The sequence below is a fragment of the Trematomus bernacchii genome, unplaced genomic scaffold (genome assembly GCF_902827165.1).
Source record: "Trematomus bernacchii unplaced genomic scaffold, fTreBer1.1, whole genome shotgun sequence".
Lineage (NCBI taxonomy): Eukaryota > Metazoa > Chordata > Actinopteri > Perciformes > Nototheniidae > Trematomus > Trematomus bernacchii.
The window spans coordinates 789,157-861,245 of NW_022987531.1; the positions used below are offsets into that span (position 1 = coordinate 789,157).

The following is a 72,089-nucleotide window of genomic DNA, read 5'->3' on the forward strand; positions in this document are numbered from 1 at the left end:
ATACGATCCTCTTTAGCTACTGTATCTAAAACATTTGCCTGAACTGTTTTAGTTGCACAACTTTTACATTTCAAGCATGTTGTCAAAAATTAGAAAACATTTGTAAAGCCAGTTTCATACTTCCTGCCCAGAGGCGAGGGCTGCTGTGACTAAAGGCAGAACCACCCTGTGTGGCTGACGTTCATTCAGGTTATCGTAGTGAGCTGTACGTTGCAGAGGTGTGGACTCGAGTCACATGACTTGGACTCGAGTCAGAATCGAGTCACCAATTTGATGACTTTGGACTCGACTTGACAACATCACAAAACACTTGTGACTCGACTTGGACTTGAACACCAATGACTCGGGACTTGACTTGGACTTGAGCCTTCTGACTTGAGGTGACTTGATACTTTAATTTATTCAAAAAAAGTTCCTCGCAATATATTTACCGAAGCAACAAACCAAAACGTTGAATCTCGGCAAGTTCCCCATGATATAGCTATTAACCAATCAGGTTGCAGGAGAGAGTCGTGACCATGACGCTGCGTGATGCTGCGTGACCCAGCACTATCGAAAAAATGATACCTAAGGTAGTCACATTCGGCTACAAAAACTACGCAGTTTTAAACAAAAAGCGAACGGCACAATGCTTAACCTGTGCCGCACACATCACAGATGGAGACGCAACAACCTCGAACTTTGTTCGCCATCTGAAACTGCATAAAGAACGGTAAGTCAAGTCTACTATTAGCTGTTTGTTCATCTCATGCAAACGTTAGCTTAAAAGCTAAATATCTGTTGTCTATCCAGCTAAATAGATGCGGGTTCTATGATTAGTCTATGGTTAAAAATATACGGTTGCATTGAATACACAATGTAATATGTTAGCATTACAGGGGCCAAGCCGCTAGGATAACGTTATGTTGCCGTTCTCCAGAGACAAGTAATGAATATCGCGCGTATGCGATCCAGTTGTTGTGATTTGATTATGTGCACTGGGAACGGTCTAGCAGGTAGTCATCATTGTGTCTATAAATATAGCCTTTATATTTACAAAAAACGACCAGAAAGGTATCTAGTTCCCTCTATATTTTCACTGATGGATAGCAGTAGTGTTGCACTCAGAAATTCGGTTCTCTTTCTTCACTCGTCAGCACTTTAACCCCACAACGAGTAAACTTTGAACATACACTTATTCTTTGCTGCGTCATACAATTCTACCATAAACTGCCATAAACTCCTTACTTATTTTAATCCACCGAAGAAGCCACGTTCTTCTTCTCCTTCTTCTTCTCTTGTCTACTCATAGGCGCCACATTGTGGTGAAAACTAGCAACAACAACAATATTAATACTGCTTCGAAGCACACAATATGGAGATGTGAATGACATTAGAAAATGATTAGGTACAATATTAAATACAAATAAAAATAGATTGTGGGGTCCCTTATAACATACTGTACACAGTGGAAATAAACATTCTTAAGATTAACGTTGCATTAACTTAACATCAGGGATCTTATTAATAAATTCCTGCTGACAGTCACAGTAGCCTAACCTTACTGATCCCTCTTAAAATAAAATAAAAACACGTTACTTTACCAGCAGAGAGAAAATTGATTATTCAATTATTAATGTGACTATTAAAGAGCAGTTTGATCTGCAATTCGAGAAAGAACAACAATGCATTTACTAATTGTTGTTTTCTTCATATGTTTACCTTTTTACAGATATGAAGAATACCAGAGGAACAAAATCATTACAAATGATGCACAACAGCCTTCAGTCTCACAGTTTTTTGGCAACCAAGATGGACAGTACAACATGAATCATCCACAGCAGAAAGCTATCACCAATGCAATACTGTCCGACTTAGTTGTCGATTGCAGCTTGCCCCTGTCAATTATTGAAAATAAAAGTTTTCGCCACTTTCTGACAGTAGTTGACAGAAAGTACAGGCCAGTTTGTCGCAGGACACTGACTGTGAAAGTAGAGGACCTTGCTGTGGAAAGACGTTTAAAATTAAAAACCCGGATGAGCAATATAAATCATGTCTCAGTCACTGTGGACATTTGGTCTGACAGAAAGATGAGGGGATTCCTTGGTGTTACTGCACACTATTTAGAGAAGGATGAAGAGAGGATAGAGCTGAAATCCAATCTCCTGGCCTGCGACCGCTTCAAAGGCTCACACACAGCTGAAAGAATCTGTGAGCAATTTGAGGCTGTATGTGATGAGTACAGCATTAAAAACAAGATAGACTACATTATTAGTGACAATGCCGCCAACATGCGTAAAGCGTTCACTGTGTGCTTCCCAACGGAGCAAGAAGATGAAGATGTTGATGAAGAGGATGATCTTGATGACCCAGAGCTATGGCATGACCTTTCCCTTGAAGATCAGGAAACAGTAGATGCTGCCATGGCAAAAAAACAGCGCTTGCAGTGTTTTGCGCACACACTGCAGCTGGTGGTGGGAGACGGATTGAAGGAAACAAAAGGAACAACCTCTTCTCTTGCAAAGTTGTCTAAGCTCAGCTCACTGCTGCATACAAGCACAACTTTTAAAGATGTGTTTGATGCTGAATTTGGGGAACAAAGAGGCATCCCTGCTGCTGTCACCACAAGATGGAACTCGACACTCAGGCAAGTGAAGGCAGTACTCCGTTGTGAACATCCGAAGCTTTGCCGTGTACTAGAAAAGGCTGGGCACAAGGAGTTGTTGTTCACAGCACGGGAGTGGAATGTTTTGAAGGAGTTGGTGGACATCATGAATCCATTTGGAGAAGCAACAGATTTGACACAAGGGGAAAAGATAGTGACAATCAGTCCTGTCCCTAAATCACCACCTCGAGAAGCTGAAGCCACAAGTCCGTTTCCTCAGCAGCCTGGTTAGAAGTCTGCAGGTGTCCCTGAAGAAAAGGTTTGGGGGGATTTTCATCAATGTGAAAATGGCCACATTAACACAGGATTGAACAACTGCCCCCTTTTCAGATCCTGTGTACCTCAAAGCAGCTGCTTTGGATCCAGCCTTTTCTCTGATGTGGATAGACCACCATGTGCTGGTCAGTCTTGAGGTCAAAGCTGAGGTTCTACAACATGTGAAAGGTAAACTTAATTGAGTTTATTATTACTATTTTACTCATAATTTCCTTTTAATTGATTGCAACAATAATATGTGTTCAGTTGAACTGCATCACCAATACAAAATATAATAAGGGCTCTTTTGTGTCTTTTTTGTTTTGTGTTTACATGTTTTGCCAGAACTGATCCTGCGAGAGGCTGTGGAGACAGAGCAACCTACGCCTTGTGTTGATGAGGAAGAGCAAGAGAGCCTTGGACAAGGTGAAGGGCTGTTTGCTGCCTACCATAAGAGGAAGAAGAAGGATGTTGGGACCACTCCAGCACTGCAGCTAAGTCACTATCTCCACATCGCTGACGGACAGAATGTCCTTTTGTTCTGGGCAATGAACATGAAGGTTCTTCCTTCGCTGTTCAAAGTGGCCATCAGAGTTTTGGCAGTGCCTGCCTCCAGTGCTCCGGTGGAGCGAGTTTTTAGCCATGGTGGCATCATCCTGCGACCCCATCGTGCACAAATGAGTGACCGACTATTGACCAATTTGGTCTTTTGCAAATGCAATGCATTATAGGGCCCCGAGATAATAGCAAAAGTGTGGGTGAATGAAACTGTTACTTCATGTTATGTTTATGCAACTGTTATGTTTCTCAGCCTGTCGCTTAATTTGGGCAAATTTGGTCTCTTGGACCCTGAGATTGATGCATCTATAACTTGTGTTTTTCACTCACTCACTCTGTCTGACAATAACAAACACACACTTCACATAATTTTTCATAATAAAAAAAAGCACACAAATTGTGTGGCTGAATGAAACTGTTACTTCATTTTATGTTTATGCAACTGTTATGTTGAAAAGCACATGATGACTTGTTTAAGACTCGATTTTCAAAGTTTAGGACTTGGGACTTGACTTGAACTTGCCCAACCTGACTTGAGACTTGACTCGGACTTGAGCGCAAAGACTTGAGACTTGACTCGGACTTGAGCGCAAAGACTTGAGACTTGACTCGGACTTGCAAAACAATGACTTGGTCCCACCTCTGGTACATTGCGTACCATTAGTTGGAGAGGAACCTGGAACTCTGTGCCGTTTCTAGCGTCACCTGATTGGGATCCGACAACATGCTCATCATGAACAGACTGACACATCTGGGTTGAAGTGAACATGGAAAGTCCTGTGCAGCTGTTTGAACTGCTTTCTCAAAGGAATTCATTGAAGAAAAGTCTAGCACTATGCTCATCTCACAAGAGAAGTGAAGAACCTGCACTCCTGTCATCACTGCTGCTTTGGTGTACATTAAGAATGTCGGATGCGTTTTAGTGAGATTCATTTCCATCAGTGAAACAAAAGAACATTCACAAATCCATTGTATTAAGATAACTTTATAAAAAATTCAAATAACAAAGCGTTTGCAATAAAGTAACATTGGAGATTACAGCAAAGTGTTTTGACATTTCAATGTAATAAAGATGTCAACTGAACAGACACTTGTCAAACATTTTAAAAAGCATTTATTTAGAACTCATTGAGCACACCCTTACAGGGTTATGTGGCGCAGGCTGCTACCTGGATTTCCCCTTGATCATTTGTGATTTCATTCCTCAAACAGAAATACAAAACAATGCAATTTAACTGAATCAGTAGTACCAACTCCATCAAAATTAAATTAAAAACGGGAAAAATATTAAGTACCATACATGCCAAAACTATAGAAACATTACCAGTGCAAATGCAAGCATCTGTGTCATCCAGTGTCATCAGGCAGCGACAACACAGGCAGAAAAACCTGCACAAAATCCAGAAAGGAACATAGAGACTGATGATGTGGCTCCAGGATTCAAAGAACAGAAATAAACAAAAAGCAGTTGGTCTATAGTCTAGAACTAAACAGGGATCCAACAGACAGGCAGAGCGAGCCCAACGGTTCTAAATGGGGAACTCATGTTTAGAAAAAGAAAGTCATCCTTTGGCTCCTGAGCAGCGGCTGGACAGGACTGCTCCATCTCCCCACAGAGGAACATCTGTGGGCTGGTCTACTCTTTCCCTGGGATGCAGTCATTTATCAGTTCATGGTTACATCAATTTTACATTCACAGAGCCATATGTGCATCCACCTATCCTTATCATTAGTTCCAAAGTTGGTTTACAGCATATCATCATCTTCTCCTCCTCCGTACATGTCGGCCAGCTTCTTGAAGCGGGGCCCCCAGTCACTGAGGCAGTCGTAGTCCTGATCCCCGCTGCTCGACGAGTTCAAGGAGGAGAGGCTTCCCGCGTCCGATCCGCCTCCCTCATAGTCAAACACCAGCAGGGAGTCGTAGGGGGGGGCAGTGGGGTCGTTGTCGGCGGCCTTCAGGTTCTGAGAGGAGCAGAGGATACATGTCGTCATTTAACAGAATTTATTATAATTTGTTTATGTATTTATAGCACTGTTATGCAAGGAAGGATTCAAAAATAGAGGATGATGCAACAACTGTCAAACCATATACAAAAAATCCTGCTGTGAAAGGACCCATCGTTTGGAAGGGAAAAAAAATCCTCTAGATCAGAATCTAGAATTATAAATGTGGTAATATCTTCCTAATTTCAAATGTACTTTCCCTATCTAATACACTGATTTATAAAAGCAGCAGGGTTTCCCACGCAGACATTACTTCATACTGTCATGGTATAATTATAGCCGCCCAACTCAGTTTAAAGGGGACCTATCATGCAAAATGCACTTTTGTACGTCTTTTATACATGAATATGTGTCCCCGGTGTTCCAGGGAACTCACCAAGTGTCAGAAAACACAACCCTCTTTATTTTCCTCCATACCCAAATCTCTACAAAAGGGTCTGCAACGGATCTGATAAAAACTGATCCAGATTTGAACACTGTCCTGACGTCAGGACGGTGGTGCTACGGCTATTGGGCCCACTCTCCACCTATCAGGGGAATGTGGGGTTGGGCCACGGCCGGCCATTGCCGCTCGAAAGCGCTGTAGTACATATGCCAGGCCTGTAAGTGGCGCTGTAGTCTGCCACAAAAGCAGCGAAGAAGACTTGGTTACCATGGTTACCCTTCTGTTTATTCTCCGCTGTGGCTTTCTTTCTCCCTCCCCGAGGCAAGCGTTTGCTCCTGCTGCTGTAATTCAATGCAATCCCTCCCCGTCGAGGCAAGCACTGTAATTCTCTCCGGTTAGTCCACCAGCAGATGACAAACACCCACCTCTCCGCCTCTTCCAAGGAACGAGGGGACCGTGCAGCAGAGTTTCAGTTTCAGTTTCTTTCGCCGGTCAAGATGTCCGTTAAAGTTTAAATCTTCCGGACAAAATTAGAAAAGTGCCGGTCAAAGGTCTTCTTTGTTATTTATTGAGCTTTAAAACAAATGAATAACGACTCTATATAGGCTTTAATAAAACACGGAGGACGGAGATCTCTTTTTCTCCCCCTCTTCTGACAGCCAAGCAGCTGATCAGAGCACGTCTCCCCTCTCCTGCAGGGGGGCGTGGTCAGCTGCAGCTCACAGAATCAGACCCGTAGACAGCAAACAGCACATAGAGTGAAATGAGGCATGGCTAAAATGCATGATCTGTTTGGTATTTCGAAAACAGAAACGTATAAATATACCTTATATAGGTATGGCCCTACAATATATCATTTAAATATAGCATGATAGGTTTCCTTTAAATAATAAAATATCTTTTTGAAATCGGACAACGACCTACGTCGGCCTCCACCTGGTGGCGGTGTGATGCTACTGGGGAAAAGAGGCAGAGCGTGGAGCAGTGGTGAAACAGAGCTTGAATGTTAGACTCACATCCACAATGAAGTTTCCGATTTCATCTGGGTTGGCGGGGCGGGGCCGGTACAGAGGAGCCGGCATGAAGTTTGGCAGCACGTCGTCTCTGATGACGTCGGGCCGGTTGTCCAGACCGCGGTGGAGAACACCCAGATCATAGTCCTGGGGGGGGGCACAGGGAGGGGTTTAAACTAAAGATAATGAAGCTTTCATAATAAACTTATTTATATTTTTAGATGGAACATGCTGTATTCTACCCAACCGTCATAGTGCTGTGGCAGTTATATACCATGATATGGAAAATGTATGCAAAATTACATATAGAATAAAGTGTAAAGGAATAAACAGTTTGAATGTTGATTATATTATTATAAGTAATACTTTTCAGGGTGAAGTATTGTCCTTTTTACATGACTTCATTTATTGAACCTGACTGAGCCCTGTCAGAAAGAAATGGAGCAAACCTCCGTCTTCATTTACCTGATCGTCCTCTCCGCCTCCCTCTTCATCGTAGTAATAGATGTTGTCTCGGATGTCGTCGTCCTGCAGTAAAGGTTCCTTCTGCTCGCCTCCTCTCCGTCTCGCAAACAGAAGCAGCAGCAACACCAGCACTGAAACCACAGAGCACAAAGAATATTACAACACAGCAGAGGTAAGCCTGTCAGCAGAACACATTACCACCATCATACTGGCTCAGACATTTAAAAAGGAGACATGCCATTTATGGCGCTTTTCCACTGCAGGACCTAGCACGGCTTAGTACGGTATGTTAGGCCTTGGTAGGCCAGGCTCACTTTATGCTGTGTTTCCATTACAGTTTAGGAACTGGGGTAGTAACTATAGTAACGCAGTGTAGGCGGGAAGATCGGCTGTTCAGCGGGCGGAGCAACGCTGCGTAAAACTGCCGTGACGTCATCTTCAATGCGAACCACAAAACCAAAACATCAGCCGTTAGCTGTTAGCACTCAGAGCTCACAGCTCCTCATATCTGTTCAGAAACTAGACAAAGTACAAACCACAGACTGTCTGTGTCATGGCGAATACAGTCGCTTTATGTCTGTAGGCCGTTGTTGTGAGTGTGGACGGAGCATATACAACGTCAGCTTAGCCTGATCGATCCGATCTCCATTCAGAAAACACGCATTTTAAAAGGTTTTTCAACTGCCGTCTTGTCTGCAGACCGGTATCAGTATGTTGTTACTTCGGCATCATTTTGAAACGTGTATTACAATTAAATCACGGTCAAATATGTTCATTTTGTTGTAGTTGTAGCCCCCTTGCCAGCGATTCTCTCTGACCATTCAGCAGTCGAGAGTGTTTACGTCACTAGTTTAGCATATTCAGCCCGGTTGTTGGCCCGGTAAGAACCTCGATTTTGGAGGGCCAGAAAAAAGGTGAAAAAGTAGCCCTGAGCCGGAACTACAAATGTTGGCCATACAGAAATGATACACATAACTTTTCAATCGTCTTCTTTCTACACAACTCACAATGCAGGGTAAAACATTTTAAGGACATTTCTTTCTTTTTTTTGAGAAATTGTATATATTTTGCCAATAAACCTAATGTGCAATGGGGGTTGCAACTGTAGAAGTCTTTATGAAAACTACCGTTCCTGGAGTTATGACAAAACACTAATCTCATATGAGACTTACTGAGCAGCAGCAGGATGCCTCCCAGTATTCCCAGAATGACAGGCAAGCGAGGGACCCCTCCCGTAGTACGGTTTTGGCACATTCGCACTTCCTCTCCAGTGCAGTCACACACTTTGGCGTGCACCTTGCTGTCCTGCTCCATGCCCTGGTTGTCTGCCACCCTCAGGACCACAGTGTAGTCTCCACTGGGCAGCTCTGTGGCCAAATTCAGGAGTATGCCCGTTTCTGCAACAAAGAGAGATAAAGGGACATTTATGTTATAGACTCTCCACAGTTTGTTATTTTGTCAAATTCCAACAACATTTTCACTAAAAACACTCAAAGTGAAGCACACATTATATAATTGCCATTTTTCCACAAAGAACTTGAAACACATGTTGGCCTGAACAAAGAAGCTTCACCGATTCAGTCTCCCATGCTGTTATAGCCTTCCAAATAAACTCCAATCAATCAAATAATTTCTAAACATATACCCAACTGAAGCATCTCTGATCTAGTAGCGAAAACGTATTTAATGTCTGGATCTTACTTTGTTTGGTACCTGATATGACCTTTATCTAAACATAACAGCAAAACATTGAGGAAGATGTTCCTTCTTTTTAAACCGATGAAAATAATTCATACTCTAGTACGTTATGGCATATATGCTTTTCCTGGGACTAGCCATTTGTGTTTGATCATGTGGAAAACAACCATTCAGTTGTGATTTAAAAGTGTACATACTTGATGCATTCATCATAGCGGTCCAGTTGCTCTTGGACAGGCCCTGTAGAGAGACCCTGTACGGAGAAGTGAAGCCTGGTCCGTCTTTATCCGTCACCGCCAGCAGGTGGGAGGCCGGTTTCTTGTTACACAGCTGAGAAAACACAATGAATCCTGTTAGAACAAAAGTCCTAAAGCAAGAACATTTAATCATTTTCTTAAAGGTAGGGTAGGTCATTTTGGAGAAACCAGCTTGAGTGCGCTAGATTTTGAAAATACACAGCCGGAAAAAATCTGCCACTTCCTTATAGAGCCCCTCCTCCAACACACACAAGCGCGCACATGACCAATGAGGGCACGAGATAAGTTTGTGCACAGATGGAAGGCTGACAGGCAGGTAGGCCATCCAATTATTTTAGCCGGGCCGGCTAAACTGATTGGTCGTGCTTTTCACAGTATTACGGCTTCCACAGATGACATTTTTTTATGGATTTTTTGTCAAAGCACTTAAGATATTCATTGCTATCGGGATGTTAAGAGCATTCCATGGAATATAACAAAAAGTGTATCTCGAGCCGGTTTCTCAAACTTACCTACCCCACCTTTAAATGGAAAAATGTATAAAATGATTATTAAAAATAGGAAAAAGGTTTAGCACTTGGGAAAGGAAACGTACCATGATTTGACGTTCGGTAATGGTGGGGGCATTGTCATTAACATCTTCGAGCTGAATAATGAGAGTGCCAGTTCCTGTGGCTGGGACTTCATCTGGAGAGGTGACAGACATACACATTAACATCAGGAGAACATCTTCATTTTAGAGAAGCTTAAACATCACAGTGAGGTAGAGCCACATTTGTTTTAAACCAGTGCAGGCAAGCATATACCGCTGCAGGTCCTGACTGCCACCTACCATTGTCATATGCACCAATGAGAACGGTGTATTTGTTGTCCTTGACGAAGAGGGACTCTCTGTCCATGGCGTTTTTTTACTTTGATCAGGCCTGTGTCTTTGGCCACGCTCAGCCAGCCAGCGGGGTCTCTAATTATTCTATACCTGCACATAAACAAAACAACATGTTAATATTATGCAAGTCAGCTCACCAATATCATGTTTTAACTTGGGGCGTCACCGTTTCCCTAAGGTTTGCTTAGATATTGTGGCAATTTTTAGCTAGAGACATTTTTCTTTGGCTGCTCATTAAAGGTAGGGTAGGTAAGTTTGAGAAACCGGCTCGAGATCGCTAGAATTAGAAAATACACAACCGGAGAAAATCTGCCACTTCCTTATAGAGCCCCTCCTCCAACACACACGAACGCGCACATGACCAATGAGGGCACGAGATAAGTTTGTGCACAGATGGAAGGCTGACAGGCAGGTAGGTCGTGCTTTTTACAGTACTACGGCTTCCACAGATGACATTTTGTTATGGATTTTTTGTCAAAGCTCTTAAGATATTCATTGCTATCGGGATGTTAAGAGCATTCCATGGAATATAACAAAAAGTGTATCTCGAGCCGGTTTCTCAAACTTACCTACCCTACCTTTAACAAACTAAAACATATAGGATTATTTAAGATGCAATAATTGAATGAAACAGAGATATCAGAAATGAACAATCTTTGATGCATCATTACCTACTGTACTGTAAACTGAATTATCTAGATAATCTCAAAGCAAGAAGATGAAAAGGATATCAAGCTACTGATAGGATGGAACGGGAACTATGTGTCGGACCAGCTCGACAGGAATCTGCCGGCAGAGCAACAGCTGGCGAGTTAGCATGAGATGTAAGTGAAGGTGCTTTCTAACAGCTGGAGGAGCAGCCAGCAGAAACATCATGCACGGCTTCCATTTAAGCAGGATCAACATCTTACTCAAAGAAACATTGCATTTAATCCCACGACAAATCATATCTCGACTCCAAACAAAAAAGGAATTTTGATTTACTACATTTCCAAAGAAACATGTTCAAATTGAGTAAATCTTTTCTGCACCCTAGTTTCTATAAAGTTAAGAATAATTGTATTAGCAAAAAACAATAAAACTCCAATCTGTATATTCATAACATTAGATTATCAATTCCCATAATTGTCCTGAGAGCTTTTGCGCCACCATCTGTATGGTTGCTTGTCTGATCAAGAAGTACAGTCACTATCAGCAGGCTCAGACTGTTAGTGATGAATACATTCCCTCTGTTGCCTTTCTGAGGTGAGAGAGTTGAAGGGATCACCTAAAGCTTGTTTAAGAACAACAGGAAATGTTATAACACGGTACATGAGATTTTGTTCTTACATGACTTTCTGTTTTCGGGCATAGTCTGGGTCAGAGGCGGTGTACTGCACCACATCATCGTCAACGGCAAGGTCTTCCCGTTTAGTCACATGCTTCTGCATTGGATCAAAGATTGGAGCTTCATTGACGTCCTCCACAGTCACCACCACTGTGGCCGTGGCAGTGGGCAGACGAGTAGCAAAAGGAACCTCATTCTCCACGGCAACCATCAGAGTGTGCTTGCCGCTCTTCTCAAAGTCGAGACCCTGGTTGGATGGAAGATAAAAAGCAAAGCGACAGTTCATCACAGCTCATACTGCTGTACAACCCAAAGGTACCTTTTTTTTTACTGAGATAATACACTAAAGTGTTTGTTATCTGACAAACAGAGCAGGTTGATGTAAACCAACTATAGAACAATACATTTATTGTAAAAATCACTAAACTTTATGAATTCTGAGAGAATGCACAATATTAGTTTCCTTCATACCTTGACAGTAGAGATGATTCCTTCAAGTTTGTTGGTTCCCGTTTTCACTGTGAAAAGTCCTCCGGGATCACCAGCCACAATGGTGAACTTGGCGTTCCAGGCTGGGGAATGTGGCTCGTCTCCGTCGGTTACTGACATGGTGACGACCAGAGCGTCCGCTTTATTTTCAGCTACTGATGCCTCATACTGTGGGGAATGAAGGAGGGGGTAGTAAGAAGTGAAACAAATAATGAAGACAACGATTTTTGAAATGCTTGGTGTTAAACAAAAGTATGTTTTTATGATCTGCTTTCATAATGGGCGGCAGTGGTTCAGTCTGTAGGGACTTGGACTTTGGATCGAAGGGTCGCCAGTTCACAACCAAACAAATACAGAGTGTGGACTGGTTCTGGAGAGGAGCCAGTTCACCTCCTGGGCCACTGCCGAGGTGCCCTTGAGCAAGGCACCTAACCCCACAGGTGCCTCTCCTCTCTGGACCTCTCAATGCATGTGTGAATGTACAACTGTGTGTATGTACAACTGTGTGTATTTGTATGTGCGCACAAAAAACATAACTGTGTATTTGTATGTACCTATATAAGAAGTGCATGTATACAAAACTGAATTCCTCAATAAAAAGGTCCATCATCTTCTTCTTCTTAATGCACTTTAGTTCAATACTTCCCTGTGAAGCTATGGGATTTTCTGCTAATAATGTAAATAATAAACTTCCAGGACCCATACTGAGATCCGATCCTACAAGAACTACTACTAAAATGAAAAAGAAGCAGTCTTTATTATTACTAATAATCTTTTACATCACCAAAAAGGTTTCTGCAGCAAACCTGTCATTGACCTTAAGTTGACCGTCTATGAACTGGAGGTTTCATACATCAGTTTGAAACCACTACCTAATGAAATTGCCAGCCACTAGCTTGACAGACATAATTTCAATCACAAGGATGTTGTACTTACCGATGGCTGAGTGAAGACCGGAGCGTTGTCGTTGCTGTCTGTCACAGTAAGGATTACTTTGGCCCTTCCCTCCAAGCCTTCTCCGTTCATGTCACTGGCTTGTAAAACCAGAGTGTATTGTGGGTATTTCTGTTAAAAGAGACACATGGAGTTTAACTCAACTGGAAGCCTTACATGATTTGCTCTAATTTCACAGAACCCATTAAAAAGCTTCAAGTAGACATTTCTAGTATAGTCCTATTACCCTCCGCAGAGACAGATTTGTCGCTGCGTTAGCGTGGAAACCGTACAAGATGCAGTCGAGAAGCTATACAGATGTGGAGTTTTGATCAAAATGGAGTTCAATAATGGCCATGGTGAGAACAAGGGGGGGGGGCAAGGGACCATAAGATAACATTATAGGCAAAATGCCTCAGACCCTGTTTGGGGGCATTTCTCTTTCCAACTACAAAAGCAGTTTATAGCCACAAGATAACTTCAGTGAAATGTCATTAAAAAAAAAGAGGTATGAAAAATCCCGCCCAAGCTTTATTTACACCATCCTACATAAACCAAATAAAACTAGTAGTTTGTCTGAAATAAAGGTGATTTAAAAAGGTTAAATGTGAAAGCACACCAAGACGGGTGAAATTGGTTTTAGAAGTCTCACCTCTCTGTCTAGCCCACCGGCATTGACTCTGATGACTCCATTCTTGGGGTTGATTTCAAACAGGTTGTCTGCGGGCAATTTTGGATCCTGGTCCATAATTCTGTATTGGATATCCGCGTTGTTAGTATCTTCCTCATCAGCATCGGTGGCAACAACCTTGATCACCTCTAAACCTGAAAAGAGAAAAGTGTTCAGAGGTTTCTTCAAAGTTCGCAGAACACTTTATTTAAAAGTCACCTATCATGCTATTTTTAGGCAATAGCATAGGTCTCAGATATATAAAAATATATTAAAAAAACATGTCTATGAAGTGTTTTGCTCAAAATACCAAACAGATCACACATTATAGGCATGCCTCATATCCCTATAGTTCACTTCCTGTTACAAAAGTGCTGATTCTGGGTATAAAGCTTTAAAAAATATATATTTGAAGAAAAAAAGAGAGGGCGATGTTTATGCCTGCTCATACTGGCAGATACTGCTGTGATGAAACGCCATATCTAGTTCAAAACCACATCAAGGATTATTTCTGAAACAGTATGGAGCTCAAAGGCGTTCTGTCTTGCCGGTTTACCACAAGGCGAGTTCTTTTTTATATCCTGCTTCTTCACACATGTGCTCTCTCCAGTATAGGCTAGGTTAGCTCTGAGTGTTAGCAATGCTTGCTAATGTAAACAAAGACCATATTACGTCCAAAACAGTTTGGCATTGTTTCTGATAGGTACGTTTCTGATAGGGGTGTGGGTCCGAATTTCCGATATTACGTCATATCGGACGCAAATCTGGATCAGCTCCGTTGTACCACCGTTTTTAGAGATTTGCGCACGGAGGAAAAGAGAGGGTTTTATTTTCTGACGCTGCGTGAGTTCCCTGACACACAGGGGATACATATTTATGTATAAAAGACATCAAAAAGTGCATTTTGCATGATAGTTACCCTTTTAAAAAAAGGTGATTAAAGAAATAAAGCTGGGCTTGTATGATGGTTTTCTTTCTAACCCAACTATGTGAATGTGCTGTGCTCTGGCTCAGTCAGCGAAGTCATTTTGGAGTCGTCATACCCCATATAATGTAAAAATTAACCCTAAATATGATCACTAACTACTATTATGCATCATGCACACAGGTAGATTTAGAAACCAAAACATTCTTGAGACAATTATTTTTCTGGCCTAGAGCCATAGTTTCATCTGGAAACATATTTTGGGAATCACTGACGGTACCTTTTGCTGAGGCCTCAGCCACTTCTCCCAGGTAGGTGCCTTGGGAGAAAACTGGTTTGTTGTCGTTCTGGTCAATCACTCTCACATTAATTTCCATTGGTTCCTCGCCAGTTCCTGCACCATCTGCTACCGCGTGTGCTAGGAACTGCATACAACAAAAACATTTATATTATAGTACTATACATGAAAGAAATAGCCATTTATCCATTTCATATCGCTAGCATGCATAGAGACTGTTTTCGGAAGGTGTAAGCACCAACTAGGGCTGCTCGATTATGGCAAAAATCATAATCTCGATTATTTGGGTCATTAATTGATATCACGATTATTAAAAAAGATTATCCATTTACTTTGAAAACATCCATTTATTGAAAAAAAATGTGAACAGTATGTTTTTAACAGTTGATGAACCTGAACTGCAAGTATAATTCAACTGAAAAACCAATACAAAAAAATATATAATCGTTTTATTTCGATTATGTTGTTTTCATAATCGTTGCAAGCCAAAATCGTAACTGCGATTAAAATACGATTAATTGAGCAGCCCTAGCACCAACAGAAGAAGTGTTTGGTACCAAGAGTTATTATTTTTGGATAGGTGTCTAAATGGCTGTGATTGGTCCCATCAGTCAAAAATAGTACAGGTGCATCTCAATAAATTAGAATATCGTGGAAAAGTTCATTCATTTCAGTAATTCAATTTAAAAAACGTGAAACTCATGTATTATATAGATGTATTACACACAAGGTGAATTAAGTGTTTATTTTAATCTTGATGATTAAGGCTTACAGCTAATGAAAATGTGATTACTACATAAGACCAATACAAAAACAGATGTTTTTAATACAGAAATGTCAGCCTTCTGAAAAGTATGTTCATGTGTTTGCACTCAGTACTTGGTTGGGCCTCCTTTTGCATGAATGACTGCATCAATGCAGCGTGGCATGGAGGCGGTCAGCCTGTGGATCTCCTGAGGTGTGATGGAAGCACAGGTTGCTTTGATAGCGGCCTTCAGCTCGTCTGCGCTGTGGGGTCCCGTGTCTCTCATCTACCTCTTCACAATACCCCATAAAGCCCTTCATACTTCCCTCTTCTGAAAAGACTGGAGATGCTGATTTCCTTTTCCAGCAGGACTTGGCACCTGCCCACACTGCCAAATGTACCAATACCTGGTTTAATGACCATGGAATCACTGCGATTCATTGGCCAGCAAACTGACCTGAACCTTTATGGGGTATTGTCAAGAGGAAGATGAGACACGAGACCCAACAATGCAAACGAGCTGAAGGCCGCTATCGGATCACCCTGTGCTTCCATCACACCTCAGTAGTGTTCATTTCGTTGACTAAAACTATGACGAAATGTGTTCGTCAACGACCTTTTCTTCCGTGACTAAAACGAGACGATGACGAGACGGCAATGACGGCAGTAAACAATAACTGTAACGAAATCAACATGCAATATCGTTGACGAAAAGTGACGAGACGAAAATGTAGTTTACTAAATAAAAACTATGCCAAAATCTCTCTTTACTTTCGTTGACGAAAAATGAGGAGACGAAATATTATCAAAGATAACATTACATCTCTGATAGTCAGTTTTTCTCCCAGCAGTTCCATTTCCGGTGCTGCAGCTGGGCAGCAGCTGTGTGTCTGTGCTGCGCGCGGCGGTACATTTGAATTACACCGGAAATGTTACGATCCTGTCCGTCAAAATGACTGACAACGAAAAAGTCTAACGCCACCACTGCTTGGGAGAAAGAAACTATGTGATATTTGGGCCGATTTTCGCTACAATGAGGCGGAGAAAAAAAGTGAATGCATTGTTTTATCAGAAGGGAAGCAATGTGGCCATAACACAGCTGGTAAAAACACCACAAACCTGACCAGATACTCTCTGCAAAGCTGCATTCTTAATCATTCAACCTGTGTTTTTCATCAAATAAGGACACGATATAATCTTATTGTGAAATAAATTTGACTAAAATGACAAATTATTGGTTTTGGCTAGACTAGTTTGACTGAAATGTTCTATATAATCTGATGACTAAAAAAGACTCAACAGTTTTCATTGACAAAAAGTAGACTAAAATAATTAGTTTTCTTTGACTAAAATAAGACTAAAATGCTCAGACTTTTAGTCGACTCAAACTTGACTAAATAAAAACAGGATGAAGGTGACTAAATATGACTAAAACGGAAATTTAACACAGGAATAAGACTAAAACTAAATAAAAAAAATAGCTGACGAAATTAACACTACACCTCAGCAGTGCAGCTGGCTGATCGCCTCCATGCCAATGCGTCGCATTGATGCAGCAATTCATGCTAAAGAGGCACAACCAAGTACTGAGTGCATACTAGTGTTAATTTTTTATTTAGTTTTAGTCTTAGTCCTGTGTTAAATTTCCTTTTTAGTTTTAGTTTAGTTTAGTCACCTTCATCCTGTTTTTATTTAGTCAAGTTTTAGTCGACTAAAAGTCTGAGCATTTTAGTCTTATTTTAGTCAAAGAAAACGAATTATTTTAGTCTACTTTTTGTCAGTCTGGACACAACTCGTCACTCACTCGCGCTGACGGGGGGGTCATATTGTGCCGCTGCCCGGTGTAATTCAAATGTACCGCCGCGCGCAGCACAGACACACAGCTGCTGCCCAACCGCAGCACCGGAAATGGAACTGCTGGGAGAAAAACTGACTATCGGAGATGTAACGTTATCTTTGATAATATTTCGTCTCCTCATTTTTTGTCAGCGAAAGTAAAGACAGATTTTGGCATAGTTTTTATTTAGTAAACTACATTTTCGTCTCGTCACTTTTCGCCAACGATATTGCATGTTGATTTCGTTACAGTTATTGTTTACTGCCGTCGGTGCCGTCTCGTCATCGTCTTGTTTTAGTCATGGACAAAAAGGTCGTTGACGAACATATTTCGTCATAGTTTTAGTCAACGAAATTAACACTAGTGCATACACATGAACATACTTTTCAGAAGGCCGACATTTCTGTATTAACAATCCGTTTCTGTATCAGTCTTATCTAATATTCAAATTTTCTGAGATACGGATTTCGGGGTTTTCATTAGCTTTAAGGCGTAATCACAAAGTTTAAAACAAATAAACGCTGGCAATTATTCACTTCAGTTTCACCTTTTAATTTCAATTAATTACATTTTTCACAATATTCAACTTTATTGAGATGCACCTGTATGTAGTAGTATTACACTTGTTTTGTTTAATTCAGATTCTAAACTAATACATTCTGAAGGGAACTTGAGCACAAAGCACATCCAGATGTCTCTGATCCTGAAACAAAGAGTGTGTGTATAAAACCAAGATGTGCTCACCTTGTATACAGCTATATGCTCTCTATCCAGTGGTTGAGTGAGGTACATAATGCCAGAGTCTCTGTCCATGGTGAACAGGCCAACAGGATTCTCATCAGCTCCTGGACCAGTGATGCTGTAGAAGATCTTCTTTACTGTGTCCTCATTGGATCGGATCTGGAAAAAAAGCAACAAGGCTGAGTTAGGGCTGAATACACGAGTTACAATAATGCAAAAATATTGTCACAATAGTTTGAATGAAACTGCATTAACATCTCTGAGATACAGCCACCTCAGTCAACTTTACAGGGATGGGGTCATATCAGCCACAGAGCGCCTGAGAACAACCATACCATTTCATTTCCTGAAAGGACGATTAGACTTTTCATTAGAAAGCAACTTTTGTACAATAAAACAAGGTGATTGTTTTGTTTAAATTAATGTAACATTGGCTTTATTTTGAGAGCAGTGGAGAGAGACGACCACAAGAACATTTGAAGCTATATTTAAATTGACATTAAATCGAAGAAAAAGAATCAGAGCAGAATGACAGCAGCAGAAACCATGAAGGAGCCCTCCTTTACAGAAACAGATATTTAAAATACAGATTAGAATGAAGGGGCTTTAGTTCCTCTTACCTGAGAAACTTTATGTGGGAAGGGTCCTCTGGTGTTCTCAGAAACACTGATGACAGGAATGACCCAGTCTCTCTTCCTTCTCCTCAGCCCTGCACTAGCTTTGAGGAAATGCAGAATGGGCACCGGCTGATCGGCGACACTCTGAAAGAACATGCTCATAATAGTCAGTTATTTTGCAGCAGACATTCGACATTGGACTCATTAGCCTAAAATGCTGAAACAGAAAAGTTACAATGAAGAAATATCTTCACAAGATGAAGGCATACACAAAGCGGACAATGACATCAACTTCTGAAAATGGGTAGCAACATAAATGATAATTGCATTAAATAAGGCAAAGAGAAGCACATTTTTAGCACAAAGGCTGTTTGGCCACAGACTTTTTTTTTTTTTAAACTGTTATACTAATACTTATCTTATCATCTCTTTAAACAGCAATGGTTATTGCAAAGAGTCCCACAGGACCAGAAACATTTGCAGAGAAATGTAATTATAGCCTTCATTAACACATAAGGTGCTAAGAAGTTTGATATAGGCACTAATAAACAAATAGGTAGTCCTAGTATCAATCTAAAATGGCTTCAACGACATACCTATGAAAATACTCACAATAACTAAATGGAAGCAGTGAGTGTTGGCTATTCATACGCAGCCACAGAGGGGCAGTGTTGTTATGAACAGGTCCTATTGCTCCAGACACTTGATGAACAACAATTTGACCCACTTGGCATTAGCAAATCACTTTTTTTTTGTGTATATATATATATCTATATATATATCTATATATATATATAGATATATATATAGATATATATATATAGATATCTATATCTATATATATAGATATAGATATAGATATATATCTATATATAGATATATATATATATATATCTATATATAGATATATAGATATATATCTATATATAGATATATAGATATATATCTATATCTATATATATATAGATATATAGATATCTATATATATATATATATATATATATATATATCTATCTATCTATCTATCTATCTATCTATCTATCTATCTATCTATCTATCTATCTATCTATCTATCTATCTATATATATATATATATATATAGATATATAGTTGTATTAAGACTACAAATGTATTCTAATGCCGCGTTTCCACTACAGCGCGGAGCACGGTTTAAGAGGGCTGTGACGTCAGCGGCCCGTTTTTGGTTGCGTTTCCACTTGGCCTAATACCGGCCGGCGGGTCCTAATTCACAGTTTTTCTGGCCTCATAAAATCGTGGGTCTAGGGCCAGAGACAACGAGGCTGAGTCGGGCTGAGTATGCTAAACTAGAGAGAGCATCGCTGGCAAGGGGGCTACAACTACAACAAGATGGACATATTTGACCGTGATTTAATTGTAATACACGTTTCAAAATGATGCCGAAGTAACAACATACTGATACCGGTTAGTAAAAACCATGAATTAATGCTTTGACAAGTCTGCAGACAGACGGCAGGCGAAAAACCTTTTAAAATGCGTGTTTTCTAAATGGAGATTGGCTAAGCTAACGCAGTATATGCTCCGACCGTCCACACTCACAACAACGGCCTATACAGACATAAATAAAGCAGCGACTGTATTCGCCATGACACAGGCAGTCTGTGGTTTGTACTTGTTTAACTTTTGTCTAGTTTCTGAACATATATGAGGAGCTGTGAGCTCTGAGTGCTAACAGCTAACGGCTGTGTTGTTTTTCTGGGGTTCTATTGAAGATGACGTCACGGCTCCGCCTACACTGCGTTACTATAGATACTACCCCAGTTCCTAAACTGTAATGGAAATGCGCCATAAAGTGAGCCAGTCCTAACGAGGCCTAGCCATACCGAGCGAGGCCGAGCGAGGCCGTGTAGTGGAAACGCGCCATAAGACTACAAATGTATTCTAAAACATCCTTTCAATAGTGTCACTAATCCTACCTGAGTCTTATTAGCAGGGTCCACTTTAGTATGGTGGGGATGATGGTGATGGTGCTGGTGGTTGTGGTGTATGTGGTCTCCATGGTGATTGCTATGATGCAATACTCTGACAGGAACACTAATTTTGTGTCCTTGAGAGGTCCAGGTGTGGACGAAGAAATCCTGGTTCCCACGAATATGTACAAGTTCTTTCACCTGGAGGGGAGACAACAGTCATCATCCAAGACAAACATGCACCAGATTGGTGCAATAACTTTTAAATGTAGCCTACAAAACTGACTGTGAATATTGCTGTATTTTGCAAAACGCAGGATTATAGCACAACAAGGAAGTTAAAGCAGTGCTGTGCTATTTAAATGTGAATGTTCAATACAAATATTCTGTCACAATATCAATTAATAATGGTTATAAATTGTAATCTCAATGACGATCACATTTTGCAATTGAGCCTTACATGTGTACTGACCTTCAGTATGCCGTCTCCCTGTACCGTGAAATGTCTGTCATTACTTTTGAAGACAAATATGGTGCGGTCTGTGCAGTCAGTGAAGGCCACTAGAATTAAACAGAAGAAATGGTCATACATTACAAATGCAGTACATGCAGAGAAACACAGCAAGAGCTGGCAATGGAGAAAAGCAGATGTTCTAGGAACTAAAAAAGTCAACTAAAGAAGCACTTTCTCAACACTGGATTAAAGAGAAGAGTGTATTTATAACTTATTGATGGCCAGGAAAGCAAAATGATAAAATAAAAGAGAAAACTAAATCAGATAACACGGTCAGATTTCTGCAGCAAGACTAAGAAGAGATTACACCCGAGATTTGCTACAGGAAGCTTGTGATAGCAAAGAAAAGCCCAACTCGGGCCATGGATCAACCAAAAGGCAACCTTGAATTAAAGCGCAGCTCACTCGTGTGCTTTCACCCCCCAACATCTAGCCCAATGCATGCTGGGATATTCTCTAGTGCAACCCTGCACAGGATAGCCAGTATCGTGGGGCTGGCCTTTTTCTAAGTGGCTGTGACTAAGAGATAATAAGCAATAGTGAAGTAAAGATGGAGAGAACTTTGACTGCTGTAGTTGGTTTTTCTCAGTTGTGACTTTTGGTAAAAAAAATCTACTTCTACATTAATATTTTACAATGTAGTCGAAATAACTGTGGTTAAACAAATCGTAAACCTCCCAGAGCAAACCAGAAGCCTGGTTCATTATTGTAGAACATTGTCATAAACAAGCAAAGATTTCACAATCAGACAAAGACATAAGCCACTATTTCAGGGGTCGGCAACAGGCGGACCGCGGTCCGGATCCGGACCCAGACGCCGACCTATACGGACCCGGACCTATAATCAATACATTAATAGGGGATTTCAATTTTGACGGGGCGATTCTATTTTAACCGCCGCCGACAGGGGGCGAAAGAGACGAGTGAGCGATACAGGGAGAGAAACACAGAAGAAGAGACGAGAGAGCGGCAGAGAGAAGCGGAGAGGAAAGTGAGTGAAGAGAATAATTAGCGATACAGGGAGAGAAGCGGTGAATGTGAATACATTTTGGAATACTTTTTGGAATTATTGGTGGAAAAGTTTCCTCATAAAATGTAATATTCATTACCAGCAGAACTGTGTGCACACTGCACAACGCTGCAGCATGTCTGTGAGGCCCCGCCCCCGCACGCAGATCAGAGAGAGAGATCTCTTTTAAAATATATAGAAACGGAGATGGTTCGATAAAATGTGCAAGATAACGTTTATGTAGCATTTCTTTATTGTCGAAATGATGACATTTCATAACGGGATCAAATCAAAGTGAATGGCCTGCTGCTGCTGAATGCATGGGGCAAGTGACTGGAAACAGTTTTAAAAGTTATTACGTCGTTTCAGATAATAAATAATAATAGTAATTCGTTCTATTTAGGGGCGCCTTTCAAAGCACCCAAGGACACCTGACAATTCATAACATATTCTAAGGAAAGGTTTAAGAGAGTACAAATAATGCAGTCCTGGTGATGTTTTTTATGTGGGGTGCAGATGTGAGGGAGCTGTCCAGAATGACCTAAAGATGTTGTGTTTGAGTTGTGCTCTTGATAAGCCATTAAAACAGTCAAATAAGTGTCTCCTGTTCACCAAAACATACCCATCTGTTATGGAAAAATAAAGTATTCCAAAAGTATTCTAAAAGTAATCTGAATACGTTACTTTTTTAAGACACGTAACTCTAACTGTATTCGGATTACTTTCAGAGCCATGTATTCAGTAACCGATTACATTTACAAAGTAACCCTCCCAACCCTGATTAAAAGTGCCAAAACGCCACTATGAGACAAAACACAAAGTGTTTGACCAAACATTCCCTCTCAAGTCAGAACTGAGGTCACAAAAAATAAGCAGTCTCAGAGCCCAATATGATCAGTCCACCAGGATCAAAATTAAAACTAAATATCGTTCCAGGTCAGGCTAACCGAGGCTAACCAATGAGCACCTGCATGTGTGTATGAGAATGGCCCTGACACCATTTCAGCCCAGATTTAAACTCCTGGCAGGACAAGCTCAAGCTCAATTCTCGCACTGAATTAAAGAAAAGTGAGTGAGGGACTGCAATATAAGAGGGAAAGAAAGAGAAACTTTAAAACTGTTCAATTGTTATGATGTGTAAAGACTGATATGTTCTATAATCGTCTGAAACTGTTAAGTCATGATGTGAAACGGTTAACAAAGCTATTTTATTTATTTCTCTATTTTATTTTTAAATGCAGCCCGAGAGGAACATTACACATATCCACAGTATTTACTGTATATCTGTATAGTTCAATGTTAATTGACAATAAATATTGTTGTTTTTGAATTGTACTTTCTTTATCTGATTGGCAGTCAGTTGTTGATTACATGCAGACGTTGATACAGCTACAGGCTACTTCAATATATATCACACTAATTCATAAAGCAAGTTAGATATTTTGATGTTCCGGACCTTTGCATGGGGAGATTTTCTCTAACTGGACCTCGTTGAATTTTAGTTGAATACCCCTGCACTATTTGAATAGCACGTCTTGCAGAACAGGCTCGGGGACATTGTTGTACCCTGCAGGTAAGAGCATTAGGTGCAAGCTGAGACCTGAGGTAGTTTGGGAGTGAGAACAATGTGAGCAGCTAATCTGTAGACGGCAATCTGAGTCAGTCGAGCACGTTAGAAAAGCTCAGGAGTTGTATCTATGGCTTTAACTTATAGATCCAAATGCTTTAATAGTTCAAATGTTCCCATTGATCATGGGAAACAAACAACCCAATTTCCTTTAAGAGTGTGTGCATTAACCAAAGAGTGAAAGCTTCACAGATTGTTCCTACCTTTTCCCAGTCTTGTGTGTGGCTTCAGGCGCTTTGTGGACACTTTGAAAATGAACCTGCTTGACTTGAATCCAGGTACACATGTTGGCTCTTCAGCAGGCACTAAGACAGAGGCCTAAGAGAGGAAACAGACTTCAATTAAATCTAAATCCAGATGTATGGAATATGTGTAAAACAGTAGCTGACAAGAACTGTTATTCAGTCAGATTTTGTTAAGGAACTTTAAAATGGCACTCCTTGTTATTAAAAACAGCATACAACATGTATGCCCCGTTTCCACAGCATGACTCAGCAGCTCTGCTTAACTCCAATCAATTTTAGTAGCAGGTACTTTCTATTTGTTTTCCCATGCGGACAGTCCGGCAGGATTCTCAGATGATCGCCGTTACAACGCAGCATGAAACTGACGTCATCTTTAACAAAACACTTACTGAATCCTTTTAACAGAAACCAAACAAAGAACTTCTGTACTTAGTCAGCTACTTTGAGGGATGCCATTTGACCAAAAACTGGGTTCAGTTAATACAATAATTGAGGTCACTATAGAATGCCAAAGTGACGCGTCCTAAAAAGTCATGCCATGACTCATTGTGAAGTGTTTATCTGTTATGTGCAGCCCAAAAATAACCCCATGACTGTCATGGGGTTATTTTTGGGGCTGCACATAACAGATATTTCCATCAGGGATTAATCTCCGGTTTTTTGTTGATCTATGGTCTATGATATAACAAGACAATGTAAAAACAACCAATTGCATTAAAATTACTGAGATCTCCAGGTGAGTAAGGACTTTAAATTGTGTATTTTGTCCAACCATTTATTAAAATCATATAAAAAGGTCAAAGACAAATATATTTATTTATTTTAAAGAGCACTATCAGCAAATTTACGTTTTCATATTTGGTAGGTGGTTCAAGTAACAATTGAATAATCATCAGAATTGCTGTGAAGGACTTAACACCAGAGGTGGGACCAAGTCATTGTTTTGCAAGTCCGAGTCAAGTCTCAAGTCTTTGCGCTCAAGTCCGAGTCAAGTCTCAAGTCAGGATGGGAAAGTTCAAGTCAAGTCCAAGTCCTAAACTTTGACAAAACGAGTCTTAAACAAGTCATGATGTGCTTTTCACCAAATGTAATGACACCCATCAACAGAATAATACTTAATAATTAAACTGCTCTTTATTAGTCACATTAATACTGTAATAATCTATTTTCTCTCTGCTGGTAAAGTAACGTGTTTTCTTCTATTGTAAGAGGGATCAGTAAGGTAATGCTACCGTGACGGTTTGATTCAGAAGGAGTTTAATTGATAAGATCCCTGATGTTGAGGTAACCAGAATGTTTATTTCCACTGTGTACAACATGTTATAATGGACCCACAACCTATCTTTATGCAAGGGATAATGTGCAGCGAGGCGTCTCTATGGGGAAAAGAACACCTGAATCTAGATCCCTCTGCAGGTGGTACTTTAACTGTATTTTGATGCTAATACTTTTGTACTTTTACTTGTAACATTTTGAATGCAGGACTTTTTATTGTAACCGAGTATTCCTACACTCTGGTACTTTTACTCAAGTACAAGATCTGAACTTCTCCCACCTCTGACAATAAATCCTGAGTGGTTACCAAAAAAAAACCCTGCTCTGAAGGTTATTTTCATTTTACAAATCCTGCACTCAGCTTTGCTTTCTCCAATATCATTGAAATGCAGCCAGATGCTGCTTCTTTTTTCGGTTTTCGCTCATTTCTTGACTTTTTCCGACGCGCTTGCATTTAAATCTGTCTCCCCGTCGCTCTGTGTAGCTGGCCTGTACCACTACACCTGCTGTCTTTGGAGCGTCTGCCCCCCACCTTTCTTTCACATAATGGTATGATCCTAGTGTGTCCTCACATATGATTGGCCGCATGGTGGCCCAGCTAAATAAAGACCCGCCCCTGCCTGCAAGGATTCTCAGCAAGAGTAGAAGCGGCTGAAGATTCTGCTTTCCCCGACGGGAGTCTGCTCTTCTAGCGGCATCTCGCGATCGGCGTGTTGGAGACCTCTGAATTAAATTATCAAGTCACTTCAAGTCAGAGGGCTCAAGTCCAAGTCAAGTCCCGAGTCATTGGTGTTCAAGTCCAAGTCGAGTCGCAAGTGTTTTGTGATTTTGTCAAGTCGAGTCCAAAGTCATCAAATTGGTGACTCGAGTCTGACTCGAGTCCAAGTCATGTGACTCAAGTCCACACCTCTGCTTAACACAGGACTTAAAAAGGTTGTTCTAAGAAAATGTGATTCTTTTAAATCTATCATTCACAAAATTGTACAAGAAACTTGTTCTTGAAATGATTACTTCATCATAGCAATTCATAATAAAAACTACTAATGTGTGTATGAAAATAATTCAATTGAGACATGTTGGGCTGGAATTCAACCTGCAGACAACGTCATCAACGGCACAGGGCGAGGCCGGCAGATCTACCGACTCCAGGGCAAGCCCCCAGGAAGTGCACCGGACTCTGAAGAAAATATTCGTTGTGGCCAAACGGCGTTACTACACTTCCGTATCAGTCGCTGGGCCCGGAAATACTTTTTCTTACTTTTTTTAACTAAATAAACTACCCAGTATGAACATTTGTATAGCCCTTATTAAAAACATTCGGTCCTCTAGTTGTAAAATGTGCCAATAACGTTATTCTGAGAGTTATTTTCCTCGGCATTATGAACGCGGATCTAACCCACGGGACCGCGCCGCCCGGCACGTTCATGGGACATGTTCAGTACTACATGAGTTTTACCTTTACCCATGGATGTGTAACGGAGTTAAAAATGTGTAGACATAATTATTAGTTATAAATTACGATTTATAATAGGTTGTGAATTTTATTTTTATGAGATTGTTTCCTTTGGATGTTTTTGAGTTATGTTTCTGGTGGGAACACTTTCCCGTTGCACATCTTTTTCTATTTCCTGTATGTCATTTCCGCTTTCCCCTCTCATTGAAGTGAGTGCTGTGGAGGGTAAGCTGTGCTGGGAGAGGTGTTACAAATCATTGCGGTTTTGTGTGATGGACCGGCTGTTTGGGTTGATGGAAGTGATGTGTGTTGTTGAGTGTTAATTTGGGTACATTGTTGACCCGTTTTTGTTGAGTTTCCACCGTAGGAAATTGTATTTTTTTAGTGATATCTGTGGTGTGGTTTTGGCGGGAATTAGACGCGATTTGCGTCATTCTCTTTGTTTACATGTTAACCCTTCCTTTCTTTTCTTTTGTAAAGATGTGCAGCATGGATTCAAGGAGAATATGGTTTTTGTTCTCAGGTATGTTTGTATTTGTATTTTTGTGTGATTACTTAATAAGATGTTCTTGTTCATTTAATAATTTCTTAATCTCTAAATAAGCTAGTATATATGAATAAGACATTGAAGTGAGTGCTGCGGCGGATGTGCAGCGTGGATTCAAGGAGAATATGGTTTTTGTTCTCAGTCCTCAGAATAAATGCCAGAAAACACCCCAGATGCTTCGCTGTCGTTTCTTGAAGGATAACAGGTCGCTTACAGTTGTGACCCGTTACACTGGTGCCGTGACCCTTCGGATCGTCAGATCAGCTTGATGCTCATCGCCGCGGATGCTGTGCAGATATCCTGATCTTCACTCAAGTTTACTGTGTGGTTAGTTTGTGAAGGAATGTGGTTGTAGTAATGTTTTACATTGCCTGTCCTTAGTGTATTACTCAGTGTCTTTCCATGTATGCTTCATTCATTTTATTTAAAAGTTAAACACAACGCTAGTACATTTTATGATCAACAGTCTCGACAGTGAACATGGAAAATTCATTTTCAAGTCCTATTTTGCCAAAAGGAAGAGGTTCTTGGCTTAGTAACCTTGCTAGTAGTAGGGAAGTGGGACATTCAACAGCTAAACCGGATGGTTATGCTGACACTGGGTTGGGTCAGAGCCCTGGTTATACCCCCGCTAGAGTGTCTGTGAGGGAGGGTCCATATACTTCCACCCCTGGTAGTGATGTAGAAGCCATTCATCATCTAACAGACATGGTAGGACAAATCGGTGAATCTATTGTGGCAAAGCTGATGTTGTAAACATGAATACTGATTGTAATGCTGCTTCTGTGAATAACAATACACAATGTGAGACTACCAGACATGACATCCCACATGTGACAGTACATGTTAAACCTGACGGAGAGTTACAGAAATTCAAAGGTGACAGTACTGACAAACTTTCAGTCCACGACTGGATTGATGTTATTAAGATCTACATCAGAAAACAAGGTGTTCTGGTGCAGGAACAGTCGGAGGAAATAGTTAGTCATCTGACGGGCAAGGCCAGAGACATTGTGAAGATTGCCCTGCGCAGTAATGCAGCACTTGATGTAAAGAATAGACCAGAACTGATATATGACATTCTTCTTCAGTATTTCAGTGATACTTCCTCATGCCTTCCTCTTGCAGACTTTTATGCCACAATGCCTAAGCACAGAGAGAGCCCAGTAGATTACTGGATAAGAGTGAACAGAGCCGCTGAGGGCCTGCGCAGACAAGGAAAGCAGACTGAGGACATGAACAATGAGGTGGCTCTCATGTTTGTTAAGTATTGCCCTGATCCAGAACTTGCCTGTGTTTTAAAGTGCAAACCAATCCACGAATGGACTTCGCGTGATGTACAGCTGAGGATTGATGATTATCAGAGGGAGATAAGAGCTAACGGTAGGACTGCTAATGTCGGTCAGTTACAAAGTCATACTGCCACTGTCACCTCCGAGCAGCTCAGTTCACTAATGGAAAAGCCAGCAGTACCTGAGCAATGCCAAGCTCCGAGCCCTATGTCCCTCGCTCCCCAATCTCAGTCGCATATGTTCCACTCCCCGTCCCCTTCCTCATCTCCCGTACCAGCTGTGTCCGAGCCCCGCTCTGCTGCATGTTATGCTCCTGTGCCAGCTCTGGCACAAAATCTCCAACAGTCAGAGGAGAGGTTGCTCTCTAGGATGGTGGACATTTTTCAGGGAATGATGGACAAAGTACAGCAGCGTGATACAGCTTGTCCGACCCAAGGTGGGAGGTTTCACCCCAGCTCAAGTGGCAAACGTTCCAGAGAGCCTGCCTGCAAGGTCTGTAATGATGCTAGCCACACAACCACTTCACATTGTATGTCTGAAAGACTATGCTTTGGCTGTTTTGCTCCTGGCCACACCAGACCGGACTGCCCCACAAGAGGCTCCCAGTCTCAGGGAAACTAGCGGACCTGTATTCTGAGGGAGGAAGTACGGGTCATGTCACTAGCTCCCACACTGATGATATGTCAGATGCTGAGACTGTTTACAATTCATTAAAAGACTTATGATGGCTCTGTGGTTGTCTATCAGAATATCCACAGGGTTGGTAATAGTGACAGTCTTTTCTACACACCTGTTATGATGAATGATACTGTGATTGGTGGCATGTTGGATAGTGGTTCGATGGCCTGCAGCATTAGTGAAAATGCTGAAGTGAGACTGAGAGAAGCTGGAGTAATAACTGACCAAAGACGCATTGATGTAGATGTGGTTCTCATTGGATGTGGCGGACTACGTGTTAAGTCTAAATGTGCGTTTGATGTGGAAATGGAAGTGTATGGCTGTAAGATTCTGGTTCCCACACTTGTAGTCCCAGGGCAGCACGATGAGTTGATATTGGGAACAAATGTCATAAAACACGTTCTGCGTCAATCGAAGCTGTGTGAGTCCTATTGGAAGACTGTGTCTGGTCCTTGTCCAACCGTTGACCCAGAGACTGAACGTTTCCTGTCCATGCTGTCAGGCTTGGACCCCTGGAAAGGAGAGGAGGTTCCCTTCAAGGTTGGGACAGTCAGATGTAACTCAGCTACTTGTTTTGAACCTGGTCGTGAGTATCTCATATGGGGTAAATTACCCCAAAACACAGTAATTTCACCTGGCAGTACTGTCATGACAGAACCGACATCGTCCCGCTCTATTCCCAGAGGCATCATGGTTGCAAGGCTTGTTACCGCGCTTTGGGGAGATAGATGGGTTCCACTGAAGCTTGTCAACACAACAAGCAAGTCGATTCTGCTGAGGCGTAATGCTAAATTGGCTGATTTATTCTCCTGTGTTGCACTTGAAGACATGGATGTTGCTGAGAGCTCGGATATTCACCTGTCCTGTCACACGCAGAAAAGTATGCCCGCTGCTGATACAGATTCAGCCAAAGATCGACTCATGTCAATTGGGCTCAGTAATGTTGACATTGACTCGTGCGAAGTGTCGGCGGATTGTGTTGGAAAGATGGCTGACCTTGTTCTACAGTATGAGGACATATTTTCACGTCATAATCTGGACTGTGGTGAGGCGAAGGCTTTCGTTCACCGCATTCACTTGTCAGACAACAGACCGTTCAGGCTCCCATACAGGAGAGTGCCCCCTGGTCAGTACCAAAAACTACGCCAAGTGCTGAATGACATGGAGGAGAAAGAGATAATCCGGAAATCGACCAGTGAATATGCTTCCCCTTTGGTGCTAGTTTGGAAGAAAAATGGGGATCTCCGCATCTGCACAGATTTTCGGTGGTTGAACAAGAGGACGCTGAAGGATGGCCACCCTCTTCCCCACCAAGGGGATTGTTTGGCAGCATTGGAAGGCAACTGTCTGTTCAGTACGATGGATTTGACCTCAGGTTTTTACAACATGCCCCTTCACGAGGATGACAGGAAGTACTCTGCCTTTACAACGCCAATGGGCCTGTTCGAGTACAACCGGTTGCCACAAGGTCTATGCAACAGCCCTGGCAGCTTCATGCGCATGATGACCAGTATCTTTGGTGACCAAAATTATCTGAGCTTGCTGTGCTACTTGGATGATTTGCTGGTGTTTGCACCTGATGAGGAGACAGCTCTACATCGCCTGGAGATGGTGTTTAGCAGGCTACGCGGTCACAACTTGAAGTTGTCTCCCAAGAAGTGCTTCTTCCTGCGGAGAACAGTGAAGTTTCTCGGCCATATCGTTGGTGAGAATGGTGTTTCAACTGATCCATCTAAGGTGGAGAGCATCGCGAACATGACAAGTGCAGACCTAATTTTTTTTTTTTTTTAGCCTTTATTTATACAGGTGTAAAATCTCATTGAGACACAAGGTCTCATTTCCAAGAGAGACCTGTCAGTGGTAACACTACCACACAAAGTTACAGACAGACAGGACACTAAACACAGAGGCAACAATAAAATACAACATCGTAAAAAAAGTAGCCATTGAAATCCATAGAAAGTATTCAGATATAGCAGGTGCAAACACCCACAGATGATTTCTCCAGCTTTTTTAAAATTAGTTTAAAATCCGTGATGGGTATCAAACTGGTCAGCTTAAGTTTCTGCTGAAGTGTGTTCCAGGTCGAGGGGGCAGAGTATGATATGGCTTTTTTTCCAAGCACCGTGCGAACTGAGGGGACGGACAGAGTGATGTCATGTTGAGATCGTAGGCTATAGCTGTACTGTTTGTGTGATATGTAAGTGGATATGTAGAGGGGCAGCAGTCCAAGCATAGCGGTATAGATGAATTTGTACCAGTGCAGTGATCTGCGCATTGATAATGATGTCCAGTTGACTAAAGAGTACAGCGTGCAATGGTGTGTGAGGGGTTTACAGTTGGTTATGAACCTCAGAGCCCCATGGTAGACAGCGTCCAGCAGATGAAGTGAGTGAGCTGAGGCGTTCATGTACACAACATCCCCGTAGTCCAAGAGCGGCAAAAATGTGGCAGCTACAAGCCGTTTCCTCGCACTTGTGGAGAAGCAGGCCTTATTTCTAAAAAAGAATCCCAGTTTTAATTTCAATTTCCTTAAGAGATTGTCAATATGTGGTTTGAAACAGATTTTCATCTATAGTGATGCCTAAGTATCTGTAGGTGTTAACAGCTTCAATGGGGTTATGCTGTGCAGACATGATGCAGGGAAGAACAGTTGGTAACCTTTTCTTATTGGAAAACAACATGACTTTTGTCTTATCTGAGTTTAACACCAACCTAAGGTGGAACAGATGTGACTGAAAAGTGTCAAAAGCAGACTGCAGACGTTCAAATGCAAGGGCAACAGTGCTAGCACAACAGTACACAACAGTATCATCTGCATATAGATGTACAGAGGCATCAATGCTTTTACCCACATCATTTATATAAATAGTAAAAAGGGTCGGTCCCAAGACCGAACCTTGAGGAACACCTCTGGGCACATTAAGAAAGCTTGAGGAGAGACCGCTGAATTGTACACATTGCTTGCGATTCGAAAGATAGTTTGCAAACCAACCAACAGCTTGGTCAGACAGGCCTATATGAGAACTTCTGGCATAGAATGCCATGGTCCACAGTATCAAATGCCTTGGATAAGTCTATAAAAAGGGCAGCACAGTAGCTCTTTGCGTCCAAGCTTTCGACAATGTCATTCACTACTTTCAAAGCAGCCGTTACTGTACTGTGCTGCTTCCTAAAGCCTGACTGGTGAGGAGATAGAATGTTGTTCAAGCTTAAATATTCTTTGATTTGATCATTCACCAGCCTTTCAAGTACTTTAGCTAAAATAGAGAGCTTGGAAATTGGTCTGTAATTATTCATCACCATGGGATCACCACCTTTCAATAAGGGGAGAACATTTGCAATTTTCCAAACATCTGGAATGACATTGTTTGTTATAGAAAGATTAAAAACATGACACAGTGGTTTGGCTATAATATCTGCAGCTAGCCGTAAGAAATAAGGGGGGAGATCGTCCGGGCCTGCTGATTTTTTGGGGTCTAGGCCCTTTAGAGCCTTACAAACCCCCCCAACATTGAAGGGGTTGAAGGAGAAAGTGTGGCTACTGGAGGCATGACTATTGGCGATGGAGGGAGATGATTTACCAAAAGATAATGTGTCAAACAAGGAACTGGACGCAATAAAATGTTTATTAAAACAATTAAGCATCTCTGTCTTATTTGACACAGGGGTGGAGTCAACAACAATGTTTGGAGGCAGCTCTAAGGAGCGAGAGCTGGCAGAGAGGGATTTTATGGCATGCCAAAATCTCCTAGGATCGTTCAAACTGTCTGTGGTCTGGGATAAGTAAAAATCGCTTTTGGCTTTTTTAATGGAAGCAGTACAGCGATTACGCAGTTGACGAAAAAGAAGCCAGTCAGCCTCAGAGCCTGTCTTCCTCGCAGCAGCCCAAAGGAGATTCCTCTTGCGTAAGAGGGCTGCCAGACCAGAAGTGAACCAGGGGGTATAACGGCCCTTCACCCTGAACCGGCGAAATGGAGCATGTTTATCTAAAAAATAACTAAAACTGTCATAAAAATACTTCCAAGCATCGTCAACATCACCAATCAATAAAATACGATCCCATTTAAAATGAACTAAGTCATGAAGAAAGGCTTGCTCTATAAAGTGCTTAACATTTATTTTCAGAACAACACAGGGTTTAGTACGGGGGATTTTGGTATCCCTAATAGCACCAACTAGACAATGATCACTTAGGTCATTAGCAAAGACCCCGGTTGCAGTATATTTATGGGGTTGATTAGTAATTAAAAGATCGATAAGAGATGATTTTTCTAGACACCTGGTGTTAAGACGAGTAGGACTTTCAATTACTTGTGTAAAATTTAGAGACATACAATGAGCTTTAAAATCATCAGACACTGGTGAAAGCCAGTCCCAGTTAAAATCACCTACCAGGATGATTTCCTTAAACTGTAGTTGAGATAAAAGCTGCATTAGCGAGGATAATGTGTCGCTTGTAGCAGAAGGGGGCCTATAGCAACCAACAACAGTTAAAAACTGACCACCAGATAAATCAATCTTTAGTGCTAAAATGTCAAACTGCTTAACAGCAGATTTGGAGAAGATGACCTGTGCAGCAAGATTTTGTTTTACGTAAATCGCCACGCCACCACCTTTCCTGGGGCGGTCCGAACGATAAATATTGAAGCCGTCAATTCCGACATCTTTATCCAATATTTTCTTTGAAAGCCAAGTCTCAGAAACAATAATTAGATCAGCTCCAGTTGACTCTGACCAAATTCGCAACATATCCATTTTGGGAAGCAAGCTGCGAGCATTTACATGGATGATGTGTAACCCAGACAGGTTCTTAAAGTCCGTCGGGGTATTACATGCCATTAAAGGTCCAGGATTAGGCTGAATACCAGACAGAAGAAGAAGCAACATGATTAAGCACTTCTGCTTAAATTTCGTTATAGTCGGGAGACTAGAAGAGTTAGAAGAAGAATACTGGAGCTGGATGGCAAGACACCGTCTCAGAAGAGGATAAGATCTTTCCTTGGGATGGTCAATTATTATCAGCATTTCGTGCCAAGGTTCTCTGCTGTTGCCAAGCCGCTGTTTGACCTGTTGAAAGGTGTGAAAAGAAAGAGTAAACGGCCTAACGTCAAAGTGTCGAGCAGGAGGTTGTGTGAGTCTGATTGGACTCATGAGCAGGAGCAGTCTTTTGGCGACCAAAAGGCTTCACTAATCTGCAGTGCTGTCCTGGCTCACCCTGACTTCACCCGTCCATTCTTGTTGTCAACTGATGCATCTCTGGATGGATTAGGGGCTGTTCTGTCTCAAGTCCAGGAAGGTGATACACGTGCCAGACCCATTGCTTACACCAGCAAGTCACTCTCTCAGTCACAGAAGAACTATCCAGCGCACCGGTTGGAGTTTCTGGCTCTGAAGTGGTCCGTGTGTGACAAGTTTAGTCATTGGCTAAAGGGCCACAAGTTCACGGTTTGGACGGACAATAACCCACTGACTCATATCCTGACAAAGCCAAAACTGGACTGTTGTGAGCAACGCTGGGTGGCCAAGCTGGCCAGTTATGATTTTGACATCAAGTATATTCCCGGTCCGCAAAATGTTGTAGCTGATGCTCTTAGCCGGGTGCCCTTTGTCAGAGAGAGTGTTGGTCACAGACTACTTGTGGATGATTACGATGGTCTTCTCAACGAAGTTTCTAAAGTGTCAGGTGTTTTGGTCCGAGATGCATTCAAGTCATCTTGTGGTCACGATTCACACCGTCAAGGGAGTTGCAGTCCTCAGTCCACGTGCACACCAGTTCAGGTGCAGGCTCAGTCTGTTGTGATGGAAGATGTTGCAGCTGTGTTGCAGTCGCATATTGAATGGGATTCTGGTCCGAGAGTCCGTGCTGTTGAGGTGTTGCAACACTTACCTCAGTTGGTTCCACCTTGCTCAGGTACCCTGCCATCCTATACAGAGAAAGACCTTCGAGACAAGCAACTCGATGATAGAATCCTCTCTCGTGTCTTGTTCTATGTGGAGAGGCGTCGGAGACCTTCAAGGAGAGAGAAGTTCAGAGAGCCTGTTACTGTCACAAAGTGCCTCAAACACTGGGACAAATTAGTTGTCAATGATGGTGTTTTGTACAGAGTTTCGAGAGACCACAAGACGAAAGCCAAACGTTTCCAGTATGTTGTTCCTGATTCACTCAAGACAATCGTTTTGCAAGGGGTCCATGACCGAGCCGGACATCAAGCTCAGTCCAGAACTCTTAGTTTAACACGACCGAGGTTCTTTTGGCCAAGTTTGGACAAAGACGTGAGAGACTATGTGCGTCATTGTCAGAGATGCATAGTGAGTAAGACAGCTGAGCCTGATGGGAGAGCCCCTCTGGAGAGTATAACATCTACAGATGGAGCCTCTTATTTTGGACCCCAGCATACAGCTTCCTGCCGACTGCCAGCCAGTTGCCAGCCAGTTGCCTGCCAAAGACCAGTATTCAGGAATGTTAGGCCCTCCCACTATTCTCCAATTTCAGGGTTTAACCAGGAGATGGCGCTATATATTAAATAACTAAGACTTCGTTTTTCACAATAGAAAATGCAGATATTATATAAAAAACTAAAGTTAAAATCTTGTTTTTAATGCCCCAAGAGCAATAACATCTTGTCACAAGCTTTTTGGAAGAAAAAGACTGACTCAAGAGACCTGTAGTTGACTAATTACAGGCCTCAATAAAGTTCTGCCATTGGTTGTGAAAAACAACGGTGGACATAGTGGAAAGTGAAATTGACATTGTCGAATTTAATAAAAATACAAAATAATGTATCTGTGTACGTGTTTTACTATGTGATCTGCACTTATCAAACATCTAATTAAGGCGAGACACCCCAGGTGAATAGGGTATTTTTAACTTAAAGATATCAGCTAAATATTTCTCCAGTTAATTACTTACAATAAGGCAATTGTTTTTTGTATTACAAGTTTTCTGAAATAGCATGTTTAAATATCCAAATGAACCATTATCTCATGAAATATGCGCATATTTTAACACATTTCAGGAACCGAAATCTGAACTTTGGATAAAGCCAGGATCAAAATTATTGTTTCATTTTGTAGTCATATTAGTATCTAAGGCTTTTACAGAAGGGATTTTGGATATCTCTTTGTATCACTCCATAAATCAGAAAATACTGTCAACAGCCCTAAAATATCAATTTTCACCATGTTTTTAGGTATAAAATGTTATATAATTCAGGCTATGAATTATATATGACCAAACCCTTCTGTAAAAGCCTTCATAATATTGATAGGAATATAACTGGAAGGTTTGGTGTATGTAACTGCTGAGTGATTCTACAATTTAGGGTACATTCCATGTCCATTGATGTCCATTGATGATAATTATAATTATTCTAACTATTTTCTTCAAAAATATCATATTTTGCCTATTATTGGAAAGCATGTTATAATATCACACAAACATTATGTGCATCCTATGCTTTATTTAGCTTGAAATGTGTCATGATGTTCTTAAATTGTCAGTTTTTGCTATGTCCGTTTTTCAGTTGAGGGTGTCTTGGATTCAAAATAATGAATAAAAACCATTAAAGTAAATTTAAAAAATGATTCATTTATTTCAAAAGTCTAAATACTAAAGAATAATAACATATTTTTAATTGATTTCCCCCTTTAAATAATTTAAATATCTTAATATATGAATGTCCGCAAAAGTTCTGTCAACTATGTTACTAACAGAACTTCCCCCTTTAACTCAAAAATTGTTTGTCCCAATACCATGTCACCAGCATCACATGATGCCATGTTCCTCTTTGGCAGACATTTTGAACACACTGTGGTGATTGTCCTCTACATTTTTACAATATTTTATGTATAATAGCACATGGTCAATTAATATACTCATTGACAATCAACAATGTTACGTACATTGTTATGGTTTACAATTGTTTAATGATTTTAATTCAATTATATGTGCAAATGTGATGTTAACCTGTTCAAGAAAATGACATGTGGTCATCCAGGCAAGGCCTACCATTGAAATGATGGGTCAAAATAGGGAAATTGTCAACTAGGTTACCTGTCAACTGAGTTACCCAGTACTGTAATAACTGTAGTAACTTAGTTGACAGGTAACCTAGTTGACAATTTGTACGACATGTAGACGTCATTACACATCATTATCAATGGAATTTTGCACTTCTGCCTTGAAATTAACATAGTGCTGATGGTTAATAATGTGTCCAGTCAACTATGTTATCTGCATCAAATGTTTGACTTTCATTGTCAACTATGTTGCACCTCATTTTTTCAAATTTAAAATATCTAAAATAGTGCTTCTGATATCCTTTATAGTATAATGTATATCTACACAGGTTGGAGTTTTACATGACATCTCTTAAAACTATCAAAATGACCTGTATGGTAGTTTTATAATACAAAATATCCCTAAACTTAATGACAGTGCTGAACATATCACATGAAAAAACAAAACTTTAATACAATTATATTTTAAACTTTAAAAAATCTTTGGATATATGGTAGAATAGACTCAAGAGCCTTTCAAATTTGATTTTACTTGAAGTGCAGGACTTAATCAAATGATTGTAATGACATCAAGTTTGTCCGTAACATAGTTGACAAACTGAGTAGTGAAAACATCCTTTCCCTTAAAATAAAAAAATATATAAAAATGTTTAAGCTTTGCAACTAGTGGATATGTTACACTGAGGAATATACTAACTTGAACCACTGATTGTTCTATCTATACATTTTATTTGGCATTAGTAAATAATTATGCACATTTACAGATATTTTACATGATATGAGTGATAACACGTGTTATAAGGGCTATTTCGCACAATAGGTGTGCCTTGAGATTTTTACTTGTCCTTTGGTGTGCCTTGGGCATAAAAAGTTTGGGAACCACTGCTGTAGAGAAATGTAAACGTTCACCATCCCCCACCCGCCTACTGTATGTTGCTTTTTGACATGTAAATGGCTAACTACCCCCCTCTGAGTGAATACCTGTTGTACCTGTCCGGGGCTAAGCCCATAGGACGATGCTCTGATGTCATCACCCTCGCACATTGGTCATATGTTTACAAAAAACGATGTTAACACTTTCTCGTTCTTAATATATGCTATATTTAGGGTCGATATGTGTTGAATTTACTTTAAAATAGCAGATCACTGTGATTCACTTCTCCGCGGCTGACAATTCACGAGCGTCTAACTCTCTCCCCCCTGTGAAGAGATATCACAGGGGGGGGGTTGGGACACACACATTCCGATGGCCAATTCGTTTTAAACAAAGAGTGGGGTGGGGGCTGGTGAACGGTATGGTCAATGTTTGTAAACACTGTGACATTTTGACTTTATTTGATCATTTCAGTTAAAAACTAACGTTCATATTTCATATTACTGTTTTGCCTGGCTGGACCTGTAATTTACAGGAAAGGAGTGCACGCTACTAAAGAGACACGCTACCATAGAAACCAAACAATGGTGTTGCTGTATTGAAGTCCGAGTGGAAACAGTCATATTTGGAGCGTTATGTTAGAATGAAACAGCGAGGTCGTGACTCACAAAAAAAAGTGTTACTTCACTAACTGTAAGCTTGTCACTCAGAGTAACCTACAGTTAACTTAACTGTTGGAAAAGAAAGATCAGAGTTAGGAGTGTGAACACACAGCTGAGAGCTGCCGTTTCATTCTGACTGTTTAAAAAACGGTAACAACGGACTATTTTTCTTAGCGGATGCATGTAAATTTAAATCAATACATAGAACTATGTTTTAAATCAATAAAAATATTTTCTAAATCCATAAAAGCATTTTAATTAATATTGGGAGTCATGTCGTTACTTTGTTGAGAATGTGGCCATGTAATAAGCGGGATAATTTGCAGCGACTTGGTCATTATGGGGAAAAAATAACACCCAGGGATCAAGATCCCTCCGCGACGCAGAGGGATCAGTAATTTTTAGTGAATTACTGAGTTTAGGCACGTTAATAACATTTTAATGAAGTTGAATACAGTATATTCATATTTGTCAGTGATTTCATGTCAATTCGGCGAACATAAACGATTAAATTAGGATTAAAAATCGAGAGCCGGCTGCTGTTCGTTACGGTAACCCAACTAGGACACTTGACACAGTGGCTTTTGGCAAAGCACACAAAGAAAACAAAAAAAAACCGAGAGAGATGAGTTATTGTTATTACAACGTGACTTCACTATTATTTAACAACTATTTTTATTGGGTTCTTTTATTTGGGGTTAAGTACATTGTCAGAATAAGTGAGAAATGGATTTAACTTCTGTTAGACAGCTATCATACTGAATAAATATTTATGCAAAAATGTATGGCATTAATAATGTATATCTAATTACATTTAAAAATGTATGGCATTAATAATGTATATCTAATTACATTAACTGTGAATGTCTTTCATTTTATTTAAAATGAAATAAAATTACATAAAACATTTTCCATAAAAAAGTTGATTCAAGAACAAATCAGTACTTTTCTTATATGACTATTATTGCTAAATTTGAAAGGTCTTTACCAGCTTTGGAATTATATATATATATATATATATATAGCACCTTCTGCCATCCCATCTCTACTGACATATGGATCTTAACAAAGATCCGCTATACATTAGTACCAGATATACTGTACACGGACATTTTAGTGAACCAGACCAGCTGTTTCCGCCGGGTCTTCGCTTCCCGGGCATCACGTTGTTTACAAGTGTGTTCAGATGCTAAATGACAAGTGCAAGTGACAATTGTTGTCGTCTTCTCTGTGAACGTTTTTTTCTCCGTTATTTTGCCATTTTCAGATTTAAATTTCGAGCGGAAAGCTAACCAGGAAGTAATAATTACTTAAGCGGAGAACGGAGAAAGTAAACGTTACAGCAGGCATAACAACAGCCGGTGTTTATTTTATTATAATATATATAATTTGTTTTAAAGCTCAATATATAGTTCTATCCGTGACATATGGATCTTAACAAAGATCCGCTATACATTAGTACCAGATATACTGTACACGGACATTTTAGTGAACCAGACCAGCTGTTTCCGCCGGGTCTTCGCTTCCCGGGCATCACGTTGTTTACAAGTGTGTTCAGATGCTAAATAAAAGTTTAGCTTGTACTTTTGATACCCCGCCTCTCGGCACCACAACATCCAGTTTACTGTATTTCACATGAGCGATGTCGAACATTGAAAAGTCCTTATAAAATCTCTGTTATTAGATCAGTACTTTTCTTATATGACTATTATTGACTTGAACACTGAGAATGTATTTATTAACTTCAGACATTTGAAATATTTGAAATCAGATGAAAACAAACTGTAACGGACCCTGCCGTGTTATCTATGATTACTATGCCTTACTGTACATTCATAATTTCAGCCGGAGGTAGGTGGTAGGCGTTGCGGAGGAGCAGATTGCGAGTGAGGTGCCTGTTCTAAACGAACTATTCCAGCTGTTATAAAGCATTAAATAAAAAGTAAGCAAGGAATACAGAATGTTTCGTTACGTAACTTTGTTGAGAATGTGGCCATGTACATGTAATACATGGGATCATTTGCAGCGACTTGGTCATTGTGGGGAAAAATAACACCCATCCTGATCGTTTCAATGAAGTTGAATACAGAATATTCATATTTGTCAGTGATTTCATGTCAATTCGGCGAACATAAACATCAATGATGATGATTAAATTAGGATTAAAAATCGGGAGAGCCGGCTCGTTCGTTTTTTCCGACTAAACAACATCTATTATTTAGAAGTTGATTTCACATGACTCCAGTGTGGAACCCCACTGCACCCCCTGGTGGATCAATGATCCATTGCAGCTGGCTTCACAATAATTAAATGTATTTATCATGGGGGCGGTATCAAGTCTGACTGGGGGCCGGCCGGCCATCACGGAACGTGCATGAACCGATCACGACCCTCGCACTTTAAACTGTCCAAAATAAGACGCTTCATCTGTACAAGGCCGCTGGAACTAGTCTGTATAGACTTTTGGTCAGCTGAAGACTCTAAGAACAAGTCCATCGATGTTCTAGTAGTAACAGACCATTTCACAAAGATGGCTCAGGCATTTCCCTGTAGGGACCAAACAGCTGAACAAGTCGCGAAAGTGCTGTGGGATCGGTACTTCTGTGTGTATGGATTTCCTGAGAGGATCCATAGTGATCAAGGTGCTAACTTTGAGAGTCATCTCATAAGTGAGCTTCTCAGAGTGTCTGGCATCAGAAAGTCACACACAACCCCCTACCACCCCATGGGAAATGGGAGTGTGGAACGTTTCAACCGCACCCTAGGTGGTATGATTCGTGCATTGCCGCCTGAGGAGAAGAGTGACTGGCCAAGACGGTTACAGACCCTAACATTCATGTACAACTGTACAGCCCACGAAACAACAGGATATGCGCCTTTTTACCTCATGTTTGGTCGTGTCCCTCGCCTACCTGTTGATGTGCTTTTTAGTACAGTCTTCCATGACTCTGCTGTGATGAGTTACGACAAATATGTAGCCTGTCTTGCTGTTGACCTGAAGGAAGCAATGGAGGTCGCTCAGGCTCATGCTGGAAAGGAGCAGCGCAGACATGCACAGTTGTACAACAGGAAAGTGAAAGGCTCTACCATTGACGTTGGTGACAGGGTGTTGATGGCCAACAGGAGAGACAGAGGCAAGAAGAAGCTTGCTGACAGATGGGACTCTACTATCTACACTGTCATGGACATGAACAAAGGGACACATACATTCAGGATCCGTGACACGGTCAGTGGTCAGGAGAAAGTTATCCACAGGAACCTGTTGATGCTGGTTAGTTTTCTCCCTGTTGGAGACGGATCAGACGTTAGTGAAACATCTGAACTTGCTTCATCCGAGCCTGTTACAGATTCGTCGACTTCAGAGGCTGTCCTCGTGAGGGTAAATGAAGAGTCCGAATCTCAGGGTGGTGGAGTGTCTCCTAGTGCAGCCGGTGGGAGTCTTGATGTTGAATGTGACATGAACTCATCTGTGCCTGATGGCGAAAGTCAGAGCCCGTTGACTGGTCCAAACTCTGTGGATTCTGAAAGGAGAACCATAGCATGGATCACAGAACTGTCCACACCAGGTCCATCAGAAGTTGATGTTTCTGACCTGCAGAGTACGTCCTCTAACCCCCGAGGCATCTCGGTTTTGCCGGATGACACTGTATCCTGTGTTTCTGGGCTTGTGACTGCTGTGGACTCTCGATCGCAAGTGGGACTGTCGGACTCTGACACCGTGACTTGGGGTACTGACTCAGAGGTGTTAAATTCCGTTGACCAGATTTCACGAGCACAGTCTCTCCTTTCCACTGTGCAGACTCAGTTTAGAACACGACTTGGCCGGCTGGTCAAACCCGTGGACAGACTGATACAGACCATGTCCCGACAGGACGTTATACCGGTCAGGTTTAATGTTAAGTCTGTTTGAAGGTCTGCATTTCGAGCTTTTACTGTTTAAGGGTCTTGGACAGTAATATGTGTTTATTTCTATTTTTGTTTGTTTTCCGAGATATTGACTTTGATGTTACACTCTGCTGATTTTCTTTTCTTTTGTGATGAGCTGTACTACACTGTGTGTAGGGGTTTTAGTGGGGGTGTATAAGGCACCCTTTTACCAGTTGCTGGGTTGAGAGATAAGCGCTGCTCTCATACCACTTCATCCTAAAGGGATACATTTCATGTTGGTTTGTTTTATGTAAAACCCCTCGGTGTTGTTTATTCTGTGATGTGGTGTGATGTGGTGTAATGCCAGTGCCGGGGAGTGGGGGGGGAAGGGGGGTGTCCGGTGCCTTGCTCAAGGGCACCACGGCAGGGCAGGAGGTGAGTGTGGACTTCTACTTGGAGAGGTCCCAGTTCACCTCCTGGCCTGCCGTGGTGCCCTTGAGCAAGGCACCGGACACCCCCCTTCCCCCCCACTCCCATTGCTCCCCGGGCGCTGTACAATAGCTGCCCACTGCTCCTAGTACTAGACTCCTTGTACTAGGATGGGTTAAAAGCAGAGGCCAAATTTCACTGTGTGCTCTGCATGTGTGACCATTAAAGAGGGTTTCATCCCTCCCTATTCTTCTTCTAGTCTATGCTCATATTCAGTAAAATTCAGTGGGGGTGTGTGTAACGGAGTTAAAAATGTGTAGACATAATTATTAGTTATAAATTACGATTTATAATAGGTTGTGAATTTTATTTTTATGAGATTGTTTCCTTTTGATGTTTTTGAGTTATGTTTCTGGTGGGAACACTTTCCCGTTGCACATCTTTTTCTATTTCCTGTATGTCATTTCCGCTTTCCCCTCACATTGAAGTGAGTGCTGCGGAGGGTAAGCTGTGCTGGGAGAGGTGTTACAAATCATTGCGGTTTTGTGCGATGGACCGGCTGTTTGGGTTGATGGAAGTGATGTGTGTTGTTGAGTGTTAATTTGGGTACATTGTTGACCCGTTTTTGTTGAGTTTCCACCGTAGGAAATTGTATTTTTTTAGTGATATCTGTGGTGTGGTTTTGGCGGGAATTAGACGCGATTTGCGTCATTCTCTTTGTTTACATGTTAACCCTTCCTTTATTTTCTTTTGTAAAGATGTGCAGCGTGGATTCAAGGAGAATATGGTTTTTGTTCTCAGGTATGTTTGTATTTGTATTTTTGTGTGATTACTTAATAAGATGTTCTTGTTCATTTAATAATTTCTTAATCTCTAAATAAGCTAGTATATATGAATAAGACATTGAAGTGAGTGCTGCGGCGGATGTGCAGCGTGGATTCAAGGAGAATATGGTTTTTGTTCTCAGTCCTCAGAATAAATGCCAGAAAACACCCCAGATGCTTCGCTGTCGTTTCTTGAAGGATAACAGGTCGCTTACAGTTGTGACCCGTTACAGATGCACAATAAGAACAGATTATATTAATACTTTCGTGACGTTTCGCTCTCTCAAAAGTTGGGCCATTTTGTCTTCATGCGCCAATGAGCAACTCTCATAGGAATGAAAGAGGCCCCGCCACCCACGCTGTATCCAGTTCTTATTATACATCAATGCTCCAGGGAGGAAGAGTGAGAGTCAACTCCGAAAATGGCGATTTGGTGCGGCTTGTGCCCAATGGGTTGACACACTTCTCTACATATTGCTTTTAAATTACACAAGATGTTTCGCAGCATTGTTCAAAGGTCGAATCAGCACCGATTTAAATAGAATTTCGCCATTACCTCCCCCCAACAACCTGGCTCCTTTGAGTCAAATACAGTGCAGAACTGCGGCAAGTGGTGTGACAAATACAAAATAATTTACTGGAATAAAAAGCGAAATAACTTAACGTTACAATTTCCAAAGACACAAACTTTTATTAACACATACGAATAGTGTCCTATCAGTATCCTATGGTAAGAACATATACCAAGTACATTTATCGACAGAAATGAGCAGAAGCAGTAGAAGAGTTTAAATCAGGGATGCAAACTTGTCACCTTTCGGCGAAATTCGCCGTTTTGAATCCAAAATAGGTCGTTTGTGTGATTCATGTAGATCTGCAATAAAAATATTTTTGGGGTATGGGGGGGGTCTGGGACCCGGAGTAATCTGCGGCCGCGAGCTGTTATGTGCCATCATGACACGCATGGTGTTCTTTTTTTATATATTATAATGAAGCGCGAGCTGTGTGCTCGAGTCTTCCTGCCTGTCGGCTCTGCTCATGGATGTATAATAAGGCTCTGCTGCTCCGGGATGAGGGTCTAGCTTCAGCAGCTACATTACCTACGGGTGCGTTCGTTAATATTAACTGTGCGGTCCGGAGTCACTGTGGCACAGACTGGACCGCTGGTGAACAGCTGTTGGAACGGGCCGTTCAGGTGTTCAAATCAGAGCTCCCTGTCGGAGCGGCAGAGCGTGATGTGCACTGAAAAGTGTTCCTGTCGCAATATTATCGTTGAGCTAGCTAACTAGCATACATTGTCACTATCTGCTAACGTTACAATGAGATGCGCCGGTGAAGATGGCCGCATTGTCTTTGTGCTCCTCTCCAACTTTGCCCATTTTCGTATTTTGTACATATTTCTTTTACTTTTGCCGTTTTACTTTTAACATGGTTCGCAACATGCTAGCCGACCGCACCTACTCTGCCATACAATATAGCAGAGAGGAACTTTTCCAATTGCGAAACTTCGTGGACAATATTAACCCTCCGACAGACAATGGAGATTCACCATGGCTACCTGTTGCTGTTCTACCTGAGAGACGCAAGAAGAAGACAAAGCGAGGATGCCGGGCCGGGTTGCTGGTCAGACTGAGAAAACGTGAGAATCGGCCCCCTCTTCCGAGTATTCTTCTGGCTAATGTTCAATCCATTGAAAATAAGCTAGATGAACTCAGAAGCCGGATTGCTTTTCAACGGGACATTAAGAACTGTAACGTGTTAATTCTCACTGAGACTTGGCTCAACCCCGCTATCCCGGACTCCGCTATTGTCCCTGACGGATTCTCTATTTTTCGTCAGGACCGGACTGCAAACTCGGGGAAAAGTAAGGGAGGCGGTGTGTGTGTAATGACTAACAACAACTGGTGCTCAGATGTGAAGATTATTTCATCGGACTGTTCCGCACAGCTAGAGCACCTCATGATCTCATGTCGGGCCTTCCATCTGCCGAGGGAATTCACATCTGTTGTGATAACAGCAGTGTATATCCCGCCGCAGCCACTCGCCGACAACAACACGGCACTCGATCAGCTGTTTGGGTTTATTGATAAAACCGAGACTTCACGGCCAGATGCGGCGTTCGTTGTGGCCGGAGATTTCAACACCGCCAACATGAAGAAGGTTTTGCCAAAATATTACCAACACATCAACTTCCCGACGCGCGGGGGAAACATACTGGACCATGTTTATTCCCCTTTCCGGAATGGATATAAGGCTCTCCCTCGCCCTCCCTTCGGCAAATCAGACCATATCTCACTACTGTTGTTGCCTGCGTACAAGCAGAAACTTAAAAGGGACAGACCGATAACAAGGACAGTACAACGATGGAGCGAGGAGTCAGATTCAGCACTGCAGGATTGCTTTGCATCTACGGATTGGAGTGTGTTTGAGGACAATAACATCAACACACACACGGACACTGTCATCTGCTACATTGGGAAATGCATCGATGACGTGGTACCGAAGGTTTCTGTACGGACATTCCCAAATCAAAAGCCCTGGGTAAACGGTGAGGTGCGCGGCAAACTGAAAGCGCGCACTCTCGCGCACACAGCGGGAGATTTGGAGGAGTACAGGAAGTCTAGGTATGATCTCCGGAGAGCAATAAAAAATGCAAAGAGACAGTACAAAGAGAAGGTGGAATCTGACTTCAAAGGCTGTAACACTAGGAATATGTGGGCGGGACTAAGGACAATGACTGACTAAAAAGGAGCAGCGGGGGGTGCTGCGGGAGTGTCTGCGTGCGCATCTCTCCCAGATGAGCTAAACAGTTTTTTTGCACGCTTTGAGAGCAGCCAGGCTGTGGAGGTACAGAGGGACCAGGAGCTACACTGCCCTTTTGTTTTAAATAGGGCAGATGTGTGTAAATCCTTTAAAAGGGTTAACCCACACAAGGCTCCTGGACCTGATGGCATCCCTGGCCGTGTTCTCAGGGTGTGTGCAGTTCAGCTGGCAGAGGTGTTCACAGACATCTTCAACAGGTCCCTGCTGCAGTCTGTAGTCCCCACATGTCTTAAACACTCCACCATCATTCCTGTCCCCAAAAAGACAATCATCACCTGCCCCAACGACTACCGCCCAGTAGCACTCACCTCCATCATAATGAAGTGCTTTGAGCGGTTAGTCAAATTATTCATCACCTCCTCCCTCCCTGAATCTCTGGACCCCCTGCAGTTTGCCTACAGAGCAAACAGGTCCACAGACGACGCCATAGCCCTCACCCTCCACACTGCCCTCTCACACCTGGACCCGAAGAACAGGAACACATATGTGAGAATGCTGTTCATTGACTACAGTTCAGCATTCAACACCATTGTGCCCTCCAAGCTGGCCATCAAGCTCAGAGACCTCGGGCTCAACAGCGCCCTCTGCGACTGGATCCTGAACTTCCTGACGGGCAGACCCCAGGCAATGCGGGTGGGAAACATCACATCCTCCACCCTGATTCTTAACACCGGTGCCCCTCAAGGCTGCGTGCTCAGCCCTCTCCTCTACTCCCTGTTCACCCACGACTGCGTGGCCACACACAGCTCCAACACCATCGTGAAGTTTGCTGATGACACGACCGTCATCGGCCAGATCACAGACGATGACGAGACGGCATACAGAGAGGAGGTCGAAAACCTGACATCTTGGTGCCAGGAGAACAACCTCCATCTCAACATCAGCAAAACAAAGGAGCTGATTGTGGATTACAGGAAGCAGCAGGGAGAGGGACACGCCCCCATCGCCATCAATGGGACTACGGTGGAGAGAGTCAAAAGCTTCAGGTTCCTTGGGGTCCACATCACTGAGGACCTGACATGGTCTCTTCACACCACCACCATCACCAAGAAAGCTCGACAGCGGCTCTTCTTCCTCCGCAGGCTGAGGAGGTTCAAAATGGATTCCAGGATACTCTGCAACTTCTACAGGTGCACGATAGAGAGTATCCTCACTGGCAGCATGACGGCCTGGTACGGCAGCTGCACCGACCTCGATCGTAAGGCTTTACAGAGGGTGGTGAAAACTGCACAGCACATCACCAGGACGGAGCTGCCATCCATGGAGGACCTTTACTCCCAGCGGCTCAGGAAGAAATCACTACGGATTATCAAAGACCCCCATCACCCCAGCCACAAACTGTTCTTTCTGTTGCCGTCTGGCAGACGTTACCGCAGCATCCGGGCAAGGACAAGAAGATTCGGAGACAGTTTCTTCCCGCGGGCAGTGAGACTGTTAAACAATTGAACTGTTGAAACAACATCAAACATTCAACTGCTACTCAGTAGTATGTATCTAATACCTAATATATATATATCATTCCAATAACTTGTATATAGACTCATACTGCACTATTCCACATCATAACTTTATTTCATTTTTATAACTATTATTATTTTTGTATTGCTCTTGCTCTTATTGTTATTATGTTATGTTATTATGTTGCATTGTTGGAGAAGCCTGTGACATAAGATTTTCAACTGCATAATTACTCTGTAGCTATGTCAGATTGACAATAAAGAACCTTGAACCTTGTTAGCTTTAGCCTTCGTTTTCAAATAGTTTTTTTCATAGGCTATAAACGGAGGTGGTATAAGTATATTTCTTGTACTTGAGTAAAAGTAGAAGCACTCAGATCTTGTACTAGAGTAAAAGTAGAAGTACTCAGATCTTGTACTTGAGTAAAAGTAGAAGTAGAAATCCTGCATTCAAAATGTTCCTCAAGTAAAAGTAGAAGTACTCGGGTCTTGTTCGTAAAAGTAGAAGTACTCAGGTCTTGTACTTGAGTAAAAGTAGAAGTACTCAGGTATTGTACTTGAGTAAAAGTAGAAGTACTCAGGTCTTGTACTTGAGTAAAAGTAGAAGTAGAAATCCTGCATTCAAAATGTTCCTCAAGTAAAAGTAGAAAAGTATTCTCATCAAAATATAGTTAAAGTAGCGACAGTAAAAGTAGTCATTGTGCAGATTGGTCCATTTCAGAATAATATATATGATATGTTTTATAATGATTGATCATGAAAGTGTTCTCAAAGCTGGTAAAGGTGCAGCTAGTTTGAATGACTTTGTATACTGCAGGGTAGCTTGTGAATTTACTCCAAGTGGAACTAAAGTCTGATTTAACACTTGATTATATTTCACATCATTCATCCACATCTGTAAAGTAACTAAAGCTATTAAATACATGTAGTGGAGTAGAAGTACACCATTTACCTCTGAACTGTAGTGGAGTAGAAGAACAAAGTAGCAACACATTGAAATACTTAAATAAAGTACAAGTATCTCAAAATTGTACCCAAGTATAGTACTTGCTGAGTTTATGAACTTAGTTACTTTACACCACTGGCTATAAAGATAGAAAGACTAAGCCTTGCACAGAGGCATAAAAATACATTTTCAAAATGCTCAACAGTGCTGCCAAAATTATAAACTGACTGCTACACAATTCAAATAAATGCTTTTATACATTTCTATTAGATGTGACTCTTTGGCGTTTCTGTTATTATTAACTGCTTTAGTTGTTCTGACTGCTAAAATCATCTGTTATTCCTAATTTTAAAGCCGATATTCCGTGGGGTCGGGGGGCTCGGATCCTTGTCACCTTTTTCATACCTGATGAGTTTGCATCCCTGTTAAATGAAGTTACAGCCGGAAATCTCACCTGAAAAACGGCGATTAAAATTCCCAAAACCGCGAACTGAGCGGTCCCCATCTGCCTGTACTCCGCTTTCAGTATTCCTCACAATGTAATGAATAATAAATATATTCCTTGACGGGTTTGCGTCGCGTGTTCTTTGTCTCCTCTCCTGAAGGAAGTTACTGACTCAGTGCAGCTGGGCGAGTTGCTGCAGGTACTTTCAGCGTGTGACGTCAGCTCACAGGTGCGCAGGTTCCTGATATGGGCATAGAGGCTGAACACACCTGAGGAGACAGATACCCGCAGTTTCTGTTAGCCTGCTTCCTGTCGATTTAGAGGTAGCAGATATACGACATGTAATAGTAGTAGTAATACACTGACAGCGTTCACTGAGCTGTATGTGAGATGAGTGAGCAGCTTTCTGTCTCATTTCCTCTTACTGACAACCACAGTCTTCCCCCCCACCTCCTCTATCTCTCTCTATCCTTATATGGTCAGTGTATGTTTTGGTCATTGGATTTTCTTTTCACAAATGCATATTCAAAAACAAAAAACGAGTGGATATTTAATTTTCGTTTTAAAATTGAAAAACCAAAATTGAAATACAAGGCGTTTTTTTTATCATGGTCAAAAAGGGATTTACTGAACTTAAAAAACGGGATGATTTTCATTTTCTACTTCTCAAAACAAAAAATAAAATCACTAGAAAACAGAAACAAAAAAACTACCGTTTTTCATATTCTGCTACCGGAAGTTACCTTACAAAATAAGACCGTAGATACACGGATTCAGACCTCATCTGCGCTCTTATTTTGTAAGGTAGTTTCCGGTAGCAGAATATGAAAACACGGTAGTTTTTTTGTTTCTGTTGTCTAGTGATTTTTTATTTTTGTTATTTAAAAATAAATAAGATCATTACTAATTTTAAGATGGCGAGACAGGACATAATTCAGAATGTCATGAGCATTACATTTAAGCAATATTGAATGTGTTTAATGTTGAAAGCACATGTGTCAATTCAACTTATTTTTTTGTACACAGCATCATCATCAACACAATGTTATAATAATCTGTAATGCATGGGTTCAAAGAAACCATTTGCCTAATGTGCTCATTGAAGGCATTTTTTAAATCTTTGAAAATCAATCATTAATCCGAAAGAGAAGAGTAGGCTATTTCCTTCATTTATTCATTATTTTCTTCTCCTGACTGTCTTGACATCAGCTGACTGAAACTATAGGTTAATAGCCTTGCATTGTGACCTGATTTGTGGTCAGTGAGAGAAAACTGCCCAGCAATTCTTTTTGACCAAAACATACACCAAATTATTATTTTTTATAAAGCAGTGTAACCTTGTTTAAACTGAAGAATTGTTTTTAATTTCCAGTAAAACTTCACAACAGCCATATTAGTTAAACCCAACTAGAATTTCAGTACAGCATTTTCAAAATTAGCTGCATATAACTATTTATTTCCACCCTTATTGACTTTGCAGTGTTAACCTTGCCAGCTGACTTTTTGAATGGACTTATAAGTGTGATTTAAGGAAGGTTATTCTATGTTATCTAAGTATTTAAATATTATACTACCATACTTTTACTCCACTACATTTTGGAAGACAATGTTGTACTATTTGTTTTACAGATGTATTTACGATGTACTTTTTCAGATTCACACAATACTTATGAAACACTTTTAAAATATGATACTTTACCAATACTTGGTAAAGATTAAACTATCCAACATTATATTTAAGTTACTAAAACCATGAGTTGGTGAACAAAAAACGAATTGGCAGCAATTTTGCTAAGAAGTTTTTTGTTCAAATATATTTCACAGTTCCAGTTTCTTAAAAGTGAAGACTTGCTGCTTCTGCTTTAAAATATTTAATATTTTAATGTTTTTAAAAAAAAAAATGTTTTACTTTTAGTCGTAATACTTTAAGTCTATCTTCCTAATCGTACTTAAATACTTTTACTTAAATACCAGTCTCGATGCAGTAGCCTACTTGGTATTGGTACTTTACCTCAAGTAAAGAATCAGAATACTTTTTCCACCACTGGTTAATTAATTCACACTAGTTAGGCTAGCCACAATAAGGGATTCTAGAGCGTTACATGCCAACATCTAAGGAAAAGCAGACGCTGCAATAACATATTTCAAATAAGCACATGTTGTTTACTAAGTGTAAAAGCCATTAAATATCTTCTTTTTTTTTACTGTTAATGGAACTAGCCTGCATTTCCCTCTTTTTCTCTAAGCAATGCTAACGTTAGCTTTATAACATTGCTATTAATTTGTTATTTTATATAAACAAAAGATTATTGTTACTTGACAGCATATCAATACCATATCCTGGAACATCCTTCTATCTTTGTAGAATAAAACGTGTATTTATATGATGACTGTGGATGCATTTATGATCCTGAAATATCGTTAGCTAGGTTAGCTTGTAGCAGGAACGTCATGCTAGCTAGGGGGCTAGCAGGTCCTAGCTAATGTTTGTCGAATTGTAATAGTTACTCAGATAGCAAACACATTTACAGCACTGTGTCAAATGTAATTAACTTAAATTATTGACGAGGGATAAAATCAAGTAAAGCTATACATATTAGTTTACTTACTGTGTGAATCAGACAATCTCAGCAGCAGGCAATGTTAACTCCTGTCACTCCTTCACTATTTAAATCATTAAAAAAAGTACTAAAAGTACTGCATTTTCTATACACCACACATATGGTTATATGCCTGATCAAATTAATTAATTATCGTTACTTGCATAGATCTTTTTACAGCAAAACCATCTCTTAAACGCTCTGTAAAGGCACACTAAAACATGACATTTTGTCAAAGTAACAGGTCTGTCATATGATGGTAGGCTGTGCCTCAGCAACACTGTCATTTTACACTTGGCATTGATCATCAGTAAGTAAGGGGTGGGAATTAATAAGCATTTGCTTCCTCCTGCTCCCTTTAGGACACATATGATTTATTGTTATTATTATTATGAATATTTTTGTTGAATATATAAATATGACTAATTTTTGTTGAATATATAAATATGATTATGAATATTGATAAATACTGTATTCTAACAATACAGTGTTCTGTTTTTCACATTTGTTTTTTTTAATCTGTTCGAAATAAAGATGGAAAGATGGAAATGAAATGACCTCACAATACTTTGTTTGCCATTGACCAATTATGCAATTTATTGAAATGGAACTAACAGCGGTAATTTGATCTTATCCAAAACCATTGTATGTGTTGCTTTGTGTGTAACAAAGTGATTGTTCATTCTTAAATCATACTTGCTTACTGCTCATTGTTGTGTCTATCAAAAGAGAAGAAAATAGAGTCAAGGTGAGAATTATTATTTTGAATCCCCCACCCTAGGAAGTAACTATTTTCCCACTGGCTGACTGCTCCATAACCTTGAGTAAAGCCCTGTTTACAGTACAGAGCATGTCTGTACTCTTTGGGAGAGAGCCTCAGATATCAACATAAAGCAGTGCTCATTATAGCTTACAGACCAACAAAACACTCATAATAACACCAGGTGATGGTTACTAACCAAAATACAAGCAGTCTATAAACCGGACTCTTGTCAAAAGTGAACAATCTCTGAAGTGTTCTTATTTTTTGTTTAATGTGGACATTCTTTTTACTGGATTCTTGAATTGCTAAATTCACCAGCAATCATATTCTCAGGTGGCATTGTGCATTTTGTAAAATGTTATCTTTAATATTTGTTAATATGCTTCTTGGGTAATATTTAAGCTGCTTTTTTTCTGCTGTAACAAATGCAAATGTCCCCTCTGTGGGACGATCAAAGGTATTCTGATTCTGAATTAAAGTAAAATAGAAAGGACCGTATTACGGAGCCCCTAAAGGGACATGGAAAAAAAAAATGAAAAAAGAGAGAGAATTTGTTTTCCCATGTCCCTTTAGGGCAGTGGTCACCAACCTTTTTAAGCCCAAGATCACCAACCTCGGCCTAGGTGAAAGGCGAGATCTACCTATTAGACCCTCCAGAAAAACGCGATTATGCGATCGCATAATTTACCGCATAATCAGCAAAATGGCGCAGATTTTTAAAAGGGCGCATATTTATTAAAAGGTCGCATAATCCCCGCATTTTTCCACACAAAGTTGAGGGGAAAAAAAGTTAACGTGAAGTAGTGATGTCATCAGCTCGCGCAGGTAAACAACACCGTAGAGTGAATGTGTGGAACTCACACGAGAGAGAAAACAACAAGATCAGCGCCATATAGATTATTATATACTATTATACTATTATTATTATATACTATTATACTATTATACGGCTCTGACCAAGATGAAAAAATCGAATCCATCTCATTTGCCTACGAACATTTCTGCTAAAGACCGGGCAAAGCAGTACCCTGATGTCTTGACGAAAGTGGGGGGAAACTATTCTGCACCCCGTGCAACTGTGTGTTGGAGCATAAGAGAAAACTTTGATTCATTCAAACATTCTAAAATGCTTTCTGCTGCTGCGGACAAGAAAGCCAAACAACTCGCGTTCACCGAGGCATCAACCTCCAAAACCCTTTCGAGGGCTACAAGAAACGAGGTGAGTAGCCTACAAGATTGAAGCTGGTCAGATAACGAACGAGTAAATGAAAACAGAATGAGGCGGAGAAGAGTGTGTGTGTGTGTGTGTGTGTGAGAGAGAGAGTGATTAAAATAGCCCATATATAAATACATAAATAACACTTTGTGATGTAGCTTGCTTCTAGTATGCTTGTTTATCATAGGAACTCTTTAAAAGGGCTCACTTTCATTCAGTAGTAGCCTAGTAACAGGGTGTGGGAGAAGAATCACCTTTTTTCCGCTTCCCGCATATTTCGCAACTTTTCGCATATTTAGCATATTTCCGCATATTTCGCAACTTCACCGCATAAAATCACATAAAAACCCCGCATGTTTAATCGCATAATCAAGGATTTTAGCCCGCATAATTAAGGGTTTTAGCCCGCATAATCAAGGATTTTAGCCCGCATAATCAAGGATTTTAGCCCGCGTTTTTCTGGAGGGTCTAACCCAGGGGTCGGCAACCTTTTTGATATGAAGTGCCATTCTAAAAAAAAAATGTATCAGCGTGCCGACGATCGTGAATTATCAACGGGGGGGGGGGGGGGGGGGGGGGGGGGAGAGGGTGTTGAAGAGCTCGACGAAAACACTCGTGAAAAGTGATGTTTAAAACTCAGTTAATGGGGCAGTTAATAGTCCGGCAGTGGCTCAGTCAGTAGGGGCTTGGACTGTGAGCCGTAGGGTCGCCGGTTCAAGTCCCCGACCAGACCTAAAATATGGAGTGTGGACTTCTACTTGGAGAGGTCCCAGTTCACCTCCTGCCCTGCCGTGGTGCCCTTGAGCAAGGCACCGGACATCCCCCTTCCCCCCCTCACTCCCATTGCTCCCCGGGCGCTGTACAATAGCTGCCCACTGCTCCTAGTACTAGACTCCTGGTACTAGGATGGGTTAAAAGCAGAGAACAAATTTCACTGTGTGTGTGCTGTGTGCTCTGCATGTGTGACCATTAAAGAGGGTTTCATCCCTCCCAATTCTTCTATCTTCTATCTCATTCACTGGCGCTTCCACAAACAACAACCAACATAATTGTTACATGAAGTAGCCTATATTATTCAAGTTTACATTAACTTTGGATAATAACACGGGGGAAATGAGCGGAAGCGCTCTCTTTTCCTCTCTCCCCCTCTCTCTCTCTGACAGCCTGTCAGTATCTCATGCAGCTCACTGATCCAGTAATGAGTGACAGTGAAGAATAAATATATTTATAACTAGTTCCAAAGGTAGATCAAATAGCTAAGTGTGTTAGGTCTAACTCTTGTGTGTTCTGCTCCGCTCACCGGTCCGTCACAGCGGTTGGAGCTGCAGGATTTATGCTTCACACACGTTGCATACCGCTATTTTATTGTCTTTTTCGGACACCTTAAAATACTGCCAGACTGGTGAAGCGATTTTGGCGAGCTTGTTTTGCCGCACACAGAGAAAAGTGTCATGTATGTTACGTCTCGCGATCGGCCTTTTTGAGTGGGGCTGCGTTGCGCGCATGGCTTCCTTCTGCAGGTAACGGGGAGACGCGCTCTGGCGGCGGTCTCGTTCAGGATCCGAAAATAAAATAAATATTTTGTACACTTATTCCACTTATTCCTAGTGTGTCACTGGTTACGGTGCCGCGTGCCATTGGTGGCACGCGTGCCAGGGGTTGCCGACCCCTGGTCTAACCTATTGCAAAATTGAGTGAAAAAGACGGCCCAGACAGTGCTTCCAATTTGAGGCCTTTTATATAGGCTGCATCTGAATTACTGTTACAATGAAGGCTCGATAATCAGCTCACGGCATATAGGCAGGGGTAAAGTGCTCTTTTTTATGAGTGGGGGGCGGACCTCACCTCCTCTGGGGGGTCCGGGGGGATGCTCCCCCGGGAATATATATTTTTAAATATTGAAGTTAAAAGCATCAATCTGGTGCACTTTGAGAGCAACATGAAGAGATCTATGGATACCTCTCTCAACACCCATATGAAACAGAACTGTAAACAGATGTACTTTTTCTTTATGGATATTTTACAAATCACTCCCCTTTTAAACTGTATTCTTGTTTTACTGCCATATAGTATTTCATACCTGTTTTTCATTTTTTCTCTTATTGTTTGTATAAATATAATACCGCGGTGTGCCGTGGAAATAATCTTTTGAATAATTTGTGACAAAACCGTTTGAGACCCACTGAGATAACTTAGACTAAAGTGAAATATATCTAAACACTCAGAGAGTCCTTTAGCTCACCTGAGCCCCTCAGTCTGAGAGGAGAGGACTCTCCTCCAGCTTGTTGTGGAAACAGCTCCTTATGTCCGTTAGTGCAGCTAGCTAACCAGATGCTAACATCACGGTCCCCGCTGGCACCGGTCCCTCTCTCTCTCTCCCTCTCTCTCACAAATGCGCTATTGCCACACACACACAGATCCGAGCTTGAATGACACAAGTACACGTGTATTTCCATGCAACTCTCTGATTGGTCTGGTGTCTTGTCTCTGTTGCATTCACTGAACACGGGAAATTGCAGTCCTGCCGTCCTCTCTTGTGTCATGATGAGGTTCACGTAAAGCACGGTTACTGTATTATATTATTGAGGTGTCTAAAATATACGTCAATCAAGTGGCACCTGCAAACGGGGTGGTGGATGATAGGTTTACATCTAAAAACTTATTTTTCAAACATTATTATTTTTATTTTATTTTTATTTATTTTGTTACTTTTTTTGTTAACGGTCCGCGATCTACCTGCACCACACTCGCGTTGGCGACCACTGACATACAGTAACGGGCCGTCTCCACGGCAGCGTTAAAAAAATCTTGGAGGTGGGCGTATCTGAAGCTTGAGGATTTTTTGCGAGCAACCAATCACATGAATCTCCCGCCCGCGACATACGAAGCAAAAAAGCCCGAAGTAAACTGGATATAAACTCCCCAAAACAGGCGAAAACCTACCACTGTCTCTGCCACCTCCCTCCATGCCTGGCTCCTCCGGTTTATATCCCGGTAGGTCTGGTCATAAAGCACCGGGTGATTGATTCGCTACCGCTAATTTCTCCTCCATTTTTTGGAATATGAGGAAATGACCTGCGGTATTTCTCTCCCAGCATACACGCCGTTTGATTGGCTAGAGCTTGAACTGTCAGATTTGCGTACACGGGATTTGATTGGCTGACGCTTCCACCTCAGCCTCAAAAGTTGAACATTGTTCAACTTTGGATCTTGAAAATCCTGAGAATCTCCGCTCGCCTGCCCCACAATGCATTTCGGCGGAAAGCGAAAAAAAGTGACGTCACCCCCATTCAAAGTGAATGGGCAGAAGCGTTTCAAGATTTTTTAACGCTGCCGTGGAGACGGCCCGTTACAGTCAAAAGTTTGGACACACCTTCTCATTCGAAAGTTTTTATTTATTTAGATTATTTTTTACATTGTAGATTAATACCGAAGACATCAAAACTATGAAAAAACATAATATGGAATGATGTGGTAAACACAAAGGTGTTAAACAAACCAGTATATGATTTATATTTTATATTTTTCAGAGTAGCCTGCAACCTTGGGCTGCTGTGCTCAGTGTTTTGTCTCCCTGTTCCTGCCTGTTGGCGTCAGCTGATAGAGGTGTTATAGTGTTTATCTTGTTATGCACAATGTTGATTATTCTTTCAGAACTAGCTAAACACATGGGTAAAGGTTCTACTTGAGCCCAATTTGAATACCATAAAGAAAGGATTAAAGCCAGCTCAAGCTAAATGTCAAATGTATTTAATTAATGTACAGTTGTTTTTATTTATTTTAATTTTATTTGAGTTGTACATATTTCAAAACGCAAAGTGTAATAACTGCAGTTTGCCTCCCTGTCAGAATGACAAAGATCCTCAGTGAAGCACAAGCCCATGTTTCTCACAAAATTGTAAGTACAACTTATTAAAAAGATCAGTTCAATGCAACTAATGTCGTCTTAGTGTTATTGCATGATGTTAAAATTGGTTTGCCATGAATTTAATGATGGATTGTAAACATTTGAAATGTAGCATTTAAGTGTTTCTCAGTTACAAGGTTGTTGTTTTAATAAATCAGACACTGATGGTGCAGCGCTGTACTGTACCTCTTTATATAGGCATTGTGTCCCTAACAAATAGTTTTTGCGCTGATCAGGGGGTACTTGGCTGACATTGTTTTTCAAAGGGGGTACATTATTAAAAAAAGTTTGAGAACCACTGATATAGAGAACAGAGATGCTGTGGGACATTGTGCAATCATACATGGGAGGAGTCATATTCCAAGGAAAATGATACTGAATTCATGCTAAAACAATCACCAAAGCCAAATGAGTCCACGCATCATGTGTGTTAATGGGTGTGAGTGTTTTGATCAGTTCTGTGGAAGTCACACACCCTGACAGGGTGACAGTTTGATTGGAAGAACATTGAGAAAGAATTGTGGTGCAAGAAGTAAAAAAAGCAGGAATGTACAACACACACACACACACACTGCCCCCCCATGACAGTTGCTGCAGCATTTGAAAACCTTTGATCACATACAGTACCAGTCAAAAGTTTGGACACACCTTCTCATTCGAAGGTTTTTATTTATTTCGATTATTTTTTACATTGTAGATTAATACCGAAGACATCAAAACTATGAAAAAACATAATATGGAATGATGTGGTAAACACAAAGGTGTTAAACAAACCAGTATATGATTTATATTTTATATTTTTCAGAGTAGCCTGCAACCTTGGGCTGCTGTGCTCAGTGTTTTGTCTCCCTGTTCCTGCCTGTTGGCGTCAGCTGGTAGAGGGTTATAGTGCTTATCTTGTTATGCACAATGTTGATTATTCTTTCAGAACTAGCTAAACACATGGGTAAAGGTTCTACTTGAGCCCATTTGAATACCATAAAGAAAGTATTAAAGCCAGCTCAAGCTAAATGTCAAATGTATTTAATTAATGTACAGTTGTTTTTATTTATTTTAATTTTATTTGAGTTGTACATATTTCAAAACGCGAAGTGTAATAACTGCAGGTGCCTCCCTGTCACTGAGAATGACAAAGATCCTCAGTGAAGCACAAGCCCTGTTTCTCACTAAATTGTAAAGTACAACTTATTAAAAAAGATCAGTTCAATGCCAACTAATGTCGTCTTAGTGTTATTGCATGATGTTAAAATTGGTTTGCCATGAATTTAATGATGGATTGTAAACATTTGAAATGTAGCATTTAAGTGTTCTCAGTTACAAGGTTGTTGTTTTAATAAATCAGACACTGATGGTGCAGCGCTGTACTGTACCTCTTTATATAGGCATTGTGTCCCTAAACAAATAGTTTTTTTTGCGCTGATCAGGGGGTACTTGGCTGACATTGTTTTTCAAAGGGGGTACATTATTAAAAAAGTTTGAGAACCACTGATATAGAGAACAGAAATGCTGTGGGACATTGTGCAATCATACATGGGAGGAGTCATATTCCAAGGAAAATGATATGAATTCATGTTAAAACAATCACCAAAGCCAAATGAGTCCACGCATCATGTGTGTTTAATGGGTTGTGAGTGTTTTTATCAGTTCTGTGGAAGTCACACACCCTGACAGTTTGATTGGAAGAACATTGAGAAAGAATTGTGGGTGCAAGAAGTAAAAAAAAGCAGGAATGTACAACACACATACACACACACACACACACCACACACACTGCCCCATCATGACAGTTGCTGCAGCATTTTGAAAACCTTTCGATCAACATACAGTACCAGTCAAAAGTTTGGACACACCTTCTCCTTCGAAAGTTTTTATTTATTTAGATATTTTTTACATTGTAGATTAATACCGAAGACATCAAAACTATGAAAAAACATATATGGAATGATGTGGTAAACACAAAGGTGTTTAAACAAACCAGTATATGATTTATCTTTTATATTTTTCAGAGTAGCCTGCAACCTTGGGCTGCTGTGCTCAGTGTTTTGTCTCCTGTTCCTGCCTGTTGGCGTCAGCTGATAGAGGTGTATAGTGTTTATCTTGTTATGCACAATGTTGATTATTCTTTCAGAACTAGCTAAATACATGGGTAAAGGTTCTACTTGAGCCCAATTTGAATACCATAAAGAAAGTATTAAAGCCAGCTCAAGCTAAATGTCAAATGTATTTAATTAATGTACAGTTGTTTTGATTTATTTTTATTTTATTTGAGTTGTACATATTTCAAAACCTGAAGTGTAATAACTGCAGGTGCCTCCCTGTCACTGAGAATGACAAAGATCCTCAGTGAAGCACAAGCCCATGTTTCTCACTAAATTGTAAGTACAACTTATTAAAAAGATCAGTTCAAAGCAACTAATGTCATCTTAGTGTTATTGCATGATGTTAAAATTGGTTTGCCATGAATTTAATGATGTATTGTAAACATTTGAAATGTAGCATTTTTTATTTATTTTTATTTAACCAGATAAAAACATTGAGATAAAATCTCATTTTCAATGCTGACCTGGCCAAGAAGGCAGCAACGTTACACATAACACATAACACAAACATATAAAATACAGAGAACATAACAAAGAAAACAAAAGACGAAAAAGCCGTCACTAAATTGTGCACATTAGGACAATAAAAAAGTACACTACTTGTTACTGCAAGAGCAGCTGGTGGTGAGGACTTCAGACAACTTCAATTTAAAACATGATATAGAGACAAGTGCCCCTCAGTTTACGGCACGTGATGAAGGTCATTCCAAGACCAAGGGACCCCTAATAAGAAAGACTCCTTTTTCCAGCCCCTAGGTAGGTACCTGGAACCGTATCCAGGCACTGGATCTGAGGTTGTAAGAGTCAAAAACTAGGGCAAATCTGACACATATGTAGAGTGGAAGCTTACCTAAAATGGCTTTATACATTAATAAAAACCAGTGCTGCATCCTACGCATAGTAAGTGAGGACCATCCAGTTAGGCTATACAGTGTGCAATGATGGGTCCTATAGGGTGCATTTGATATATAACGCAGTGCAGCATGGTAAAGTGGGTCAAGTTTGACCAAAACAGTGGGACAGGCAAATCTATAAATGGTATCACCGTAGTCCAGCTGGGACAGGAATAAGCCAGAGACCAACCTTTTACGGGATGAAATTGAAAAACAACATTTAAATCTGAAAAGGAAGCCAAGAGTGAATTTCAATTTCTTTGTTAAAACTTCAATATGGTGTTTAAAGTTCAGATTACTGTCCAACCAAAAGCCCAGATATTTGTAGGTATCAACAAACTCAACAGAAACGCCATCAAGGGTGTCAATGGAGAGGCAAGAGGAGGACGCTGACTTGGGAGCAAAAAGCATTGCTTTGGTTTTCTTACTGTTCAATAGCAGTTTAGAATCAAGAAGCGCATGCTGCAGCGTGATAAAATCTGATTTTAAATTGGAAACGGCCATATCCAGAGAAGGAGCACACGAGTATACAATAGTGTCATCAGCATACATATGATAGGTAGAAAATTGCATCTGATTACAAATATTGTTTACATATAATAAAAAGAGCAAGGGCCCCAAGATAGAGCCCTGTGGAACTCCCTTCTCCAAGGTGACAGGGTCAGAGACAGTACTACCCAACCTGACGCATTGAGTACGGTCGGTTAGATAACTCTGAAACCAGCAAATGGCATTGTGACCGAAACGAGACACCAACATAACATTAGACATAATGTGGTGATCTACAGTGTCAAATGCTTTGGCTAGGTCAATAAACAATGCAACACAAACTGATTTCTTATCCAAAGCAGCCTTAATATCGTCTAAGACTTTCAGACTGGCAGTCACAGTACTGTGCTTTGATCTGAATCCAGATTGCATAGGGTTAAGGATGTTGTGTGAATTTAAAAAAAGTTTTAGCTGAGTAGAAACAAGGGACTCAAGAATCTTTGATAACACAGAAAGATTTGAGATAGGACGATAGTTATTCAACTCCGTGGGATCACCAGCTTTCAAGAGGGGCGATACCAGAGCTTGCTTCCACACAGCTGGCAGTGTGTGAGTAGACAGGGAGAGATTAAAAATATCAGTTACTGGTTGTGCTATCATCTGAGCTGCAATTTTTAAAAAGAACGGGTCAAGGCCGTCAGGCCCGGCAGACTTTTTAGGATCAATCGAGTGCAAACCCTGTAAGACTTCAGAGACCGAGAAATAAGCGAAATCAAAAACAGGGGAGTTCACTCTTGACTATGGCTGTGAGTACGACCATTTAGAGAGTCATGACTTTGCTCATCAAAAATGTGACCAGCCTTTTTGAAGTGAGCATTAAAGGCATTAGACATACCATCTGAATCTGAAATAAAAGAATCACTGACCTTCAGTTTTTGTGGGAAACTAGAAACCTTCTTGTTCTGAAGTGATTTAATTGTTTTCCAGAATTTGGAATGGTCATTAAAACAATCAGTGGTTAAGCTCAGATAGTAATCAGCTTTAGCTTTTTTAATAAGGGCAGAACATTTATTTCTGAGGACACGAAAAAGAAGCCAGTCATCACTAGTGTTAGACTTTCTAGCTAAGGACCATTGCTTATTTCGATCATGAATGAGATCAGATAGTTCTCTGGTAAACCATGGAGTGTTCCTATTCTTAACTCTGAATTTTCTAAGGGGGGCATGTCTATTAATAATCGATAAAAAGTGATCAATAAAAAATTGGACGGCAACATCAACAGATGGAATTAACGCTGTGAAGTGCCATTTAACCTCCGCCAGATCGTGTAGGAAAGCCTGCTCAGAGAAGTGTTTGAAGCAGCGCCTGAGCACAATAAGGCCCTTGGCTTTGGGCAACTTAGTGCACCTAACGCAAGCGATAGTGCAATGGTCACTGATATCATTAGGAAAAACACCAACAGACACATACTTATGAGCTGCATTTGTTAGAATGACATCTATAAGGGTATCGTTATTGGGTTTGGCAGGGTTTATTCTAGTGGGACTATCAATAAACTGAGTTAAGTTCAAAGAATCACAAACCTGCTTAAACTGTGAAGATTTATCACTTAACCAGTCCCAATTTAAATCACCCAATAAAATGATTTCAGAAGAAAACTTAGACAACAATTCAGTAAGGCTAGTAGTTGCATCCATGATGGCCGATGGAGGCCTATAACAGCCAATAACAGTGAGAGGAGCATTTGCTATAGTTATTTGGACTGCTAGCAACTCAAATGGCCTTGGAATTGAAATTGAGTGAAGGACAGAGCACTGTAGTTTCTCAGCAGTGTATATTGCAACACCACCAGCTCTGCCCTTACGATCAGCTCTGAATACATTATATCCATCAATGTGAATAACAGTGTCAGTGACAGAGGGTTTTAACCAGGTTTCAGAAACTACAACAATATCAGGCTTAGCAACTAAAAACCAGGTCTTGAAGAAATCTAATTTGGGCACTAGGCTTCTAGCATTAACATGCAGAAAACCCAATCCTTGCCTACAGCTAAACTCATTCGGAGTTGGCAAATGATGCAAGGAAGCAGAGAAACACTCAGGACCAGGGTTAATGTTAACGTTACCAGAGTAATAGCAGTAACAATATTAACAGTCTGGAAGATGATTTTTTCACATGGCTCTGGACGCGTCACTCCTCAGGGGGGCAGGGCTGCTCCGATCCTTCGATATTAGCGAGTCCAGAGTCAAAAGGGCATACGGGAGAGCGCATTTCGTGCCATGAAACGTCAGCTTTTGGTAAAAACTATCCGATGGAGTCAGCGCTCCAGAGGTTCCACCATCCGAATGTCCGAAGTGAACAGAGGCATCGCTGGGAGGCAATCCGTCAGTTTTGCCGACATGCGGGCTGACAATTAATCCCAGGAAAAAAGCGAACACAAGGGTAGCTTTAGGCAACATTGAGCTGCAACACACCCAATTCAGGATCCGCAGCTCAGGTCCCAGCAGCTCAGGTCGATCAGCAGCTCAGGTCGACCAGCCCCCGACAGCACGGCAGGACAGACAGCAATCCACAGTCCGAAAGAGCGACAGCTCAGGCAGAGAGCAAACAATCCAGTCACAGCGAGGCACCGGCACAAAACGACGCAAAACAGCCCAAAAACTTTTAAAAGCTTTTAAAACGTTTTTAAAAGCGCAGCAGACCAATTTAAAAACGGGTCTAAAAAGCTAAATAATTTTTTTAAATGTCAGTATGCACAAGAGGTAGTTAATGCCAAAAAAAACAACGAGAATGAGACTAACAGAGACAGAAACAAATCTGGGGTTACGTATTGTAACCCAGCTTCTATGAGTATAGGCGCAGCCCTCTAAGGCTATCGCTATTGGGTAATCCCACTGCACGTGTGCAGCACTGACAGACTTAATCCACGCCCACCTATGACGTGGGCCCCACCTACGGCCTCACTTCCGTATAAATAGGAAGTAGGCCCGACCATCTGCTCCCACGCCAACAACTTTTCTTCAGCTATTCACGGAGCCAGTGGGGCCCGAACCTTAGAGGGCTGCGCCTATACTCATAGAAGCTGGGTTACAATACGTAACCCCAGTTCTATTTCGTATAAGGCTTCGCCCTCTAAGGCTATCGCTATTGGGTTAAGGGCGAAGCAGGATGTAGTCCACGCCCCACTGGTCCGTCCGTTACCAGGAGCACAAAAAACACACCTACTCAATTTAATAACCCATGTCCATTGCGCCATGCGTAATGGAGCATCACAGTCCCTGGAAATGTAGCATTTAAAATGAATATTCTCCATGAGGGAATGAAGGTGAATACCTGTCGTTTATAAAAAGTAGAGACCAAAGTCCCACTTGTTACAACGAAAAAAGAGAGGAAACAGGGCAGCTCTCTGAGTGCCGACAGGCAGGAGAGAGGGCACACAGTTGTGTCCCCGACATTACTCACTCTGACAGGACATTCAGTACTGAGTGTGTCAGAGAGGAATGGGAGACATCCCTCAAATAAAAACGAATAAAAGAACAGGGGGAAGACCAAGATGCAGAAATGCAAATGTCTTCCACTGTCGGTCCTCCGTGCAACACCATAGAGGTTGATACAATTCCTCTGGTGCCGTGCGCTTGATGTTCTCCGGACGATCCGCCCCAGAGGAGACATACGCCTGTGACACAGCCTCACACAGCCAGTGTGACAGGCGTTGTGCAGACAGAGGCTGCCCCATTGAGCGCTCTCTGTAATGCACAAACAGACGCTGGAAACTGCGCAACACAGCCGCGCATGCCGTATAGCATGACAGCGCGCGCACGGGACGGAGGAGATGAGATGTGGCTTCCTCCTCTGATGTGTGAGGAGGAGGAAAAAAACCCTCCAAAGTTATCACTCTTGATCTAAAAAAGAGACCTGTGATAATTTTTGGCATAAAAAACCAGGCTAGGGCGCAAAACAGCTAAGCTGCCATCTCCTTGGATCTGGAGACATGACGGAGCCACAGAGAGAGCAGACAAATCACTCACCGCTTTTAGCTGATGTCAGAGCCAAGAGCAGAGCTACTTTGGCTGACAAGAACTTTTAGGGGGACCTGATCTAAAGGTTCAAATGGAGCTTCTCTCAGTGCGCGTAACACTAAAGCCAAATCCCATTGAGGCGCCAAAGCGCGTGACACAGGTCTGGGTCTCTGTACTCCCCGTAGAAAACGTTTTGTCAGAGGGTGACTAACACCGTGCTGACACCAAACCTACGTGGCAAGATGAAATGGCAGCAGCATATGTTTTGACCGTGCTATAAGCCAGTTCCTGTCCAGCAACAGCTGGAGGAACGACAGCACGTGAGGCAAGGTGACCGTAACGGGGTCCAGGCTTTTCCCTACATGTCAAACGGAACGCTGTCCATTTGGCTGTGTAGGATGCTCTGGTGTGTGAAGCAGCTGCGCTGATCGTACACCTCCCTGGCGATTTATGTAGGCCGCCGCTGCTTTGTTGTCTGTTCGAATCAACACATGTTGATTGTACCGCAACAGGGCGAAAAAATGCTGGATTACTCTCCATACGGAGAGTAATTCCAGCACGTTTATATGGAGAGACATATGAACCGGCCACTGTCCCCCCCCTGCCTGCGACATGCACGTTCCTCAGCCTGCGAGAGATGCGTCTGTGAACACTGCGGTGTGTGACGTCACTCTGCTCAGGGGCACCCCACTGACAAGGCGTGGAGATTTTTCCAATAGGTTAAAACCAAACCCACGGAAGGAGGAATGTACACCATGCGTCTCCTCTGACGCACAGGGTCGATGCGCAGGCGAATAAACCACCTCTGGAGTCTCCTCAAGTGAAGGAGACCCAGGGCGATCACCACGTGACCAGCTGACATCATGTCTAAAAACTGTATCACGGAGAGGGCTGTCACCGCCCTGCGGGGTGTGACGCGCCGGAGGAGAGCTGTCACTTTCTCCCCTCTCCGCTGTGAGAGTCGCGCTCTCATGCGGGCTGAGTTCAATTCCACTCCCAGTTAAATGATAACCTGGGAGGGAAGAGGACAGCTCTTCTTCCATTTGATAATGAAAACCCAGGCTTGACAGATGCTCCAGCACCTGTTTGATCGTCAGCATGGGAAAAGGCCATTCCCTTGTTCAACACTGACAGATCGAGGATGGGTCTCATTCCCCCCGCCCCGTTTCCTTCGGGACCAGAAAATAGCGGGAGTAAAAACCCCTGATTTTCTTCCCCTTGAGGAACCCTGGAAAAAGGCTTCCTTTAACAGAGTTCCTGCCGTTCTGCACGGAGCGCGAGACACTGTTCCTGGGATGACAGGGTTCCCTGTTATCCCGTAGAACTGCGGGGGGGGAGAGGCGAACTGCAGAGACTACCCTCTGCCCATCCGCCTCTTATCCATCTGTCCATCAGACACACACGCCGCCACCCTGAGTAATACTCTGATAGCGCCGGGTGTACATTCTCTGGATGTGCTGTGGTTGGTGGCAAACCACGCCAGAGCCCTCCACACACTGCATTTCACACAGGCTCTCCTTATGTCGCCGTTTTAGGAGAAGTCTCGTAAACGGTGCGTTCACGCTCAACACCACTAAGGGATGAGCGGAGGTGTGTGCAGTGCTGTCCCCACGAGGCGTAATAATGGCCCCTTTGATCCATTAATGGAGGGGGCGTAGTCATCCGACTTGTGCCCTCCACTCGGACCCAGGACTCAAGGCTTCGTCCACGGAGTAAACCTCCTGGACTGCCCAATCATCCTCGACCGCAGCAGCAGCAGCGAGAGCTTCCGCTCTCTGCTGTTTGAGGGCCAGAGGGAGATGGGTACCTAGTGAGCATGACACCTGGGGGGCGTGAGCTCATTACGACCGTGGGTAGGAGGTACGTCTGAGACAGAGGAAAAATCCGTGCTGCCTAATAACCGTACGGTTTAAGGTAGACGAATTGTAATAGTAAGCCCTGCTGTTTTATTAACTGATAAGTTAAAAAACCCAGGCCGGCTTAAGCAGCGAGCCATGCTGCCAAGTAACCAATAGGATATTGGCAGCCGGCTTAACCGGGGAGCCTTGCTGCATATTACAGTACTTCCCTCTGTCCATCGAACACACGCGCCGTCCACTCAGCGCGCGAACCTGCTCTGGATGTGCTGTGGTTGTCATGGTGACGAGCCACGCCAGAGTCCTCCAGACGCTGCATTTCACACAGACTCTCATTTATGTCACGTTTAGGAGAAAGCTCGTAAACCAGACCTTGAGGTGCGTTCACGCTCAACACCCCTAAGGGATGAGCGGAGGTGTGTGCAGCGCTGTCCACACTGTAATAATGGCACTCGTGGGCTTATTACAACCGTGTGTAGGAGGTAGGTCTGGGACAGAGGAGAAAAACCGAGCTGCCTAAAAACAAATAGGTTTTAAAGACAGCAGATGTATGCAGCGAGCCATGCTGCCTATAACCGAAAGGTTAGGGGCAGCCGGCTTACCCGGTGGGCCTTGCTGCATAATATTAACCATCTGTCCACTGAACACACACGCCGCCCTCTGAGTAATACTCTGAGAGCGCGCGACATGCTCTGGAAAGTGCTGTGGTTGTCATGGTGACGAGCCACGTCAGAGCCGGAGGGGGCCTCCACACGCTGCATCTCACACCGGCTCTCACCCTGTCTCTGTTTAGGAGTGTTAAGGCTCGTAAACTGGACATTGAGGCGCGTTCCCGCTCAACCCTGCTGAGGAATGAGCGAGGTGGGTGCAGAGCTATTCACACAGTGCGTAATAACAGCCCTGGGCTCATTACGACCGTGTGTAGTAGGCACATCTGGGACAGAGGAAAAAACCGTGCTGCCTGCTAACCGACCGGTTAGGAGCATCAGGTTTAAACGTCAAGCCCTGCTATCTAATAACCGCCTGGTTAAATACAGCATGGCTTGTGCCGCGAGCCCTGCTGCCTGCTAACTGACAGGTTACAGCCGGCTCAAACGGCGAGCCCCGCTGTCTGTTAACCGACCGGTTAACCCCAGCTGGCTTATGCACCTCCACACGTTGTATTGCACAGCGGCTCTCATCATGTCTCCGTTTAAGAGAAGGCTCGTAAACCGGACATTGAGGCGCGTTCACGCTCAAACCCGCTTGAGGAATGAGCGGAGGTGTGTGGAGGCATATCTGTGACATAGGAAACAAGCCCGTGCTGTCTAATCAACCGACAGGTTTTAAAGTCAGCCGGTTTGTGACAGAGGAAAAAACCGTGCTGCCTAATAACCGATAGGCTATGAGGCAGCCGCTTATACAGCTTTTTTATGTCATCCGGAGGAGAGCTCTCCTGAACCGGGGGAACGGGGAGATCTCATTAGGCGGCTGCCTTTCCGATGATCTCCGGGAGTTCCTGGAGAATACCGCCTATACGGCAGATCCGAGATGGCGGATAGAGGGACCCGGTGACCCGGTGTCAGCCCGGCAGCCGAACCCATAGGCTCGGCTGTCGGGCTGACAGTCTCCCCCGTCCGGAGGAGAGGGAGGATGGGGCCGGGGGAACCACATGGTGATCCGTGACTGCTGCCCGCCACTCGGATCCAATAAATCAAGGGCTTGATCCACAGAGTAAGACTCCTGGACTAGCCAATCATCCTCAGCCGCAGCCGCGAGAGCGTCCGCTCTCTGCTGTCTGTGGGCCAGAGGGAGACGGACACAATGAGTGCATGACACCTGGGGAGTGAGAGCCGCGTTTGCGTGCTCCCATCCCCGGCAGTACTTACCTGTATCGTCTGTGTAAAGCCGCTTCCTTTCTCCCTGGAGCGAGCCAGCCACAGCCGGTCGTAACTCATATGTCGGGTTGACCCCGAGCCCCCGCCCTGTCTCCCCCGTCCGGAGGAGAGGGAGGATGGGGCCGGGGGAACCCCATGGTGATCCGTGAATGGAGGGGAAGGAGTCGCCTGACTGCTGCCCGCCACTCGGATCCCATAAATCAAGGTCTTGGTCCACGGAGTAAGACTCCTGGACTAGCTAATCATCCTCGGCCGCAGCAGCGAGAGCGTCCTCTCTCCGCTGTCTGTGGGCCAGAGGGCCAGTGCTTCTGCAACGGAGTGCTGAAGAAAAATGGGAGCAGATGGTTGGGCCTACTTCCTATTTATACGGAAGTGAGGCTGTAGGTGGGGCCCACGTCATAGGTGGGCGTGGATTAAGTCTGTCAGTGCTGCACACGTGCAGTGGGATTACCCAATAGCGATAGCCTTAGAGGGCGAAGCCTTATACGAAATAGAACAACGTGCTGCCATCTTGGAACACACACCTGAGTGTTTCTCAGTTACAATGTTGTTGTTTTAATAAATCAGACACTGATGGTGCAGCGCTGTACTGTACCTCTTTATATAGGCATTTTGTCCCTAACAAATCGTTTTTGCGCTGATCAGGGGGTACTTGGCTGACATTGTTTTTCAAAGGGGGTACATTATTGAAAAACGTTTGAGAACCACTGCTCTACTGGACTCTATGGGTACAGTGGGTGGAGCCCCGATAGATAAACGCCCTGTCGTCGAACAACATCGACCCATCATACTGCCCCTGACCGGCCTTTGGTTAACAGCCACACCGCACCCAAACTTCCTCTCATCCGGTTGTGAACGTGGAGAAGTCGGGGCCGCAGCTTACCTGGCTTAATAATTGGTCTGAATAAGCCCATAGCTCCACCCTGCAGGTGCCAGCGCAAGTGACTATACACTGCGCACTACGTTTCCCAGGTCCCTAAGGAGCATGGGTAAGTGTACCGTGTCCCCCACACTCACACGCGCTTACCTCGCGTAGAGTGTGCATGGACCGTAGTGGGGAAGGCTCTCCCTGCCCACCCACAGGCAAGCGGGGGGCGCCCTCCAGCCCTGTATGGGGCTCACCACGCCTCCCGGGTCCCTAAGGAGCACGGGAAGAACGCAAGGCAAGGCAAGGCAAGGCAATTTTATTTATATAGCACTTTTCAGCACGTGGCGATTCAAAGTGCTTTACACATTAAAAGCAAAAGACATTTAAGAACAAATACAGCATAAATACATTATTAAAAAGGCATTTAAAAACAGGCATAAAAAGCAAAGATAATGAAAATAAAATAAATAAATAAACACAGCTGGTACAGAATACATGACTAAAAAGGCATACTGTAGTGTGAGTATGGGCAGCTCAATTAAAAGCAGCGGCAAATAGGTGCGTTTTTAGTCGGGATTTAAAAATAGGAAGTGTTTCGGCGGACGTGCACGATTTAGGCAGTTTGTTCCAGATTGTTGGGGCATAATAACTAAAAGCTGCTTTTCCATGTTTAGTGGTTATTCTCGGAACAGAGAGCAGACCCGACCCAGAAGACCTGAGACTCCTGGATGCTTCATAGTGATGGAGGAGGTCGTCTATATACCTCGGTCCTAAGCCATTTAGTGATTTAAAAACTAGCAGTAGTATTTTAAAATCAATTCTTTGGCAGATTGGAAGCCAGTGTAATGATCTCAGAACCGGAGTGATGTGATCCACTTTTCTAGTGTCAGTGAGTACTCGAGCAGCAGCGTTCTGAATCAGCTGCAGCTTTCTGATAGATTTTTTAGTGAGCCCTGTGAATACACTATTGCAGTAGTCGAGTCTACTGAAAATAAAAGCATGGACAAGCTTTTCTAAATCCTGTTGCGACAATAGTTTTTTAATCCTTGATATATTCTTCAGGTGGTAGTATGCAGACCTAATGACTGTTGTAATGTGGCTGTTAAAATGCAGGTCTGAGTCCATCACCACACCCAGATTTCTTGCTTTGTGAGTTACTTTATAGCCTGCCAACTGAAGCTCTGTGATTACTTTTAATCGGTCCTTCTTTGCTCCAAAAACAATGATCTCAGTTTTTTGTTTGTTCAATTGGAGAAAGTTCTGAGTCATCCAGTCAGTGATGTGCTCAATGCACTTGCTCAGTGTTCTAATCGGAGAGTAGTCTCCCGGTGTAATTTTAAAATAAATCTGGGTGTCGTCTGCATAGATGTGATAGCTTAGATCGCTCTTTTTAATAATTTCAGCCAGAGGTAGCATATAAATATTAAAAAGCAAAGGTCCTAAGATGGAGCCTTGAGGAACCCGCATGACATATTTATCAGGGTTGATTTGTAATTGCCTATTGAGACAAAGTTTGTTCTGTCCTTCAAGTAGGAGCTAAACCAGTTTAGAGCTGTTGCTGAAACTCCCACCCAGTTTTCAAGACGGTCTAGCAATATGTTGTGGTCAACAGTATCAAAGGCAGCGCTGAGATCTAATAATACTAACACTGATATTCTGCCACTGTCTGTGTTCAAATGGATGTCATTTAAGACCTTAACAAGTGAAGTCTCAGTGCTGTGGTTAGGTCGAAAGCCCGACTGAAAACACATCAAAACCGTCAGTTAAAACATGAAATTACTCAACTGTTGAAAACTGCTTTTTCAATCAATTTAATT

The 72,089-nt window shown here is 42.0% G+C and overlaps 1 protein-coding gene across 1 annotated transcript; it reads right to left on the minus strand.

Moving 5' to 3' along the window:
• Positions 1-4,422: 4,422 nt before the first annotated feature.
• LOC117475857 (B-cadherin-like) lies at positions 4,423-50,028 on the minus strand. The gene is given in 19 exon segments (XM_034122210.1): positions 4,423-5,419; positions 6,863-7,006; positions 7,325-7,455; positions 8,497-8,721; positions 9,220-9,352; positions 9,875-9,966; positions 10,112-10,187; positions 10,189-10,255; positions 11,495-11,739; positions 11,964-12,149; positions 12,918-13,046; positions 13,567-13,739; positions 14,790-14,934; positions 18,134-18,289; positions 18,751-18,891; positions 20,703-20,897; positions 21,169-21,257; positions 24,050-24,164; positions 49,695-50,028. Coding segments are annotated over 19 exon segments (2,709 nt in total). The 5' UTR covers positions 49,746-50,028; the 3' UTR covers positions 4,423-5,203.
• Between the last annotated feature and the right edge of the window lie 22,061 nt (positions 50,029-72,089).